The sequence below is a fragment of the Marmota monax genome, unplaced genomic scaffold (assembly GCF_021218885.2).
Source record: "Marmota monax isolate L192 unplaced genomic scaffold, Marmota_monax_Labrador192_F-V1.1 WCK01_AAM20220418_F8-fsc00041, whole genome shotgun sequence".
In the NCBI taxonomy this organism is placed as follows: Eukaryota; Metazoa; Chordata; class Mammalia; order Rodentia; family Sciuridae; genus Marmota; species Marmota monax.
In genome coordinates, this window is record NW_026695238.1 from 12,896,208 (window position 1) to 12,968,296 (window position 72,089).

Below are 72,089 nucleotides of genomic sequence, written 5' to 3' on the forward strand. Positions count from 1 at the left end.
TTTGTTTGTTATTTGTTTTTGGTATTGGTCCTGGGGATTATCTCAGGGGTGCTTTAACACTGAACTGCATCTCCAGTCCTTTTTAAAATTTTTTATTTTGAGACAAGTTCTCACTAGTTGCTCAGAGCCTCGCTAAATTGTTGAGGCTGGCTTTGAACTTGCTATTTCCTGCCTCAGCCTCTGAAATCACTGGGATTACAGGCATGTGTCACCAGGCCCAGTTCATTATCGTTATTTTAAAATAAAGCAATCCATATTTTAAAAATTAATTTTGATTTCTAGTATGCTAAATATTGCTGATATAACCCACAGAAACAAAGCCCTCATTATTTTTTGGTTATTATTTATTTATTTATTTTGCTGGATTGAACCCAGGGCTTCACATAATCTAAGCCAGCACTTGACCCCTGAGCTACACCTTCATCTCTACCTCTGTTGGTTGGTTTGTTTACTTATTTATTTATTTATTTATTTTTGTACCAGGGATTGAACCCAGGGTCACTTAACCACTGAGCCACATCTGCAGCCCATTTTATTTATAGACAGGATCTTGCTGGGTTGCTGAGTCTGGTTGCTTCCTGTCTCGCCTCCTGAGATGCTGGGATTACAGGTGTGGGCCACCACCCTGTTGGTTTTTAAGAGTGTTAGGGAGACTTCTGACCAAGTCTGTTCTTTGACAAGTGGTCATTCCTAGTGATAGTTCTTCAATTTTTTTTTTCTTTCTCTGCATCTTGTATATCACCCGTGACAATTTCACTGGAACAGGTTACAAAACCCATTTCCCTCAGCTCTGGGATCAGGGACACTCTTGGTGGGCGGTGGTAGCAGCTTACTTGGGCAGGCAGACTGTTGAGGGCGGGACTACGCATCAACCTGCTTTGTGCCTATAAGAGCCCAGCTTACGTTTTCTGTTGGAAAAGGACAGAGCTGAGAGCCTTTGTAGTAGAATAAAAGTGCTCCACGGATAGCAGTTGGCCAGATGCTGCATAAAAGGAAATGATAGTCAAGACAAATATTCAAAACCAAAATGTCCCCCAAAAGCTCATGTGTGAGACAATGCAGAAATGTTCTGAGGTGAATAATTAGATTACAAGAATTATAACCTAATCAGTGGATTGATCCACTGATATGGACTAAACTGTAGGCAGGCAGGCTGTGGCTGGAAGAAGCAGGTCACTGGGGCTGTGCTTGGGATCTACATTTTGTCCTTGGTGACCGAGTCTCTGCCTCCTGGTGGCTGCCTTCCTCTCTATGGCCATCCACCATGGCGTCCTGCCTCATTTGGGGCCAGAGCTACGGAGTCAGCTGCCCATGGACTCAACCTCTGAAGCTGTCAGCCAAAATAAACTTTTCCTTAAAACAAACGAACAACTATAACAAAAAGCTTTTTCTCCTCTAAGTAGTTCTTATCAGGTCTTTTGATCAGAGCCACCCAAAACTGACTAAAAGGGTGGGCTTCCAGTTTTAGTGTGTGTTAAGAATTGGCTGATAAACTTATCCAAACAGCAGATTTATTGGTCCCACTCAGTAAGTTTCCAATCCTCTTGGTTTTAAGTAGGACCCCAAATCTGCATTTAAAATTATTTTGGATACAAGTTTTAAGTTAAAAAGACATTATGTGCATAAGAAAAAAGACCCACCCAGCCTCCAAATTTTCTTTCCTAGAGCCAACCACTACTAGTTTTCTTGTCCCCTCCATCAAGAAATGTTCTGTTCTACACGTATATAAGCCTATGTGTGTATGAGTGATCTTTTTGTTGCTAATAAAACTATAATTGGAGCTGGATGGGGTGGCACAGGCCTATAAATCCATCAACTCGGGAAGCTGAGACAGGAGGATTACAAGTTTGAGGCCAGCCTCAATGACTTAGTGAGAACTTCTCAAAATAAAATATAAGAAGGCTGGGGATGTAGTTCAGTGGCAGAGCACCCCTGGGTTCAATCCCTAGTTGGATTTGGAATTGGAAACATACTAAACATATTGCTCAGGCTGTCTCTGTATCTAAAATCCTAGTCCCAATGAATGAGGAGAGAGAGTAGTTTTTATGAGGGCATTTGTACCTATTATTTAATAAGCTGTAAACACCATCTTCCTTAAACATACGTAGTCCTTATGATTATGAGTCCCTGGGTTCAACCCCTAGTACTGCAAAATAAACCAACAAATAAATAAAACCAAAAGGCATATTGCTCTATTTTGCTTTTTTTTAAATTTTATTTTAGCAAGGATATCTTGAAGACTGCTTCCCAATTCCATATATAGACTGGTCTTTTTTTTTTCAAATAATTGCAAAATTTTACTAAGCACTATATTTTGTTTCCTATTGGGAACATGTAAATTGTTTCCAATTTTTTATTTAAAAGAAATAAGACAAAATATCTTCATTCATGTCTGTTCATATGTAAGAGATAAAAACTTCAGAAATGCAATAGCTGTATTTTAAGTTTACCATTTGAACAAAGATACTTTTTAATAAAGTCTTTGCATGAACATATGTTTTTATTCTTTCAAATTTGCTAGAACCTGCTTAACATTATCTATTTTACTTATTTTTCTGTTTTTTTTAAAGTTAGATTTAATTTTTTAAACTTACATATAAACAGACTCAACACAGCAACATCCTAGGTGATTCTTTCCAGGAGGTTCTGTGACCAGGTCTGAAGAAGCACAGTTGCAGGTGAAAGAGCCAAACAGATAATTAGTCTCAGCTTCATTTTAGGAATATTCCCATTGAGAACAAAAGAACAGAGATTTTATATGAAAACTCACCAACCATCTTTAATGAGGACAAATTTTATTTAGTTATATGTAAATGAAAGTCACGTGGGCATGTAAGGGGAAAACTATAAAGCACATGAAATAAATATACAATTAACCCTTCATAGTGTCTTCAAAGAACTGTGTAGAGTAACATCAGTAGGAGAGATTTGCTGTAATTCTTGATTAATATTCTGATATCAACATGAATATTGCAAGCAGGTCTTTCTCCAGTTTTGTAACATGGGAACATCTGCTGCTTTGGTAGGAGTCACCACTTCCATGAATACAGTCAGTTAACCAATGAGTGTGCAAACCGAATGTGAGCAGGTCTAACTTGGAGTAATTACAGCTGGGTCACTGGATTAAAAAGGTCACAACTTCGAGTCCACCACTCGAAGTGTGAACATCTGGACGCGTGGGCTATAGCACCATTCAGAAGATTTAACACTGCCTCTTGTTAGTTTGGTGTTGTCAGAAAAATGTAAGTAATGTGGTTTTAAACACACAGCATGTTTTTCAATCTAGTTATCCTAATTTTAGGGTAAATACACATGTACATATATAGCATTGCCTCAGCTTTTATGATTACCAGATCAAAACAGAGAGGGTGAGCTTCTGTAACAGCAGCCAAAGCTGTAATAACAAATGGGTGGTGGTGCTAAGCCAAAGGAGGATGGCGTGCAAATTGTTATCTATGGTAATTCCCATGCCATTCTCAGATCACTAGAGGGGATATCAAGTGTGTCGGTCAGCCATGCTTTTGCTTCTCCTATTAGCTGCCTTTTGTTATCCCTGTTATTTTGGTGGTTCTTTCAGTACATAAGCCTCCTGCTAGACATTGTAGTAGGAAATAATGGAGATGAAACCAAAGGAAACTTGTCCATTTAATCACTTAACAGCTTGGAGGGTTGGTAGAGCACAACACAACTGCTGGCTAATTAGGCATGGGGTAGCATTCGGTGATTCCAAACTGTAGTAGCATTCCTGTTTCTAATCACCAAGGATAATTGAAAATCAGATGTATTCATTTTAGAAAAAATATGACCCAAGACACTGCCAATGATATTAAAGGACTGATTTTGTGTGATGAGAAAATTGCGAGTAGAAATTTATTTATTTATGTTCTGCAGTGCTGGGGATCAAACCCAAGGCCTTGTACTTACTAGGCAAGCGCTCTGCCCATGAGGTACACCCCAGCCACAGAAGTAGAAATTTCCATAGTTTTAAGGTATGTGTAAACAAGTAAGGTAGCCAGAAATTTCAAAATGATTCTCGGAAGAAACATTCTGCAGTCTGAAAAATGTTTGGCTTAGAAAAATAGACATCTCAGATAAAGGAGGGCATTATTCATACACAGTCATCTTGTGTATGAAATCAATGCAGAGAACTATTTTTAAAACTGTGCCCAGCTCAGGCAAGTGAATGATCTACAGATCAGTGAGAGGCACCGGGGACGGCCACTTGTCACCACCACTCCAGCGTCAGGTGCACAGTCATCCAAGGGCGTTCTATTCATCTCCCTCACAACTTGACAGGCTGGTGTTTTGGATTCAGCAGCATGCTTAACAAGTGATTAAATCACCGATTTTATATGTTAATCAGCAATTAGTTCTCTATTCTATTTGTTGGGCAGGAGAAACTCAGAAAAAAAGTGTTCAAGGCCACAGGTCATGCTCATAATCTGACAGCCCAGTGATATGAATAAAAGTGCCTGAATCATAGCCCTTGATTCAATGGTGGTGTGCACAAATGCAGCTTCTGCTAAGGAAATCATTCACCGTATCTGCTTGTTGAGGTTCGGCCTTATTCAGCTCATCACCGAACCGTCTTTTAATACTGAATAACTGAATTAGAATTGATGGCCAATGCTGCCTCTTATGGGAAGATTTATAAATCGTACTTCCTCGCTGTAGAATTCATTCTTTAATTGTACTAAACTGTATTGGAGCCTGTCTTTGTATTCTACTGGTAGATCAATAACTCCCTATAATTAATTTCTGAATCCAGTCGTATTCTTGGGCTCGAGACTCACCTATCCACACCCTTTCTGGAGACATACAGATGCTTCAGTTACACCTTGCAAAGAAATAGATGAGTTGAAAAGCTCTTATCCCCTGTCTTCGCATCTAAAATCCTAGTCCCAATGAATGAGAAGAGAGAGTAGTTTTTATGAGGGCATTTGTACCTATTATTCAATAAGCTGTAAACACCATCTTCTTTAAACATGTAGTCCTTAATACCCTCCAGCAATGCCTGGAAGCAGAGGCAGTGCTACTCGAAAAAAGTAATGACAATGGCATTTACAAAGCTCTTCCCCCGGTCACAGGCTCCTCACAGGCTCCTCACAGCAACCAAGCGAGGTAGGCATGAGTACCACAAATGAAATCCGACCTGAAATCACATGACACTAAGCATGTGCACCATCTATGTATTTTCTTCTGGATTGTTCTATAATTTGAATACATGGTTGGATGAGTAAGAAGAGTATTCCTACCATGTAAAGCAAACCACATATATAGAAGGAAAAATCATATTTTTGTGTGATGTCGAAGATCCACCCTACAAAACAAAAAAAGATCATATTCAGTATAACGGTTGATAGAATAAAAACTCAAGAACATAAAACAGGCATTTATTTATTGCCACTGCAATAAATATAGGGATTGATTAATTGCTATTATTATTAATTATCATCATCATCGTAATTATTTTTGGAGCTGGGGCTGGCACGTGCTAGGTAAGTGCTCCGCTGCTAGGCTACCCACCCTCAGCCCTCATTTAGCCATTTTTAAGAGCTCGCTATACAAGTCAGTCTTTCCAGTGCCTGCGGATGACTGTGCTTATTGGTTGAATCACTTGGGGACTTGTGGCTGCTGGCCCCTGAGGACACCCCCCTGGCTCGCTGCCCTCAGGTGAACCTGCAGCCTGGTCAAAGCCCACAGTTAAAAGTGAATCTAGAAACATTTTGATCCAAGATGGCGAGCTAGAGGGAGGCTGCATACGGTGTCACCCCATGACCTGGGATTCAAGTAGTGGGACTACTGTTTCTCTGCGAGTGATCAGAGGACCCCCGACAGCTGCTCCCACGCAGGGCATCTATCTACCAAAGTGAGGCTCCCCCAGTTGCCTCCGTCTTGGGACAACTCTGCAGCCACTGCCATATCACCTACACATGGTAGCCTGCCTGCACCTGGGACATCACACAGGGTCTGGAGACAGCCCTCAGCCGTAACACTGCACACCACAGAGCCGCATCTCTGAACACATCGCCCAGCGCTGCCTCCCAGCCCCGCCTGACCCAACACCCCATTGCTGCAAGCAGCCACCTCCACCCTGGGTCACCTTCGTTGCCATCTTTAGTTGGGGCAACTCCCAGTTTGGTACACCAGCTGGGCAGATACCGAGAGACCCCAACTGCCCTCTCTCCCCGGCAGCTGCTACCCGGCACAGTGACTGCCTAGTACAAAACAGCTCTCGGCAACAGGCGCACAGCCCCCAGAGCGCAGCCCCCAAGACCTCGGGAGAGAAGGTTCCTGACTGGGAAGTCGAAAGGGAGCGGGTGGGTGAGATACAGTTTAGAAACTAAATTAGAGACCAGGAATTGTAAGGTCTACAGGGATATAAGGAGATAAGACCAGGCACCCACATTTCACGAGTGGGCCCCAAAGGAGATGCTTGGGGTGCAGTCTCTCATTGGGGACAGGCAGGTGCTATACCCCACTTCCAGGAGCTCCACACCCAAGACCAACCCTCCACCCTGGTAACCTTCACCAGGCTGAGGGTGCAGATACCAGCAAACAGCAGACAACCCCCCCTATTGGATGAGAAGGGAAGCAGGAAAGATACTGGCCTCCAACAGGAACGATCCTTGTATCTTCCTTCGAGGTTTTTTCCTTCTCCCACTCTATTCTCCCACCCTCACATCCCCAACATTTGTGAAACTAAATACTTTGCATGAATTAGGGTACCGAGGACTGGGACGTCTGAATAGTATATTACAGTTGTGTTGTACATTCTTTCATCTCCTATTTTTACATTTTAAAATTTTTCTTAATATTTACGTGTGTTTGTTTTATATACTCCATTGCCTTCCCACTTTCTTGTCTCCCCAAAATCGCTTCCTCTCTCTTTTCCTGCTACTAACCAACTTCTTTAGATCCCTCTTTCACAGGTTCCTAAGATCTAATGACTCTATATCCTCACCTCCTACCCACGCAACATCTCATCCTACACTTCACCCTGGTTCTTTGTCCACCATCAGAAACTGTAGACCATTTTGCAAACCTACTATTTATGTTGTAGATAATAATTGAACCATTTCTGTATATTGTGCCCAAACTGTAAATGTCTTAATAGCAGCTATTTGGATTAAGGGTGTATGTTATTTGTACTGAGATCTGTTTACATTGTTCTCCCCCTCAAAGGAGAGATATTGGAACTCTGCAGGGGTACTGTAAGCCTATAGGGTAAAAAAACGGTGACACCTCAGCTGCACAGTGCTAGGAGGAAAGACACGAACCACATGAAAAAACAAGGGAAGAAAGTGCCCCAAACAAATCAAGATACTGCATTATGAGAATCCATGGCCAGCACAACAGAAGAAATGACAGAGAAGGAGGTCAGGATGTCCATAATTAAAATGTTCTGTGAATTAAAGGATGATATAAGAGAGCAAATACAGGCAGCAAAAGATTATTTCGATAAAGAGCTACATAAGCAAATGCAGGAAGCAAAACATTACTTTAATAAGGAGATAGAGGTTCTGAAAAAAAACAAATCCTTGAAATGAAAGAAACAATAAATCAAATTAAAAGCTCAATACAAATCATCACCAACAGATTAGATCACTTGGAAGACAGGACCAGACAATAAAGACAAAATATATAATCTTGAAAAGAATGTTGACCACACGGTGAAGATGGTAAAAAACCATGAGCAGAACATTCATTAATAATGGAAAGCCTAAAAAGACCAAATTTAAGAATTATTGGGATAGAGGAAGGCATAGATTTCCAAAGCAAAGAAATGAACAGTGAAATAATAGCAGAAAAAATTTCCAAATATGAAGAATGAATCAGGGAATCAAATACAAGAGGCTTATATAAGGACACCAAAAGTACAAAATCACAACAGATCCACACACCAAGGCCAATTATAGTGAAAATGCCTAGCATACGTTTCAATAAAATTGAAACAAAATAAATGATTGAAAAAATTGAGAAAACAAAAAGTTATTTTTTTGAAGAAATAAATGAGATTGATAAATGCTTAGTCATGTTAATGAAGAGAAGGAGAGAGAAAACTCAAATTACTAATATGCGTGATAAAAAAGGAAATATCACAATGTACACTATAGAAATACAGAAGATAATTAGAAATTATTTTGAAAATTTGTACTCCAATAAAATAAAAAAAATATTGAAGGCACTGACAAATTTCTAGAGTCATGTGATTTGCCCAAACTGAATTAGGATGATATACACAATTTAAACGGATCAATTTCAAGCAGTGAAATAGAAGACACCAACGGTAGCCTACCAACCAAGAAAAGCCCAGGACTGGATAGATACACAGCTGAGTTCCACAAGACCTTTAAAGAAGAACTAATACCAATGCTCCTCAAATTATTTTGTGAAATGGAAAAAGAGGGAACACTTCCAAACTCATTATATGAGGCCAATATCACCCTGATTCCAAAACCAGACAAAGGTACATCAAAGAAAGAAAACTTCAGACCAATATTTCTAATGAACATAGATGCAAAAATTCTCAATAAAATTCTGGCAAATTGAATCCAAAAACATGTTAAAAAAATAGTGCACCATGATCAAGTGGGGTTCATCCCAGGGATAAAAGGTTGGTTCAATGTACAGAAATCAATAAATGTAATTCATTACATCAATAGACTTAAACATAAGACTCATATGATCATCTTAATAGATGCAAAAAAAAAAAAAGCATTTGACAAAATACAGCACACCTTCACGTTCAAAACACTAGGAAAACTAGGGATATCAGGAACATATCTCAACATCATAAAGGCTATCTATGCTAAGCTCCAGGCCAACATCATTCTAAATGGAGATAAATTGAAAACATTCCCTCTAAAAACTAGACAGGGATGTCCTCTTTCACCACTTCTATTTAACATAGTTCTTGAAACTCTAGCTGGAGCAATCAGACAGATGAAAGAAATTAAAGGGATATGGATAGGAAAAGAAGAAATCAAATTAGCACTATTTGCTGACAATATGATCTTATACCTAGAAGACCCAAAAAATTCCACCAGGAAACTTCTAGAACTAATAAATGAATTCAGCAAGGTAGCAGGTTATAAAATCAACACCCCAAAATCAAAGTCATTTCTGTACATCAATAACAAATCCTCTGAAAGAGAAACTAGGAAAACTGCTCCATTTACAATAGGTTCCAAAAAAAAAACAAAAAAAAACTTGGAAATCAACAAAAGAGGTGAAAGACCTCTACAATGAAAACCACAGAATGCTAAAGAAAGAAAATAAAAAAGACCTTAGAAGGTAGGAAGATCTCCCTTGTTCTTGGACAAGCAGAATTAATATTGTCAAAATGACCATACTACCAAAAGCACTATACAGATTTAATGCATTTCCAATCAAAATCCCAATGATATTCCTCATAGAATAGGAAAAGCAGTCATGAAACTCATCTGGAAAAATAAGAGACCTAGAGTAGCTAAAGCAATCCTTGGCAAGAAGAGTGAAGCAGGAGGCATCACTATACCAGGCCTTAAACTATACTACAGAGCAATAGTAACAAAAACAGCATGGTATTGGCACCAAAATAGACTTGTAGACCAATGGTACAGAATAGAGGACACAGAGACTAACCCACATAATTACAGTTATATTATACAAAGGCACTAAAAACATATATTGGAGAAAAGATAGCCTCTTTAACAAATGGTGCTGGGAAAACTGGAAATCCATATGCAACAAAATGAAACTAAAACTCTATCTCTCACCATGCACAAAATTCAACTCCAAGTGGATCAAGGACCTAGGAATTAAACCAGACACCCTGTACCTAATAGAAGAAAAAGTAGGTCCAAATTTCCATCATATGTCAGAACAGGTTCCGACTTCCTTAATAAGACTCCTATAGTGCAAGAATTAAAATCAAGAATTAATAAATGGGATGGATTCAAATGAAATGCTTCTTCTCAGCAAAAGAAACAATCAGGTAAATCTACAGAATGGAAGCAAATTTTCACCACACGCACATCATTTAGAGCACTAATCTCTAGGATATATAAAACACTCAGAAATCTTAACACCAGAAAAAAAAATCAATAAATGGGCCAAGAAACTGAACAGACACTTCTCAGAAGATGTTATATAATCAATCAACAAATATATGAAAAAATGTTTAACATCTAGCAATTAAAGAAATGCAAATCCAAACTATTCTAAGATTTCATTTCACTCCAGTCAGAATGGCAGCTATTAAGAATACAAAGAACAATAAGTGGTAGTGAGGATATGGCTCAATGCTTTCTTAGGACTTTTAAAATACATTCTAATTTCAGAGATGCTAAAATGTGAAAAAGAAATGTATCTTGGAAACTGTGAAATATATTTTTTTTACTTGAGTGATTAATTCTGAGAGTCAGTCTCAAGCCACTGATCTAACAAAGTCAACTATGCAAACTAAGACTTAGCTACACCATAAATTTTACTTACGGTAAAGCACAAATTTTGATTACTCACTTTTTCCATTTTGGTAATTGTATTGGTTAGCAAAAACTTAAAAAAAAAAAAAAAAGATAAAGATTTTTTTTCAGTGCTGGGGTTGGAACCTAGGGCCTCATGCATGCCAGGCAAGGGCTGTACCACTGAGCCACACCCCCAGCCCCATAAATGATTTAATGACTGAACATACTCTTGGATGCTTTTCAAAAATACCTTTAAAAAGCATCTAATTGGCAAATGTATGCATAAGTGCAACGTAACCTTCACCCTCCAACAATCAACCACACAAAAGCAATATAGTATAAATCAGTCCCTTGGACGTTTGATAGTTACCTGTATCTGTTTATTGTATCAAGTAAATAATTAATAAGCCTTGATTATCTGCTTATAGGTGTCAGTCAAGGCATCATAAAGAAAAGCAAACAATACCATAAAAATACACAATCTTGGGCTGGGGATGTGGCTCAAGCGGTAGCGCGCTCGCCTGGCATGCGTGCGGCCCGGGTTCGATCCTCAGCACCACATACAAACAAAGATGTTGTGTCCGCCGAAAACTTAGAAATAAATATTAAAAAATTAAAAAAAAAAATACACAATCTTTCTTTTCTTGAGATAAATACTATGAATTCTGGATATATTTTAAAAGCTCATCAAGTTTTTAAATTTGTTATTTGATATAAAAATAGGACAGAAAAAAATATCACATTCTTCAGATGTGGCTTAGTAAAATACCTTGTCATCTTTCCTTAATCTGCAATCTGAGACAAGAAGAACAAAAAAAATTAAACATATAATCCAAAAATAATGATTCAGCTTCAGAGTTGAGTCTGAAAGACATATAGACATTAGCATAAAAACACACCCAACTTCTGCAGTTGGCAACAGGGGACAACTGAGAATATGGTGAAATGAATAGGTCACCTGCATGTGAGGCAGAGGGGTCTGTGTCTACAAGGAGAGGATATGATGGGACTACCTGCAATCTACAATCTAGGAAACTCAGGATGTGGATGTAGCTTGGAGGTAGAGCACATGCTTTGCATGCACAAAGCCCTGGGTTTGATCCCCAGCAATTCCCCGAAAAAGTCAAAATCTGAGGGTCTTATAGTCTACTCATCCCTGATGAAAGTTGGCCTTGTCGTCTAAGTAGTTAAGTCCTTGCTTTTCCTATGGTCAAGTGATGGAACATGGAAATGATGTTTCCAAGTGACAAATACTGACAGCTGAAACAATTTGAACTCTGACTGCTGCTACCACGAACTTCAGAAATAGGACAAAATCCCACCTGGTTGGAAAATGAATTTGTCCTTCTTTCAGGCTGTTCATCACCTTTGTTGTTTGAAATGGTTGATCATAAGCTCCAGGGTTCTGTGATGTGGCCCCGTCTCCCTCTCCACCCTGCTGCCCTGTGCTTACTCGTCAGCAACAACCATCTGAATTTTGTGGAGTTGCCAATGAATTTCTCTTGGCTCCTTATCTGTACATGTTTCCCTTCAGTGGTGGAGAGCAGAAGATTTGCATAAACACCACTACTCTGAAAATATACTAGGATCCCATTCCCTTTGCCCATCCCTCATCTTTTTTTCTACAGAATATAGAAAATGTCTGTTAATTATATTACATAATGTTATAGCCTCAAGTTGAATTATTATTTTTTTTAAATCTTGCATTTGTCCCCTCAAACTGTTAGTGTTTGTGAAAGCATCTTTGCATGCCCCAAGTTTCAAAACTGTCAGTTTTTTTTTAAGGTGCACCCAGTTTTACCAAACAATGTAACATGGTGCAAATTGTAGGAATAGTCCTCAATTTTATGTTCAATTAATCCCATGGGTTTTCTCCAATCTGCCCTTAGGATTTATTTCTAAATAACATTTTAATATTTCTGCTAATTTTGAACTCAAACTCAGCCAGATGCAAAACAGTACTTAATCATGAGCTTTCGCCCCCAGCACACGAGGACACTCATTCCTGGAGAAGATGTGGCAAGCTGTTGGCCTCATTCGTCCTCCACCACCTCTTCAGAGGTCATATCTCAGTTCCTTGATTTGAACTTGGGATTCTGGCAATCCTTATCTGACCATTAATTCAAATCAACAGCTTCAAGATAAAATCTGGTTCCCTGGTAAACTTCATTCACTTTTCAGATGAGAAGCTATAGCTGTTTTTCTTATCAAAAAATGTTCCCAGCTATGGTATAAAATATTGCAAATGATCGTTGAGTTATTAACGACTGCACGTGCAGGGAGAAGATATGTATAGACCGTTGTTCAGCCAAAGCTGGTGGCTGAGTTTTGCTTGACTGTATATGCTAGAAACATCTAGAAAGTATCTGCTAACATCACACCTCAGAGGAGATGAAGCGAATGTTCAGCAATATGATAACATGAATTAGATCAAGAAGCTGGCGTTACCTAATGACACGGTTGAAATGTCTGTGCAGTATCTTGGACTGTACATTCTTTTCTTAAGTGAAAATGTGTGATTGTCTAACATGGTACTAAATTATACCAGAATTTTTAATGCCAGTAGAAAATTCTCCGGGAAGTGGGAAACACTTATTTCTGAACCCATTTAAAAAAAAAAAAAAGAATAATGTGTGAACAAGTAATTTTCCTTGCAGCACACCCAGCTAAGCAGCAATTTCTGGCCCATTTTGAATTTCTAGCAAGAATCTAATGTGGTTATTTAGTCACTCATGTCGCCAGTCACCCCGACCCTATGGTGCATAAATGCTGGGTTGGTGTCTCATTGCAACATCGGCTTCTCGGCCTGAAAAGCCAATGAATTAAACACAGCGCAGTGGCCAGCGAATGCCACTCACCGTTAGGTAGTGCATGGATTCAGTGGGAGGAGAGGAAACCCACAAATCTGAGAAGGCGGTGTTGCTGGCCTAGAGAGCCCATGGGAACACTGGCTCTGGAGCCCCGGCCTGGCAATCTGCTGTGCTCTCCTGGGGGTTCTCAACCATGAATATCATGCGTGGTGGAATCACATGGCAGAATGGAACATATTCTGCTACAGAATCTGCTTCTGGGGAGGAACTGGAAGGAGGCTGAGATAAGGCCTGATGACTGGGGGTTGGGCAGAACTCCCTGTCCTCTGCTTGCAACTCCTTTTTGTCCACAGAAGGTGGCCCTTGGGGATGCACGTGGTTGAGAAGGATGCGAACATGGAACTGGATAAGGAAAGCATGCCGGCAAGCTTCCGTGCCTCAGCGTTGATCATGAATCACGGTGCACCTCATGCTTTGTTGTGATGCTGCTGTTGACATGTGAGGGCATAAAAATAAACCCAGACTGATCAGTAGAAACGGAAAGTACCCCTGCATCATGCAAAGAACCACCACCAGCAGTTTCCACTTCCATATAAGATATTTCTGAAGGATCGAGAGTAGAGCAGTTACCACGAACATCCTTCAGTGGATATTTAACATTCCTGTAGGTGCCCCTGGTTGAATGATCCAACCTCCAATTCCAATTATTTTCTTTTTGCTCTTGAACAGATTTCTGAAAAGTGAAATACTTCAATTTCCAGCTCCCTGCAGTTCTAGCCAACCAGATGTAAGTAAAATTCTGCTAGGACTGAGCCTGCTCTCCTCCTTCCCCCTCTCTGTTACAAATGATGATGCAGTGGCTGGAGTTACAGAAACTATTGTGTGATCATGAGGCAACTAGCATGAGGAAAAGGCCAAGAAGATTGCAGGGACATCATCTCAATATCATCCAGATCCTGGACTCTCTATTTCTGGTTATGTAATCCAATTAAATCTCTGTTTAAACTATAGGGGGTTGTAACAATACGTTCCTAACTGATTGATAGAGAATTCTGCATGGTAAAATCATGAGCAATTTTAGACCTTTTGGCTGCCAGAATAGTTTGTTGCACTGCTGCAGTTGTTCACTGTCACCTAAATATGCTACATCTGCACCCCTGTGCATAGGCAGGGAACAGGAGCCCTTGATCCTGGAGGAGCCCTGTAGTCTCTATGGTTTTCCTGAAGTGATTCTTGGGCCTTCTGTCCTTAGCCATCCAGCTGCCAGTACTGTCAGCTCTGTGAGTCCAAATCCTCCAACTCCAACTCCAAGGGCGACTTTATGGACCCAAGCTTTCTGCCATCCGGGGGTCAGGGGCAAAGAGAGGAGGTGACCGGAAAGGCTGGGACGGGGAAGGGAGGGCCTTGTCCTGCACCCAGGGGGTTTCTCCAGGACTGGGAGGAGGTATTTGTGCCAGAAGATATGAGAATAAAGGGCCTGGAGAGGCTGGACAGGAGGGTGGCTAGGAGAGGGGCACCAAGCGGGGGGTGCTTTCAGGTCAGCCTGGGACCCTGCACTGAGCCTCCGGCAGCTCTTACAACCCCAGCCGAGCTGGCCACCCACCACTTCACAGCAGCACCTTCGTGTCGATGTCTGGTCCCACCAGTCTGCACCTCTGCCTCCTGTTCTTGTCAGAGGATGGACCTTGTCACTTTTGCCCAGCACCTGGAGTCTGGGAGACTGACCACCTGCCCAAGCTTGACTGGCATCTCCACAAGCCTGAGCCCTGCTCGAACAACAGACTCAGGAGGTTCTGGTCCGGACACAGAGCTCCTCAGTGCCATGACTCTGGTGTGACCAGTGCAAGGAGCACCATCTCTGATGAGATGAAGTGAGTGCGTGGGAGAGATGCTACCCAGATGTGGTCCACCGTGGCGGGAAGAAAGCACCCACCCCCAAAGATGCCGTGGGCCTTGGAGCTCACGTTTACCACGGGAGATGGGAGTAAGCTGAGGGGGGCCGTTACCCTGATCGCCCAGGTAGGCGCCTGGAGTGGCAGCCTCGTAGGTGAAAGGAGGAGGCAGGTTCTCAGAATCAGAGGGAGAGATGGAAAGACGATACGCTGCTGGCTTAGAAGGTGAAACGGGCCACAAGCCAAGGAAGGCAGGTGGCCTCTAGATGCTGGGAAGGGCGAGAGCCCCCAAGGAACCCAGCTCTGCCTACACCCGGATTTTAGCCCAAGAGACCCACTTTGGACTCTGACCTCCCCAACAGTAAGACGACAAATCCAAATCATTTGAAACCACTGAGTTTATGGCAATTCATTAGAGTTGGGAACTAACAGTGGACAGATCCAAACCATGGACCTACTTGGTGTTTTGAAAATCTAGAAATGCCAGCTGAGTCCAGACTCCCAGCTCCTCCTGGGGCGGGGGGAGGGGAAGGGGGACCAGTAACAATGTAAGATCTGGCAATAATTTTCAGTATTTGTCTTTATTTATTTAATTAATCAATTTATTTTGGCAGAGCTGGGGACTGATCCGGGGCCTGGATCATGCTAGGCAAGCGCTCTGCCCCTGAGCTACACCCACAGCTCTCTCAGCACTGTTGGGCCCTAGCAGAGGCGGCCTTGTTCAGAGGACACAGGGACCCTGCTGTATTCCATGTCACCTTTATTTCCTTGCGCTCCTGGCCTGGCTGACCCATGACACAGCTAAGGATCAGAAGTTTGTCTCCATTCTGCATGGAAGAATGGCCTTTAACTTGCTCAAATTCAATCAGGAGGCAAGAATGGGAAGATATAAGGAGTGGGCTGTACACCCGGGAACTTCCTTCCAACTCCCTCTTGGTCTTTATCACCGGTGGAACCCACCTGCCTGCCTGCAAGCACACAGGCTCTTAGAACCGGGGAGCTTACCTGCAAACGGTGGTCCCAGCAAGGCGGAGATGCCGTTAGCACAGATGATGATGCCGTAGGCGTTGGCCAGGTGTTCGATGCCGACCAGGTCCTCGGTCACCACGGGCATTAGAGAGAAATAACCGCTGGAAAACCCGATCAGGGCGCAGATGACAGCCAGGCCGGCGTACGTGTGCATGGATGGCAGAATGAAAATGCTAAGGACGAGGGTGAAGTTGGCCAGTAGGAAGACGTTCCAGACGCTGATGCAGGGCAGGTCGGCCACGGCGCCCAGGACCACTTTCCCAAAGATGTGGACTATTGCTATGATCGAAGTCAGAGGGAAAACATCGTTTTGCTCCGATAAATTATACAAATTGACTATTTCTGGCAGGTGGATAAAAGGAATGACAAAGCTGCTGTAGGCAAACAAAGCCCAGAAAACAAAGGCGACAAACATTCGATTAGTAAAGAGTGACGATGCCCCAAAATAGCCTGAGTACCAGTCCCTGAAGCCCTTCCGGACTCTCATGGTGAGCTGGCTCATGGTCTTCAGAACCCGGAGAGCACACATGTTCTTCCTGTGCAGGGCCTGACCTTGGCACTCCTGGGCTTGAAGGTCATTGAGGGTCTCTTCGTTCCCGGGCCCACCATCCTTTTCTTCCATTCTGCCCATCGGCCCAGCTGACTTCACGGACTCCACGGAGCAAGCTGGCAGGACCCGGGGATCTTTCCCTTCTGGCAGGTTTGTGTCTTTCCCAGGAGACAGGGGCCTCATGAGCGCACCACAAACACACAGGTTTAAGGACACGGCACCCTGGATGAACATGGCGTTCCGCCATCCATACTCAGCACACAGGTACTTCAGCAACACGGTCATCAGGAATGTACCAAATCCTGTCCCTGTGGTGCTGAGGCCCTGAGCCAGGGCTCGTCTCTTCTGAAAATACCTTCCCACCATGACCACTGCTGGGAGGTAGGCCATCCCACTGCCAAGGCCTGTGGGGCGAGAGGGAGGAAAAGCACACCGTGTGGCCTCAGTGACCAGAGCCAGAAGGTCAGCATTTAAAGATCCCCGCTAGCTGGACATGGCAGTGCACACCTGCAATCCCCGCTATGCAGGCCGAGGCAGGGGGATCACATGTTTGAGGCCAGCCTCGCAACTCAGTGAGACTGTGTCAAAATAAAAATAAAAAGGGCTGTACCCTTGGGTTCAATCCCTACAGTTCAAAACAAAAAAAAAACGGCTACTTCCTTGCTCCATAAATAGGTGTTCAGCAGGTAAATGAATAATGAATGAATGAATGTACAACAATGTGACTTGAGATCAATAAGCAATTAACAATAATGAATAAAATCCCATTTTAAACACAGTCTGACCATTGAAATCTCTAAATGATGAATAAATCTCAAGTCCCAGCTTTGAAGATGAAGTCAGAGACCATCTAACCAAACACCACCACATCAAGTTCATGAGGGGTCCTGTGAGTCCTCCCAGAGTCCTCCCAGAGACCCCCAGTGTAGCTCTCTTTCCTCTCAGTAAAAGGAGCATTTAATCTTCTCATCTATAACCAAAAAATTCTCAGTGCTGGCTGGCTCTTTTCATTGGGCTATTATGGGAAAGAATTTCTAAACCACCCACGGAAAACACCTTAAGTTTTGCTGTTGTTTTTGTACCAGGGATTGATCCCAGGGGCCTTGACCATGGAGTCACATCCCCCCACCCTTTATTTTGAGACAGGGTCTTGCTAAGTTGCGTAGGGCCTCACTAAGTTGCTGAAGCTGGCCTTGAACTTGTCATCCTCCTGCCTCAGCCTCCCAAGCCACTGGGATTACAGGTGTGCACCACCAAGAATTGTTATCAGGTCTTTCACATCAGTGGTTTTCAAACTATGCTTCCAAGGATACAAAAGTGGCGTGTGTGTGTGTGTGTGTGTGTGTAGAAGTAAATTTTAGAGAAATAACTTGGCCATTCATAGAGACAACAGTTTTGTGTTCACCCCCTGCCTCACAAGGCATGTACTTAACTTATAATAGAATATTTATTTTACACTTAAATATACATACTTAGATATTAGCTAACATCTGCGGAGCCCTTTCTTATATGTCAAGCATTGTGCTAAGGGCTTCATACAAATTATCTCATCCACTCCTTTCCATAACCATGTGATCCAAGCGCTCTTCATCTCCCTACTCTGCAAATAAGGAAACTGAAGTATATAAGTAGGTTAAGTAACTGGATCAAAGTCACACAGGGAAGTGGTTAAAAAAAGGTCAGCACTCCAAACTGGAACTTTTCTCTCTCATGCAATGTGTCATTTATTAGGAGCATTTTTGCTCTGGACTCAAAATGTCAGGCTGGACCAGGTTCACAGCTGTGCAAGGAAGTGGCTACTCATCCTGAGAATCCCACTACCTGTGGATAAAGGAAATCACGGCTGGGAATACATTTTGCAGAGCGGATATGCAAACCGCACTGCCAAGCAGTCAATTTCGCCTTCTCCCTGGGTATCGACAGCCTCACAGTGCTCTAGCTTGTTTCTTCAAACCCTACATACATGTGGATTTTACGCTATTTCATTAATTTGAACAGGGTTGAGAGAGTAAAGGATTATTCTGATTCATGCTTGATTCTATAGTTATTAGATGAGAGAACGTTATTAATTTCCTTAACATTTGTCTATTTATCTCAGCCTGCATTGCTACCCTCCGTTTCCTGTTTTTCACGTTAGAAAGGGCTAACATTTAGAACCTCCTATTGGAAACTTGATCTGATTCTATTAGGGAGGCCCAGGACAGTTGTTAGGTTGGTTTCCCACACTTATGGTGCATTTATCATCCTACATTAAAAATGGTTTCCTGGAGTGTAGGGTGGGGTGCGGTGGAGAAGACAGAACAGAATGTTTTAATGGTTCTCTTTTCTCCACAATTAAATCCATTTCCAAAATGCCTAGTAAAACATTTAAATCAAATTAAAAACAAAAACAAAAAATGCTTACCAGCTGCCACTCCGAAGGTAAAAAAAAGACAATGCACGTTTGTAGCATAGGCACTCAGCACCCACCCCAGGGAGTTCAGCAGCCCACCGATGATGGCAGTCCGGCGGCACCCACAGGTGTTAATGAACAAGCCGATGAAAGGTCCTGTCACAGAGGGTTGGGAAGGGAATTGACTAGTGGCACTTCATATTCATGCTTTCTTAGTGCATCCTCATGTGAAGACAAAGAATGAAATACTACTAGAGTTGATAAATAAGACAGCATCAAAACATAGCTTTACATACAAAACCCTCCTAGCACGCAGAGACGGATAAAACTATATCTCATCCAAGTGCACAAAGCTCTAGGTTTTCCAGGTGGACAGCCCTGAAATAAAGAGACGAATAAACTGCAACAGACATCCTTAACTAGAGGAATAGGGGTGATATCCAGCCTGTAGATGCATTTTGATCCCAAATGAGGTTTGAAATACTTGAAATTGGTTGCAAACATCTAAAATTATGATAATTTGTAAAAAAAAAAAAAAAAAAACAACCCAGTGGCAACACATAGTACCTTCCCACACAGCTGAGATCAGCTGGAGCATGCGCCCTGTCCCCCGACCCCTGCTGGGTCACACACCCGTCCAGGTGGCAGAAGTCTCCACTCTTCCTTCTGGTCTCACACCTGCTGACCTCCCGCTCCCGCCTCATTTATGCCATTTGTTTGGCCTCTTTATACAACTGTGGTTTTGATTCCAGATCTAAAGGGAGCCCAGGAAAGGGGTTCTCAGAACTCCTGTGCTTCACACAGGGAACCTATGGCCTGAGACCCTGAGGACACCCCAATGCAGACCATGCTGAAAAGGACTCACTGTCACCCTTCAGCCCACTCAGTCCCTCCTGACCCTGCCAGCCCAGGTGGACCCACCCGGCCACGCATTTACACCACTGTGTGGAGATTCAGGAATCCACCTGAAGGCACAGCACGGCTTTATATGAATCACCTCCTGATGACCTCCTTTACTCTAATGCTCTAATTCTTAACTTTTTTTTTCCTCCATAATTTTGTGGTAATTTCTAATGTCTCTGAAGTCAAATGCTTGACTTGTGTTCTACGATTTCTTGCTCAAATAGTAATCCATACTCAATGTTCAGAGAGATGGTTCATTTATGATTGTTATTACTTATTCTATATGGTTATGAAACTCTATATTCAGATATTTAGAATATTAAAAACTTTTTAGGCTCTAAGGAGCTTCCTCTTCTAGCCCAAACTAAAGTTTAAAAAACTTTTTTTGTGTGTTTTTTTGGAACTTAGGATTGAACCCAGGATGCTCTACCACTGAGTGACATCCCCAGCTATTTTTATTTTGAGACAGGTTCTTGCTTTCTTGCTAAGTTGCTGAGGCTGGGCTTGAACTTGTGATCCTCCTGCCTCAGTCTCTAGAGATGCTGGAATTACAGGGTTCTGCCACTGCACACAGTGACACTAAAGTAAAAATTTCTTTTAAAGTTCTAACTATCTTCATGCACATATTTGGGTCCACAGTCTGCTAATGAGTTTATTTTGTCTAGTTTGTTTTTTTTTTTTTTGATTGGTAGCCCTGGGATCAAACCAGGGTCATGCATGCTAAGCAAACATTCTAAACTGAGCTACACCCCTAGTCCTGTCTAGTGTTTATGAAAGTGCCTAATCCTGAACATTATGAAGATAAAGATAAAGACTTGTTAATTTAATTGACCCTGTTGCATTACAGAAAATAGTACAGTAGATTATACCTCTCAGAATGATTTAATATATTTTATATAAATATAATGTATGCTATATATTATAAAATATGCAGATCATCTAAAAATGTAAAATAAGCTCATTTGTACAAACATCTGATGGAATTGTTGGGGTAAGTGAAATCAGACACCATAAGTTGAAGAGGTTACTTTGACTTCTTTTTCTTTATTTCTAAACCACTGGTTACTTGACCATGCCAAACTTGGATGTGTGGGTAAAAAAGAAAAAAATGCATGACTCATGGGTTAGCTGTCAACAGCCCTTTTAAGATACGAAAGGTCAATAGGTCACAGTGCAGCAGCACAGTATTTTCCACATTACAGAACGGGCCCCAGAAGCAAGTGTTTCCCAGATACTGTATGTTTATGAAACAGTGCGCTAAGGAGACATTTGTGGGGGCGATGAAAAAGGAGGAAATCCCCCAAGTCAGTGCAAATATTCACATCTGGAGGAATTTATAAGCCAGACAGAAAGTATTAACTCCTTTTCTGATACAAATATTAAGTTAATAACAGTTGATAACATTAAGTTGATAACAGTCTGGCTTTCTAGTTGAGTAGAGTCAGAGCAGAAATGCTGTCAATTCTCCATAGTTATGAAATGTAGACTTAAAAAAAACAAAAAAGGGTGTACATCCAGGTGGTGTACGTCTGTAATCCAGCTACTCGAGAGGCAGAGGCAGGAAGACTGTAAATTCAAGGCCAACCTGGGAAACTTAGCAAGACCCTGTCTCAAAATAAGAAATAGAAAGTCTGGGGATGTAGCACAATGGTAAAGAGCCCCTGTGTCCAATCCCCGGTACCCAAAACAACAAGAGCAATGACAACTTGAAAATAAAAATAAATGAATTTTAAAAATTAAAAAATGGAATTTGAACCTAAACCCAAGCTTTCTGACTCAGTTTCATTATTTAACTATTGCTCACGGTCCAGTCAGCATCACCAAGATACAATTGCCATTGCCTCAAAATAAAAAAGAAAAAAACTCCCTGCACACTCTGGGGAGAGAGGGAGCAATAACGTTGGGACACAGCCCTTGGAAGAGTAATTTGGTGTTTGGAATGGGATTATGCACATGATCAGACTTCTTCCTCTTCAGGAGTCCGAGTCCTGGACCACTTCCTGCATCACATAGTGCCATCACTGCAGGAAATCCCTCAGGAAGTCAGCCTGTTTTGCCTGCTGCAGCATCTGATGGCTGGAGAAAGTTCAAGGCCAGTGGAGTCTTGCCAGGGGGAAGGGAGCAGGGTAAAGAGTCAGGAGCCTCTAAACCAATGGCCATCTGCATTGGCTCAACACTGGACTCACTTGTCATGCCCAGAGCCCATCCCACGGGATTCTGGTTTAATGGTCCAGGTGCAGCCTGAGCATCGGGATTTTTAAAAGCTCCCCAGGTCGTTCTGTTATGCAGCCAAGATTGACAACTGCAGCTCTAAATCTGCTTAGCAAGTAAATTGTCTCTGAAGCCTGAGGATTCCCCACCGAGAATTATTCAAAAAGCTGTCATCACAAAGCTGTTCTAGTTAAGAAGGAAGTGATTACATTTCTTTAAAAGTTGGGACCTCCTGCAGGACACTGGCAAATCCATGCTTGTAAGAAGGAAATGACACATATTTGTTGGATTTGCCATATGCAAATTGTTGCAACAAAATTCATGATTATTATTTTCTTTTTTAATTTAAAAGAGGTGCCAGGCGCAGTAAGGCACATGTGTACGCCCAGCAACTCAGGAGGCTGAGGCAGGAGGGTGCAAGTTTGAGGCCAGCCTGCATAAATGAATGAGACCTATCTTAAAACAAAATTTCATAAAGGGCTGAGGATGTATCTCAATGGTTGAGGGCCCCTGGGTCACTTCCCAGTAGAAAGAAAGAAACCAAAATGTGTTCGCAATGATTTGAAAATGAAAACAATTTACACTTATTCATTTCCAATATCTTTTCAGTTCTCACTTGATGTAGCAGCACTGGAGCCCAACAGACTAGGTTTGAAGCTTGAGAGAGTTACTCAATGTTTAAGCATTACATGATCTTCCCTTCTCAGAGAAGAAGGTTGGCCTCCAGTGTTATAGAATGAATGAGATGGTCTATATAAAATGTACTTGGTATGCAGTAGGTACTAAATAAAGGGGAACTGTTATGTAGTTTCTGATTTGCAAAAGTTCCCTCACATTGTTCAACATATCAGCAGCCACGGTGTGTTAGGAAGCTTAGGATAATAGACAGCAATTTAACAGACAGGGTCTGACTTCAAACTTGTAGTCTTTCTGTCTCAGCCACCCAGGTTGCTGGAATTACAGAGGGGCACCACCATGCCAGTCTTGCCTCAATTTTTCATATGACAAACAGTCCTAGTTTTAACAAGAATGCAGAATTAAAGGTATCAGTCAATAATGTTACATATAAAAATGATTTATAAATATTAAATTAACTAATTTATTTTTTGCAGTCCCAAAAATTGAACCCAGTGGTACTCATCACTGAACTACATCCCCAGCCCTTTCTTTTTTTTTTTTTTTTTTTGAGACAGGGTCTTGCTAAGTTGTTGAGGCTGGCCTCCAATATGGAATCTTCCTGATTCAGCCTCCTGAGTTATTTGAATTACAGGCATTATTTCACTTTTAGGTGAAACAACTGAAAATGTTCAGGTACAATGATAATTACCTCAAAGGATTAATAAAATTAAATACAATTAAATACAATTAAATGAGCTAATGTAAGGAATAGCACTTGGTGTGTATGATGGATGCTCATTAAATATTAGTTGATGGTAAAAGTCATTCGATTTCCAAACTAAAACACAATAGCCATAATAGCATTGTATTTATAATAACTTCCTGGGTTAGTAGATCCAACTGTGTAAGATTTGTAGATTGCTGTGTGGTTGCATTTAATAGAAAATACAAGAATATTTTATTATTTCTTCCTGTTAGGTTTACAGGTAACCTTTCTCAAAACAGCTTAATAGATTATTTAAATAACAGATAATCAATGATATTTCAAATAAAAAAATATTAGGACTTTAAAATAAGACTGCTACTTTAATTTAAAATATTACTATTATTATTATGCTAAGAATTGAACGTAGGGCTTTGTACATGCTAGACAAGTGATCTACTACTAAGCTACAATGTTCATCCCCTTCTCTTTTAAAAAAGAATTCATAAATGTTAAACAAGATATTTGTAATGACAGATAAGGAATTAAAACAATTATGAAAATTGTTTGAGACAAAAGAAGTTTCTTTTTTTTTTTTTTATGATCTCTGTTTAAAGTGCTCTAAATTGTGCAACACTGAGCAGGCATGTCACACAAAAAGGCGTAAATACTGTACACTTCCACTTACCTAACTCGCCTGGAAGAGTCGAATTCCTAGAGAGAATGGTTGTGGCCAGGGGTGGGGAGGTGGGGATGGAGAGCTGGTGTTGACTGAGGACACCAGAGTTTCAATTTGGGAAAGTGCAAATGTCCTGCAGATGCAGGGAGGGTTGTTCAATATAAATGTACTCAGTGGCCCTCCACTGCATACCTAAAAATGGTTAAAATGGTAAATTTTAAGTTCTTTATATTTCACCGCAATGAAACCAGCAACATCACTAATCTTTAATATCTAAAAAGACAAGGGACTACTTAAAATGGGGAACTGAGGTTTCCTCCCTCAGTGTTAGGGCAGGCTGCTCTGGGAACCTACCGACAATCAAGGTGATGCCCATGCTCAGGGAGCTGACCCATGCAGTCAGGCCGCGGCTCTGGTGGAACTCCTCCAGCCACTCCACGTTGAGGACTCCCAGGGCCATCTGGGAGCCCATGATGAGGATGTGCACAAAAAAGGAAGAAAGGACCATCATCCAAGCCCATCCGCCATCAATGTTTGGGTGGGGCTTAACTGTCTTCTTATCCTTGGGGTCCTCTTCAAAGTCATAGCCAATATCTTCATGACTTGTGTACATTTTCCAAGATTTTCTGTAATACAGAGAACAAGTAACTTAATGGAACATCAAAACAAAACAAAAAAAATATCCTCATATTCTTTGGATAGTGGCTCCAGTGTCACATCAGATTGATCTTGTCACTGTGCAGATTTGGGAACACGTCTTACCTCTTCACAGGATTAAATGCTTTTATGAAACCTGTTTCACCTTTGCAGTCATCCCATGCGTAAGTATTAAAATCTTAGAAATAGAGAAGTGAAGTGACTTTCCCTGGGTGACAAAGGACGTGAGGGGAGAGTAGGAAGAAAGGAAGAAGAAAAAATGGAAGAGAGAGAGAAAGAGGATGATGATGATGACGATGACGACGAAGAAAACTAATCCCAGAGGCGGTGGGATGGGTTCGTCTTGATCAGCCAGAGCCTGGAGAAGGGTGAGGCGCGGAGCTAAGACGGTCAGTGGTGGGATGGAAAGTTGAACTGATGTTTAATTTCTTTGGTGAACTAGGGAGTTAGATACTTGGCTGAGAATGAGGGGGATGGAGGTTGTGTGGGGGCCTCTGTGTTCAAGTTAATACAACAGACTGTTGCCTACAACAAGTGGAAATGGTTGTTGGTCAATTCTAAAGACCAAAATGAGCCCTGTGGGGCGCTGCTCCAAGCTATGGGTCGTGGGACACCAAGGACAGAGCCAGGGAGCTTGCTACCCCAGGGTCCAGAACACTGTGGAGCATGATGTGTATAGAATTTCTCTCTCTCTCTCTCTCTCTGTACCAGGGATTGAACCTAGGGGTGCTTAACCACTGAGCCACATCCCCAGCCCTTTTCATTTTTTGTTTTGAGACAGGGTCTTGCTAAGTCACTCGGGGCCTCACAAAGTTGCCAAGGCTGGTTTCGAACCTGTAATCCTTCTGCTTCAGCCTCCTGAGCTGCTGAGATTACAGGTGTGCCTGGCTGAATTTAAAGCAATAATAAATGGCTACCGGTTGGTCTGCTTTTTTAAATTATTGCTACGTGATAGCAACTCCAGACAATGACACTGACAAACACTCTCCCCTGAACATTTGTTTGGCTAAGTTCCAAACAATTCTGTTGAGTTCAGTAGGTATGATTCAAACGAGGCTGTTTTTATTACTCATTCATTTGTAATGAAAGTTATTTCAAAACCCCTGGTTTTACACCTGAGCTAGATACACGTATTCCCAGCTACACATTCATCTAGAGAGTAAGCTCTTGAGAGTTCAGAATTGTTGGAGCCCCCTGGCCCAGTCCGTGTCTGCAGCCCCAGTGGCACTACCCCTTGCTGCCCCTCACAGAACACTGAAGACCAACAGTGCCCTCAGCAGAACATTCCAGATGAGCGCTGCGGGCACATTTGTTATAGAGACAAAGAACCAGGACTTGAGTGACTTTGCTTCTGTCACTCTATGTTCCCTCTCGAGATAACATTTTTGTTTAAAGCAGGGTGCAAGTTTTTGAGGTGGAAAAAACAAAACTTGGGTTTGACAAGTGACATTTTTAGTTGGTACTATACATGAAATCTCTTACTCAACTTGAATACCATGTTTAAAACTGAAATCTACTCTTACTTATTATACAGCAGAAGAACATATAAAAAATAGTGATGACTGTGACACAATTACTGAGAATCATTTTGTTGTCACCTGGGAGGGTGATACACAAAGAGATCCATTCTGCGGTCAAATACACGAGGAAGCCCGTTGTGGGGATTTTCTCAGCAGCACTCTGCTGGGGAAAGGTGGGAGAGTGTGAAAGAAATGCAGAAGTTGTCAAAAATCAAAATGGAGTCACTTATGTCATCTCTACCAAAACAAGTGACTCAAAGCCAGGAGGCTGGGAAGGAAGCATTCTTACATGCAGTTGCCTGTTAGTATCTATCAGTAAAGACTCTGCTACACAAACTCGCGGAGACCATTGCAACCGTATACAAAAAGTGCTTCCACAAGGATGCCTGCTCAGCAACGGTCTGCTCAACCTCGGACTGACGTCAATCATGTTATTAATCATTCCGACCAAGGCGTATTGTTTCAAAATATCTGATGTAATCCTCCTTATTTCTGTCTTTAAAAACTTCCTCTTGCATGACCTCCTTAAATAATCTATAGTTTACTATGGCATGCGTATTCTGGCGCAATACTTGGCTACTTCCAAATAAAATATCAGTTTTCTTTGGAGAATCACCCCTTTGATGGTTGCTTTTATTTATATTGACAAAAGAAAAGCAGATTGTGGCAAATGCACAGCGCTGATAGCCTGTGTCTGTAGAATTATTATTATTATTATTATTATTATTATTATTATTATTATTATCAACCTTTTCACTGAGTTACATCTCCAGCTTTTTTCATTTTTAAAATTGTGAGACCTGGTCTCTCTAAGTTGTCTAGGCTGGCCTCGACTACTCCTGCCTTAACCTCCCAAGTTGATGGGATTACAGGTTATCATCTCAACAACTTAACTTACGCCCTGATCCTTTAGAGGAAAATGGCTTCTGGGGAATCAAGGACACCAGGGAAGGGCAGAGTGGCTCTGTCCTGGGCTCATCCTCATTCCTTTCTCTCCCTCCTTGTTCTCATTAAGATTTTTATCTTTTAAATTAAGCTCCACTGCTGGCCAGTGGTTACTGACGGCCTGGGCAGCTCTCCCTCTCAAGCTCTTCTTACACTGCATCCCCCCCCCCATCAAGTTATCCTTGGGATCAAGCCCAAGCTCCCCCTTCCTTGGTGACCCCAGTTGCTCCCGTGCTCAGGCTGCTGCCAGACTCTTCTCAGGTCACCTGCTGCCCCTGCCTGACCTCTGCTCTTTGCCCCCCACCAACTCTCCTTCCCTCTCCTGGGAACAGGCTCCTCTCCTAGCCCTCATGGTCCTCTTCTGCTCTTCCTCCAAGACTCAATTGAATTAAACTTGAGGTTAAAAAAAAAATCTGAAAACACTTATAACACCCAACATCAGAGAGCTGTACTTGTTAAACAATGATGGTAGGTGGATACAGTGCCCGTCTGCCACCCACGTCTGTTTGAAGACATGGAGAGAAGATGACAGTCAAGTGTGAACTGTACACCAGGGGTACCAGGTGGGCACATGCAATCATCCCTTTGTGATTGCTGTTGTCCAAAACGTGTGTCTGTAAGAGAAAAGAGTGGAATGAACCAAAGAAAGGGGTTAATAGAAATTATTCTTTTAAGGAATTTCTCCTTTCTTTTTAATTTATCTTATTGGTTAAAAAATTCTAAATAAACATATATTATACGGAAATAAAGTTTCCTTCCTCTTTTAAATATCTAAATCAATCTCTTCCATCCAGGCAAATTAGTGGTTAAGTTATAAAAAGAGAAATAAAAATAGTTCAAGAGTCATTTGTTGTGGGAAACTGTGCAGTCTATCTTGGGGTCCAAGTTCACATGAGTGCAACAATGTGTAAGTGTGCGCACCTGCCTGTGTGTACTTACGTCTACCTTCCACCCCCCCTCCCAATGTCAGAGCCTGCATGGGGCTAGAAAGGAAGGGGCAGCCCTGGCTCCTCAAACCCACACAGGGAAGAGACGCACTGTCGAGGGCCCAGGGGATGAGCCTAGAAAGGATCAAAGGAGCCAGAAAGAGAACTACACAGCTTGACGGTGTGAATGGCCCACAGGAGTAATAACATCATTTCACAATCAGTTGGGCAATGCTCAGCTGTTTAATAAGGTAACAGCAGAACTTGGTATTTTCCTAAAGTCTATTTACAACTGAAGTCTTTGAAGTAACAACAGCAACAACACTGTAATTTTTCAACCCACAGGAAAGTGCTTGAAATATTGAACACTTTTCTAAAGTAATGTTAAGAACTTTATATACTTACTGAATTATTTATTCTATGGATTAAAAGATGCAGTTGCTGTCGTGAACTGCTCTCAGCATTTCCAGTTTATCTGTTCATAAATAAATGACATTGAACAGCACTTAATGGGACAAATTTTACTCAAGAGGCACCACAGTGCATGAAGAGTACAGTATTGAATATGGGGGTGGCAAAAAAGAGTTTGTTTAGATCTTGGGGGGCCTCCACAGTTCTGCCAGACAAGACCGTCATTTGTTGACATAATCATGGAATTTGCAGGGAAATGGATGGCATTAGAGCAGATTATGCTAAGTGAAGCTAGCCAATCCCTAAAAAACAAATGCCAAATGTCTTCTTTGATATAAGGAGAGCAACTAAAAACAGAGTAGGGAGGAAGAGCATGAGAAAAAGATTAACATTAAATAGGTGGGAGGGAAAGGGAGAGAGAAGGGAAATTGCATGGAAATGGAAGGAGACCCTCATTGTTATACAAAATTACATATAAGAGGAAGTGAGGGGAAAGGGAAAAAAATCAAGGGAGAGAAATGAATTACAGTAGATGGGGTAGAGAGAGAAGATGGGAGGGGAGGGGAGGGGGGATAGTAGAGGATAGGAAAGATAGCAGAATACAGAGCTTTGTAATGTTTTGAACAACCAATTAAGAAAAAAAGACCGTCATTTGTACTTTACACATAAATCTCCCTAAAAATAATTACTCTCTGACTAATCACAGTTAATTTATTGTCCAACTAGTTTAGCTAAAACAAAAGACAACAGAAAAATAAGTATTTCTCTTTTGGTATGGTTTGAACTTCCCTCCAAAACTCATGTTGAAACTTAGTTGCCATTGTGTGGCTAGCTACAGGTGGACCTTTAAGAGGTGATTAGGCCAGGAGGGCTGTGTCTACAGGGAGGAATGAAGGCCATTATTACTAGAGTGGGAAGTTATTTTGGGAATGGGTTCCTGATAATAAGGATGCATTTGCCTGATTTTTCTCTCTGTTTGGGGCATGCTTCCACCGAGTTAAGATCTTGAGAAAGTCCTCACCAGCTCTGGGACCCTCCATCTTGGACTTCCCAGTTTCCAGAATTGTGAGCAGAATAAACTTCCATTGTTTATAATTTACCTAATCTGTGGTATTCTGTTATAGAAACAGAAAACGAAGACATCCCCCTTCTTCTAAATCTGCTTTTAGAATTTTAGCATTTATATAATTATAAAATACAAATTCATTGTTTCAGTATTACATGTCTATACCTAGAGAAAGAAGGCAGAACTAGGAGAGGGTATCTGGACTGCCCTGCTCCATGTCTTTCCCACTGTATGACCTTCAAGCTCCCTGACTGTTTCTACGTCCTGACACACAATACACGTGTGTGGCACACTGGAGTGAATGGAGGCAGTAGGGGTGGGGCTTCTGCTAAGTATCCACAGTAGAAAGTACATACATTCTAGGCAAATCTGCTGCCAGAAGCTCAGCATGTAACAGTAGGGCTTCATCTGGAACAGGCGAAGGAAGGAAATGGGAAGATTATGGAACCTACAGTCAACTTTCCTTACTCTCCAAATGGGAGTTTGTAAACTATGAAGAAGAAATATAAGGGGGAGAGGATAAAGAAACACATATAGCCTTTGAGATGGGGTCCGCTAAGTATACATGTAGTCATGGACAAAAATGAAGAGAATAACTCCCCTCTCCCAAAGTGGGCTTGGAACCCAGGGTCATTCTACATCCCTAGTCCATTTTCACTTTTTTATTTTTAAGACAGCAGCTAGCAGATAGCCAAGTCTGCTGACCTGAAAATTGTGATCCTCCTGCCTCAGTCCTCCCAGTAGCTGGGATTACAGCCTGTGCAGCCATCACACTCACACATGGCTATACCAGTTCTTTCTGGAATGTACCAGAGTTCAAAACAAAATTAAAATTTCCACAGTCCTGTTAAGAGAGTAAGTTTTACAAGTAAGTTGTTCATTTTTAATTTGGCGATTGTTATTATGTGCATGTGGTGAGCTCATTATAAGAAAGAGCAAAGGAGTACACTTTAAGATAAAACTAAACTGTCAATCTTCCCAAAAGATGGGCCCAACAAGCAGAGCTCAGTCTTCACCAGATGCACCCATAAGGTGGGTTCACCTTTACTTTGACCCTCCTTTACTTTGACCTTCTGCCTTCTAAACAGGGAGTATAGAGGAATTTGGGGGCCTGTAGAGGGTGTACTTGAGGTCAAGAGGCTTAAGAGCTGGATCAGAGAAGGCTGGGCAGCCAGGCCGGGCTGGCAGTCAGTAGCCAGGAACCCCAGCTGACTTCATGTCAAACTGGGGAAACTAAACATATAAATGCCTCATGTGGGTCGGGACTGTGTTGGGTGGCTTCTCCACTACAATTGATCTTGCCCATTGGTTTCAACGTCCCCACTTCACAGATGAGGAAAATGAGTCAATTGTCGAATGGGAACATTGAAGTTTAGAGAGGTCGAACTACTGGACAGTGGAGCCCAAATCTGAAGCAAGCCTGCAGGATCCAAACCCTCACCTCCGGAGCCTCTCTCCCTCTCCCTATGTCTCTGTCTCTTTCACACACGAAGGCGAAAGGGAATCTTTCTAATTTCAAATAATGACCTTCAATCATCCTTGCTCATGATCCTGAACCAACTTTAACCAAGAAAGGAAACGGCTTCACGGGCAAGCAGAGTTGAGTTCCTAAAACACCAAAGGGAACTGGGCAAGCACTTAGCCCTGAAATGGCAGTCCCTGGGTCCTCGCCCCATTTTGGTCCCTTGATTCCTCCCAGGAGGCGCCCCCGTTGGAACAGCTTAGGGTGGACAGCATCTGTCCAGCAGATCTTCCCCGCAGGACCCGGCCTCGGTGCCCCTCCCTCTGTGTGCTCGCCCAGACAGGGAAAACCCTGAGGGTGCCGTCCCCACCCTGGGCACCCCGCGTCCCCGGGCGCGCTCAGGACCGGGCAGCTCCGTGAGGAAGCCGGGCTGTTCACAGTTCCTGCAGCTTGCGTGGAAGACGTTCCGCGCCCCCATATGTCCCTAGCCGCAGCCTCCGGTATCCTCTCGGCCCCCTCACGGTCCAATTCGAGTCCCAAACTCGGGCCTGGAGAGCGGCGGGGCCGCGAGGCTGAGCGCCGGGCAGAGCGCGCTCTCCAGCCGCGCCGGGGGTGCCCTGGTGGCGCGCGCGGGGCCGGGGCGCAGCGGGGAGCGAGGCGCGCGTCCCCACGCTCCGCCCGGCGCGCCGCCTGGGACCGCCGCTTGCCCCGACCGCCTCCTGCAGCTCGCGAGCCCCGGCGCGAGGCCTTGGCACGAGCTCCGCGCCCCGCGCAGGCCTGCCCTCACCGCCCGGCAGCCTTTCCCGACCCTACCCCGGGCTTGCACCACCCCTTCCCGAAGATCGCTGGGGTGCGGCGGCCACTCGAGTTCCCCGACTGCGAGATGCCCCCGCTCCGCTCCATCCCTGGGCCCGCGGCTCAGCGCAGCCCCGGGACACTCACCGCCCGCAGCCCGCCGGGCTGCACTTTTCACTCGGCTCCGGGCACCGACCCCCGAACTTGCTGCTCCACTCTGAGTCCCCTAAGCAGCTGGGTGTACAGATGTGTTGCAATGTCGCCTATCATCCTGGAGATGTGGGTGCCTGCGCCTCCGGCTCTCCGCCCGGCTCCGAGCTCGCTCGGTGCGGGGCTCCCGGGCTCCTCCGTTGCTAGCTGCCCAGCCAGGTGAACGTTTTGCGGAGCTTAAAGCTCAATGCCTCAATCCGGGTGGCTTTCTAAAGGGTGCATCTGGAGGTGTCGGAGCCTAATAATTTGAGCTTCCTTTCAATCGGTGCAATTTCATATCTCCACGCTGGTTCATCCCTGTACCGGCTAATTCTGGTTTGGCAGGAAAAAAAAAAAATCTGCAGTCACCTCACAGGCACACTCTTGTGGCCGGTTGAATTTTATTGCTTTGGCTGAGGTTCCCTGATGCTCTGCTCATTTGTAACCCAAGGAAAAGGCCATAAACCTGATCCAGAACGCAGAGGAAAAGAGAAGTATCTTCTGTTTCTCTAGGCTAGGACAGAAGTGATCAATCGGATCCTTACTTAAGTCTAGGGCACAAAATGTAGCAGTTTATACAGCAAAGAGGAGAAGGACAGGACCTGCAATATTCTTAGCCCCAAAGGACTGAAAAATCCCTTATCCTCTGCCTCACTCTGGGTGCCACCTCTTTCCATTTTTCTGCAGTGTCTATTACCTGCATTCATAGGGCACCAGACACACACACACACACACACACACACACACACAATTCATCACACTATTCCCAACAGGGCAGCCCACACAGTGGCTGGCCCTTGGAAAGCGCTCACCTGTAATCTCAGCAGCTCCAGAGGCTGAAGCAGGAAGGTGGAAAGATCAAAGCCAGCCTCAGCAATTTAGGGAGATGGTGTCTCAAAATAAAAAAATTAATCAGTCTCAGAAATAGCAAGGCACTAAGCATCTCAGGGAGATCCTGTCTCTTAAGTAAAAAACACAAAATATGGCTGGGGATGTGGGTCAGCAGTGGTCATGTGCCCCTAAGTTCAATCCTCAGTACCGAAAAATACATAAATAAATAAATAAAAATTAATAGAAGTTTGGGGACGTGGCTCAGTGGTCAAGTGCCCCTGGGTTCAAGCCCTGGTACAAAAAAAGAAAATAAAAGTTTTCAACATTTGTTAAGTGAATATGTGAATAAATGAAGCCAGTGCTCTTCTGTCTCACTTGAACAATGTTGCAGCTTTCTGTGGTCATTGCTATAAAATTACTACAAACTCAGTGGCTGAAAACAACAGCTTCATTATTTCATAGTTCTGGAGGCCAGAACTGGACCGGGCTCACTGGGCTAAAAATGACAGTATTGACAACTGAAGGGCTGTGTCCTTTCTGGAAGCTCCAGCAGAGAGCCACCTTCTGGAGGCAGCCCACGTTCCCTGGCTCCTCCCCAGTTCCTCAAGCTCAAACTCAGCAGTATAGCAGCATTCCTGGTCTGCCTCCATCCTCAGACCATCCTCTGCTCCTCTATCCTGCCTCCCTCTTCTACTTTAAAGGACCCTTGGGATATGTGGGGCCCATCTGGATATCACAGACACCCTCCCTCCTTTAAGATCAGCTGACTAGCAAGCTCAATTCTGTGTGCCGCTCTTTGCCATGTAAGGTAACATATTGTCAGGTTCTAGGGATTGGGATGTAGACATCTTTGGGAGACCATTATTCTGCCTAGCACAGATTTCCTTCTGTCTTACATCCTTTCCTTACTTTCTTGAGGAAAAAAAAAAAGCCACATGGATTTTTTACATTGTTTCTTACACCCATTCTTAGTTCCAAAATCATTGAGATAATTGTGAGAAATTGTGCCTAAATGAGGACATTTTGGTGAGGCACTGGAATGAGGTGGTCTAAATCTTTTACTTTTGCTTTTGAGAACAGGAGCAAATGGATGGAGAATACTCGTGGGCTGTCCTCACGTAGCACTTGTTTCAACAAGGCTTTTGACAGAGAGTTAGGATTGGGGTTCCTGGTAAGTACCTCAAGTACAGATGACCTATCTTGTTAGCAAAGAGGTCTGTAGGATTTTTAAGTCTGTTTTTATCTGTCTCTGAAAACTTGCAGATTTATTGAGGTATGATTGGTATAGAATGAACTGCACGTATATAAGGGAATAATTTTATACTCCCGGGTTTTAGCATAAGCCTATGGAACCATAACCTAAATCAAAGAACTCCAGAACTTTCCTAATGCCCCTTTGTAATGTGATTCTCAGTATCCCCAGGCAGCCTCTCATCAGCTCTCTGAGAAGCTTCTACCCTGGACTGTGGATGCTGTCCATCTCGAAACCCCATGGAAGGCCTTTCCGAGAAATTTTGTCTTCACAGATTAGTGTGCTCCTACCCGCCTGGGGGTCTCTCCTTGGCACAGGTAGGTTAAGAGCAGCTTTGTGACCTCCCTGTCACCCCTGAAAGGGACCTACCTGGGATTCCTGGGTTAAAATGTCTGTGCTGAATGGATAGAAAACCTCATGTATCAGAAGATAAGAGACAGGCACAGAATCTCCATGTGTCTGAAGGGCAGGGCGCTGGAGTCATCTCCTGATTTTAGGCATAGAACCTACTGTCCCACAATCAATCTCACCTCTAACTGAACCCTGCCCATTAGGAAGGTGAAATGATTGGGGTGCTGCCTCTCATAGCCATCCTCTAAGTTCCAGTCGTGCACTCAACTGATTTGACCATTTCCTGTTTGGAGTTGGTGTGGAACTAAGAATTTGGTAATCTGTGCTTAATTTTGCTGGTTGAGTGGCATGGTTTGGACCTGGAGTGTCTGATTTGAGGACATCACTAACACATAGCATGGAAGATTTTAGAAAAATGCCCTGAAGTGTCACTTTTACTAGCCAGTCCAGATGTGCAGATTGCCTGAAACCTGCATGGTTCTCCAGGGACAGAACTGTTGGTCTCTCAGGCAGAAAGCAGCTTCTTCCCGGCTCTCTGCCCACTCCTCAGGGTTTAATGGAGGAAGACCAAGGATTGTACTGGGAATGCCTGTACTGACCTGTATCTGTGCTCAGAATCCCAGACAAGCCACATGGCAAAGCCTGCAAAGCTTCAGGAAGGAGGAAGGAAATGCTTTGTCCCACACAGGACCACAAATGCAACCCTGCACTTCTTGGCTGTAAGGTCAGTCTGTGCCCACCCATCATCTACCACGGAATGGATTCTTTCCCCCTTAAGTGAGGGTGCTTTTACCAGGTGGGACCCTGGTTTCATCGTCTCAGAAGTTATCTTGCAGCTTTTCCTGCTATTGTCAGACATCAGCAAGGCTCAGTGGGGACACAAGCAGGCTGGCATCTTGTGACAACTGCCACACAGGATGACATTGGTCATGGCTTCCAAGAGTTCCACAAATGTGTTTTCAATTTTTAACAAGGGGCTCATTTTTCAAGCTTGATCCCTGGACTGCATGTGCTCATTATTACTTATCAGCTGTTCATTTATTCTTTCATTAAAAAAAAAAATACTAACTCAGTGTCTATTAGGGGCTTTTTTGAGGCACTGGGGACATGGAAATGATCAAAGTCAACAAAAATGCTTTCCCTCATTAAGCCTATTGTTCCGGTGAGTAAAAGAGAAATAATAGGAAAGTTATATACGCGGCGTGCGCATGCGTGTGTTTTGCAGGTTAGATGGTAATGGGTGCCAGGGAGGAAAAAATCAGCCAGGATGGGGAATTTGAAGGACTGAGGTGGTGAGAAGTTTTAGGTGGGAGGGAAAGGTTCAGCAAGAATGTGAAGTCTGTAGGAATGGGTCATGTGAATATCAGGAAGGAGGAAGGAAATGCAGAGGAAGCCCCACATGCCAGCCTGGAGGCACAGGAAGTACCTAGGGGGTCCCCCCAAAGCCTTGGAAATCACAGAAGGAAAATTGACATTGATTCAGTGATGGGAAGCCGTTGGAGAATGTTGAGCAGAATGGTGCTATGAGCAGATTGATGTCTGCCAAGATCCCACGAGCAAAGAAATAGATTGAGAAGAGACTGTGGGGGAGCAGGGGCAGCGGCAGAAAACCAGTAAGGAGACGATGACACCATCTGAGTGTGAAACAATGGTTACTTGGAACATAATGGTGGACAGGGATTGAATTCTGAATATCTTTTGATGGCAGAGCCCAAGGACCTTTCTCACAAAATGAGTGTGAGGTAAGAGAGAAAGAGGAATCAAGGATGACTCCAAGGTCCCACCCCAAGTGACTGGAAGAGTTGAGCCACCATTAGCCAAGAAGGGAAGACTTCAGGAGGAGTCTTCAGGTTTGGGGAGATATTAGGAGCTCAGATTTGGACTGGTTCATATTTTGCTTTAATGAGGCTTACATAATCAGCCAATGGTGAAATATTATATAGCAATCGAAAGGACCAGCCACTTCAACTCATGATAATATTTTTTGATCTTCGCAGTCAATTATTATGTTGAAAAAAACACTTTTTATATAAAGTTTAAGAGATTTACACCAATTACTTTTAGATGCAATGAAACTATATAAAGTTCCCAACTATATAAAGCTGGGGATGATGAACTTGAGATATAAGTGATGGCTAATCAGGTTGATGGGCACAGGGAAATGGGATGGGATTGCTAGATGTGCTTTACGGTCATGCTCCTAGCTTTTATCTGGGTGTTGGGTTCATGGACACATACATCGTTATTAAAAACAGCTATGATCAGTGGTACTGATTCCAGGAATGCATGGTTAGATTGACATCTGAAAACCAGTTAATGTAATATATTGTGTCAAAAGAACAAAAACCATATGATCATCTTAATAGACACAGAAAAGCATTTGACAAAATCCAACACAATTTCATAATAGAAACACTCAACAGAGTAACAATATAAAGCATTTCCTCAATCTGATAAAGGGCTCACATCACACTCAAATGGTGAAAGAGAATCCTTCACCCAGAAGGCAGGAATATGAGGATGTTCATTCTTAACCACTTCCATTTGATGTTGTACCACAAGTTCTTCTGAACATTGCAAATAGGCAACAATCGATTAATTAAAAAGAAAGAAAGAGTAAAATTATCTCTATATATTCAAATAATGCAGTTATATAGAGAAAATTTTTTTAAAAATCCACCAAAAATGTTAGAACTCCTCATTGAGTTCAATGAAGTTTCATCTACAAGATCAATGTTTGAAACCAATGCATTTCTGCATATTACAATAGCATTAAAATACTTTTAAAAATTGACAACAAAGTTAAAGGAAGTTGTACTCTGAAAAAAATCACAAAATGTTATTGAAAGAAACTAAAGAAGACCTAAATGAATGCAAAAGCACCCCTTAGGTACTGGTGGACCTTCCGGCCCCAAGCTTTCTATGTAAGCCTGGCTCACTGGGCTGGGTCTCCAGCTGGGCCAACTCTTGCTCCTCTGCAAGACAGGATCCGACAGTTTCTATATCTTGAGAAGAATAAGTGCTAACGTTAGCAAACACTTTGAATTGTGCAATCAGTGGTTATGAAAACCAGCAAGCTGTCTTCTTCCTCTGTGGAGCGGCAGAGCATGCATGGTGAAAGCCCAGAGTGCGGTGCCTGGTGTTTAGGTCCTGAGGTCAGTCACACCTGAGCGGGAAGGCCAGTTGCTCCACTGTGTGTGTATCTGTGTGGCCATTAGCTGGAGTAGGTATAGTGACAGCAGGTACATCACAGAGTCCTTGCAAAGATTAAATGAGAATGTGAGTGGAGTACTGTGCTTGGCATACTACTGTGGCATGGAGAAGGGATAACAGTATAAACCAAACTCCTTCCGCTGCAGAGATAGTTACCCAACACCAGCACCCTTCTGAGAGGCTGCATAAATTAGTGGTTAAGAGCATCAGACCTGGAGGCTCTTTGGCTGGACTGAAGTCCCAGTGTTCACCACTTCACATCCCTGCGTGATTGCTTAGCATCTCCACACTTCAGTGTTATCTGCTGTAAAACAGCAATATCTCAGGCTGTTTGACCTGCTATAACACAGCCGTGTGGGTGGCTCATGTACAACAGAAATTTATTTCTCACAGTTCTGGAGGCTGCAAGCCCAAGATCAAGGTACCAACAGATCCAGTGTCTAGAGAGGGCCCATGTCCTGGCTCATAGATGATGTCTTCTTGCTGTGTCCTCACATGGTAGAAGGGGCAAGGGTCCTTTTATAAGGGCACTAATGCCATTCAACAGGACATGCCTTATGATCTACCAATTCCCACCTCCTGGTACTGTCACCTTGGGGGTTCAACATATGAAAAAATTCACCCAGGACACATTCAGACACAAAAGAGAATAATAATAAAGATGATGATCTCTACCTCTTGGAAGGTTGTGAGGTTTAAAGCCTGTGAGGTCAATGTACGGGGAGGGTCAATGCCAGCGCCTCACCAGGGGGTCCTTCTTCCTACCCAGGAGGGTGTAAGCCACCAGAGAGGACAAGTCAGAAATAATTAGTGAAGAACAAAAGACACAGAGTCAGAAAAGATAGTTTTAAAGATCCCGCCCACACAGGGGCTGGGGCTGGACAATTAGAAAATGGCCCTCTTGGTTTACTTAAGGGGGTACATCAGAGGCAGAGATAGGATTTCACAGGTGGAGTCTTGCTTCCTGATGTCCCGAAGTCAGCATTTTGATTGGCATCTTGGCAGGTCACACCCATCTCTGAGAGGCTGTGTGGTTGCAGCCGGTCACCCCATCTCCAGTGCTGTGTGGGACCTCTTAGCAGAGCTGAGGGGAAGTTCACTTGCATTTGGGGGATCTATCCCAGTGGGACTGCCACAGGAAATTCCCAGTGCCACATGTACCCCTCACTGGTTATGATGCTGACAAAGGTCCTCACACATTTCACAGATGACTTCCCCCATCAATGGACACGTGTCCCCTGATGTGTCGCGCTGACAGACGCAATATCCCTTCTATGGGCTTCTTGACAAAAATTACATAATGTAGGTATAATCTTAGGAAACATCAGACAAACTGTATTTAGGGACATTCTATGAAATCAATGGCAGTACTTTTAAGGTCAGTGTCACAGAAGAACAGCACAGATTATAGGAGATGAGAGAGACTTGGCATCTAAACACTATGTGATATCTGAGTTGCTTTTGTGGGTTGTGGTGGGACCACTGGCTAAATCTGGTGAAGGTCTGGAGATTGGGTAACAGGATTTGAGCCTTGAAAGCCTACAACTATAGTTCTGTGGTATGTAAAAGAATGCCCTTTTTATATTTTTAGGAAGTGCCTGTGAACATATTTAGGAATAAAGGACAATTTTAAAGTTTTTAGAACCACACCTGGCCCAGTGTGTGAGTGTCTGCTGCTTTCTAACTGAGCTTTTGCAGTCGCTGAATTCCAAGTGGTATCAAACAGTGCTGTCCTGACCTTCATTGACAATGTTGCAGGAAACTGGGGCTAATCTAAATGCCTTTTCTTTTCCTATCTCCCAGTGTTTGGCTTCGGATGTTATGCAGTCCTGGAAAATACAGGAAAGCTACAAGGACTTCTCTGCCCTTTGGTTCCTCCTCCCCTCCTTACCTAGCCATTCCTCTTCTAAGGGCCTCAAGTTAGTGCGTTGAGACTGGAGAGGGTGTCTCTGGCACCTGCAGGCAGACTGGGCAGATGGGACTCCCCCACCATGGCAGGGCAGTCTTGTGGTGAGCAGGGAGAGGGTTGCTTACAGAGAAGCATAGCACCCAGAAATGTCCTTTAAATTCCTTACTATGGTCTTTTTCCCTCGGTGGGCTGGGATAATCAGGTGGGATAGGGAGGGATGGTAAATAAAAATGCTACTTAAACCATGTGAGGAACATTGTGTGAATAGCTCTCTAGGGACCCAGATGGCCAACAAGGGCAAGAGAGCTGTCTTTCAAACTCCTTGCATGCACGGATGGCTAAATTCTGCACTCAGTGACTTTTACCTTGGGATGAGTGGACTGAATGGTGTGGTTATTTTGGTTATTTGACTGCTGCTATGTAAGACATAGTAACCCAGCTTTACTGTAAGAGAAGCCAGCACTTTAAATCTGTGGGTGTATAACCAGCCTGGGTCCCACCCACTTAAACCACAGTAGGATCTTCAGAATACTTGCGGTAAAAAGCAAAATCACAGTGAAATGTGCTTCACATGGTTTTAAACCTCCATGGAGGGAGGTCTGCCAATGGGAAGGATGAGAAAATGGCTTGGTCCTCTCTGATTGGTCCGTACTTGAGAGAGAGAAGGACATTATTCATAGAGGTTGTAAGGGCTATAAAAATAGGAGGCTGTACTTCTTGGTATTGAGACTGGGTGTCAGAAGGATGTAAGGCAATATCTCTCAGAGGATGAGATGGGACCATTGGCGATTTTAGATGGACACCAACTTGTAGTGACCAACATTTGAGTCTCCTTCATATATTCAAAATAATGACACTGTTTCTAAGTGCTGACAAACCAGTAATAAACATGTGCATGCTAATTTTTTTTGCAATCTGTTGATTAGTCAAGGAGAAAGTCTCTGGAGTTGAAAGATCTTTAACACCTCACTAATTTATTAGAGGAGAGAACAGCAAGTAGGGCTATCTAGTTGGACTTTCGTAATAGTGGTTTTTTTTTTTTTTCATGGACTTATTTGTGGTTTCCTTTACTTGTTCACTTATTTAGCACCAGTTACTGAGAGCCTCCTGTGGGCCAGGTAAGTTTCAGGAAATGATATTGCTCTGGACAAGCCAAAGTGGGCATATTGTGATTGATTGGTGGTTCTGAGTCCCAAGGGCTATTCCCTGTGCACCCCTGAGCTGGTCACGTGTATGACTTGATCCCCGCTGTTGGTTATACCCAAGGGTCCCACACTGTTCTAGGGACCTTGAAGAGCATGCTTTGGTTTGCTATTCCTGTCCTCTCTCTTTCCTTCCCTGGAAATCAGACTTTTCTTAATTGATGACAGCAAAACCTGTCACCCTGGGAAACCATTTTTTTCACACATTCAGTCCAAAACCACAGCTCCTCTGCTCCCTGTTTCTTAGGAAGGGTCCACCTTGGGGGTTGGAAGGAAGTGCTTGTCCCTTAAAGTTTGTCTCAGGGCATTGAGCACACCATCATGACTTACCAGTAGGTAATATCTGTGTTTTGTTTAAATGTAGCAGGAGACCCAAAGGTGTGAGAAGCACGAAAGGGGCAGGCACAGGAGGGGCCGGTCTCCTGAACAGCATGAAGGCCTGAGGTCCAGAGCAAAGCCAGGAAGTCTGCTGGGATTGTGGAGCCCAGTCCGGTCCCAGTTCAGTGGCCATCTCCGAACTCCTGCTGTTCCTCTCTGGGGGGCTTCTCACCCATCGAAGAACTGAGGTCAGTTGGTCCTCTAATAATGTCCAGCACCCTTTTCCTCAGACTGTTGAAAATTACAATCCTCATCTGCCCAAACCGCCTGTCTCCTGAGTCCCCAAAGGACCATTCTGCCTGGCCAAGCAGCTGGAACACAGAGCATCTCAGAGGGAAGTGCCAGGTCCTACAGCCCTGTGGCTCAGACCTTGCTGATGAAACCTTGCCCTCAGAGCACTCCTCGCCCCACCTCTGCCGCCTCTCCAGCCTCAACTCCTGCCATTAGCCCTCGGGCCTCGGCACGTCCTGGGCTCCAGCCAGGGAGCCTTCCTGCCTCACTCCCCTATTCTCTGAATATGGCCTTACATTTTCTATGTGCCTTTTGTCACCCCGTTTCCTGGGATGCCTGTCTCCCCCATTTTTCCCATTAGTCCTTCCCACATCTAAGACACCCTGACTCTGCTCTGTCGCTTGGCAGGGCTGTTCTCGTTGTCCCTGGCTGGGCTGTGCATTCTGACAGCATCTGTCCCAGGCTAGCTTGTGGTCCAGTTCCTTGTCCTAATGTTTCATGTGTAAGGGTAAAAGAAATTGAAGTTAAAGCGTAAAAGTTAAAGGGTAAAAGACCGGGTATTGTAAAGTTTCTAAGCTGCAAGGTCTGAGTTAAAATGTAAAGGATTAGGTATTGTTAGGTTTCTATGTTACCTGCAAAACCTGAAATCCCTGTAGCTGTTAGGACAATACTGGAATTGCCCAGTAAATATTCCCACTGATTCCCTGGTTGTCCAATAACTAGGGACTCTGTGTAACTGGTCACGTAGTCCTCTAGGCCCTAAAACCAATCAGTTTGAATGTGTACCCCGTTTAGAAATGACCTATCACTCCAGCCTGACCTGTTCCCGCCAATGAATGAACTAATCATGTTTGGGAGTTGTTGTTCAATTTTCCCGCGCCTCATGATGATTTGTTCTGATGTATACAAAGCCCTCCACCCTCCCCAAAAAGTGTACTTAAGCAGTGCTCAGCCCCTGCTCGGGGCTCTGGGCTGCTTTCCCTTCTTGAGTGGGCACAGAGCCCCAGCATGCTGGTTCAATAAATCCCCTTCTGCCAATTGCATGAGTGGTCACTTGGTGGTCTCTTTCTCCGACGCTTCGCGGGACCCTTACACATGTTCCCCGAGGACCTCTCTTAAAGGGACCAGGACTTTCACCATGTGAAAGCCTCACAGAGTTGTGCACTGAAATGACTGTGATCCTGGGCTCGGAGCCATTCTGCCTGGATTTGCTGTCTGGCCCTGCCACTCACTAGTTGTGTTACCCTGGGCATTTTATTTAACATTTCTGGTTGCAGGTTTTTGGAGTAAATGACAACAATAACAGTGTTACCGGAGTTCTAGGCCAGAGAGCCCACTGGGGGAATCCCAGCAAATCAGGCCCAACCACTCACCCCAAAAGCCAAATGGAAAAAGTAATGGTGAAAAGCAGGAAAGGAACTTTAATCCATGTGGCCATATTGGGAAGTCAAAGTGAAATCCAGCATCTCAGTCCTACCTTCAGGGTACTGACATGCATTTTAGGTTTAATACAGGAAGAATCGGGCAAAGGGCCGAGAGGTGTGCATAATTAAACAGTCTTGAACAAACTGCATTCTGGTTTTTAGTTTTCTTGGTTCTGTTTCCATGAGATGCTCTGGAGAAGTCTATCCCTTGAGGGGACCATCCCCATCTGCTCTTCAGGATGTTTATCTATTAGACTGTGAGCCAGGAAGGGGGCAATTAGGTTCTCCTGAGATTGCTCTGCTGGTGGGTGGGCAGCCTCATCCTGGGGCAATGTGCCTGAAGGCTCTGCTTTTCCTAGAAGGTGAAGGGCAATGGCTGGAGATGTCTAGGTGCCGCTTCATGAGTCTGGAGCAGGACATTATAAAAGCTGGAAGCTAAATGTTCCTGCAAGTCTTGAAAAATATCTGGATTACTCTTACCTTGGTGTCTTCAGCCTTGGAGGGAGACAAGATAGATTGGGTACGTTAAGGGCTAATAAACTTTTTATAACCCTCCGTAAGTGGTTAAAATGCCTATGTGCAGAGTCCAAGTTGAAGGTAGTAAGGGAGACAGCTACTAAATAAGGCAGAGATGCCAAGCTTTATTCTGCTTTCAGTTATCCAAGTGGAGAGTTCCCTCATGTGCTGCTGTGAAGGAGGTTAGGTCATGGTAAGAGACCAGCATGATGCCTGGCTCAGGGTAGTGGCTCATCGGGTCACCTCTTGTCACTGCTGTCGTCATCATCAGGGCCACCATCATTTTTCTGTCACTCCACAGTATTCCCGGAATGCCATCATGGGGCAGGCACTGCTTGTGGTAGTAGGATTAGGGTGATGAGCCAGATCAGGTCTCTGCCCTCATGAGGTCATGCTGGAGAGAGGAGAGGAGACACAAAGCAAACAGATGGCCAACTTCAGATAGTGATAGACACAGAGAAGGGATGGGTGCAGACCACAGCAGGATGATGAGATAGGAGCTCTCAGGGGGCTTTCTGATCGCTCACATGGTACAACTTGTAGATAGATAGGTAACTTGTGTAGTTATCCTGAAGACATTTGGGAATGGTAACTAGATCAATGAGCCATGGGCTAAGATGACATTTCCCCAAGGGTTGTGTTTGTTCTCATTGATTCTGGAAATGGGAAGAACTCTATTGATTCAATGGGTTTCAGGTTTCTGATGGAAGGTGGGATAGGAGGGCGATCCCTTCCTCCTCATTTCATTCATGTGCTGGCGGGCTCCCTTGATCTCAAGGTCAAGTCCTCAGGTTTCAGGTTGGGACACTTGGTCTGGCTGAGTGACACAATCCCAGCCTCCCGATGAGGCTCTCACCATTGGAGTGTCCGAGGGAGGAGAGAGACCTGCACTGTGGGCAGTGCAGGGAGCACGGCTAGAGGGGCGCTGCTCATATTGATACAATTTAAACCCACTTGGCTCAGTAAGAATATACCCATGGGGAAGGACAGACTTTACACATGGGGGGTAGAGCTAATCCCCTTCCTTTTCCCCCTAAAGATCACCTCCAGGGGCCCTTGAGAACTTATCTTCTGGGCAAATTTACAGCAGTTCTCCCTAACCCGATGCCCTTGGGAGAAACTCTCTTTCAACTGAATCAACTAAATGTAGATTCATTTCTCAGTTCTTCAGCAGAAAGCAGGAAACTGAGGGAGTTTTCAGACCTAGGGCAAGGATATTTTCATATAAGATGAATGTGTCAGAACATGAAATGCTTCTCAGTGCAATGGAGCCATCTCTAATAGGAAATGGCATGCCTGAACAGAGCGTCCGGGGCTGAAGGAGGCCAAGGCCAGGAAAGAGTGATGTGTAGGGAGAGGAGTGAGATAAAAGAACAGCCTGGACTGGCTCAGTTGTGTTAGTCAGCTTTTCATTGCTGTGAAAATATCAAATACCAAATCTCAATACCAAAATATCTGACAAGAACAACGTAGAGGAAGAATTTTGCTCATGGTTTCAGAGGTTGTGTCCATGGTGTGTCAACTCCATTGTTCTGGGCCCAAGGTGAAGCAGAACATCATGGTGGAAGGGAATGGTGGAGGAGGGCTGATCCATTCATGGCAGCCAGAAACTGGGGTTTGGGGTGGGAAATGGATCACAGGGTGGATGACCACCTCCAGGTCCCAATGACCAATCTTCTCTAGCCACTCCCCACCTGCCTACAGGTACCGCCTAGTCCATCTAAACTAGGATGTTCTGAATGGGTTCCAGCTCTATAATCCAATCATTTCACTTCTGAACATCCCTGCATGAACACAGAAGCTTTGGGGGGGACATCTCATATCCAAACCATAATATCAGTCATGCTCCATCTTGCCCGAACTTGGTCATACTATGAATCTAAGTAGATGTAGTGTAGATTTGTGAATATCAGTAGATTTAAAACAACTTTGTACTGTTCACCCTTCTGAAGTAGTTCTTCATGCACTGGGAAAATAGTACTTAACCAGAATGCATCTCAATGTCACATAATTGTCCCAAACTATCTTCTAGACTATTTTGGGCATAGCAAGACTAAAGCTGCATATTATTGCCAGTGTGGTCAGTCGCAGGGTATTGAAATGTCAACATATTTCTATCATGATTGATGAGTAGGTAAATAAATGGCTGCTTTCTGTTCCCCATTACACCCTCCAAGTTCCCTGCCAAAGCTGGGTCTATACTGACCAGTGGGTAATCTTGCCTTACCAGATATGAAATATTTTGGATATTACTCCTAAGATACCTGAGATTGCTACATAAAATAGCTATAATTCTATATTATACATTTAGACATTTAAAAATACGGAGTTAAACTATTTGCTACAAGCCCATACACTTTTTAGAGACTGCTATGTGTAAGACTTCTGATAGATTGACATTATGCAGGTGAGGGCCAGGCACCCGCACCTGGACATACTTTACCCCACAGAAGCTGAGATGGTTGTATGCCTCAGTCTCCCTTCCTGCAGTGAGGAGAAACAGGAAGAGGAAAGACAATGTGAATATAACCATGGTAGCCAAGCCCAAATGAACTCTCTTCCTTGCTCTCTCAGGGCACCAAGATTGCCCTGGGTCATAAGCAGGCAGCATGGAGAGTGTAGCGTGTGGCAGGTGCTTCTCCAATATGGCGGTCCAGAGCTTCTGAATAGCCTTTTGAGGCCACTGCAGCAGATGACTAAGCCATTCATGGAGTGAACCCACGGAAGAGGTCACTGGCCCTGATTTCTCTGGATCTGGTGGATGACCAGAAGCTTTGGAGGTCAGTGGATGTGGGTCAGAGGCTGAGTGGTGCATGGCAGAGTGTATAGGAGGTGCCATTTGATTGGCTGGCAGGACTTAGGGAGAGGCTCCTCGTGCCTGTGCCTGGGTATTTAGGGACAAGACTCTGACATCTTTGCAGTTAAAGCTCTCTCCTGTCCTGAATTATTTATTGACCCTGAAATGCACAGGTTATCCTTGGATGAAATTTACTCAGTTTGAAATGTTATAAAATGAAGGCAGAAGATGGAAAGAATAAAAGAAGGCAAAGAATAACCATGCTTATGCTTTTGAGTTTTCCTTGTTATTAACCCTTGGGGAGCTGCTTTGCTCCTCTGTGGGCCATCTCAGTGGCTCTTAGAGGGCACACTCTCCCTGTGGAGTGCATGACCCTGCAAATCCACACAGTGAGAGGCTTGTACTCCAGGGATGAAGGGGTCTCGACTTTCAGGTTGCCTCACCACTGGGATGACGAACTTGACCTCCCCTCTGCTCTTGCTGTGAACATGAGTTTATGTCATACATGTCAACATCCAGGTGCTTGAAGGAAGGAGCACTCTCCATGTTCCTGATGTGCACATGGAGAGGTTTGGAGTGGGTGGCATGGAGATGGGTTTGAACAAAGCTGGACATATAGAGACATTTTAAGTCATCTTCACCCCGAAGGCCATACAGGGACTTTGGTGGCCCTTTCTCCTCCTTTGCACTCTAACTTCTCCCCAGACATTCCTGTTAACCACTTGTGTCCATTCTCATAGACCTGAATTGAAATTTAATTTCAGGCTAAAATAATGTTCAACTGTTAAGGGACCAGCATTGGAATTTCAGAAGGTAATTTGTTAGAAGTTCAATGAATAAACAAGTCACATATGTAAGAAAAACAAAAAAGAAGAAAAAAGAAAAAGAAGTTAACTTATCAGAAAGTTAATCTATCAGAGATTCCTTATCATGTGCTGGCATTTTGAAAGTTAACTTATCAAAGAATCTAAGGTTGAAAAAGATATTGGAGATTATCCAAGACATGAGTCAGCAAATTGGGCCAAATGCAGTTTAACACCATTTTGGGGAAATAAAATATTGGAATACAATGTCCATTCACTCACATTTTATTTACGGCTGCCTTTGCCCTACAGAGACCATATGGCTAGCAAAACTGAGATTATTATTTACTCCTTTTCAAAGTTCGTTAACACTTGATCCAGACTAACGCCAGGTGCCTCTCCTACAAGTGACTGTGCAGCTCTTGAACACCTTCTGTGACAGAGAGCTCCTTTCCAATACTCACTAACCCTTTAATTCTAGAAGGTTCTTTCTTATGTTAAGCTGCATTTGCTTTCTTATGTTTATTTTTTCTATTATTTTATTGGAAAACTAAAAAGTCAGATCCCAGAGAGTTAATTTCTAATGGCCGGATTACAAATACCTTTACCGATTGGAGAAAGAGATGTGGTGAGAAGAAAGACAAGTAATGCCCTCTCGAGCTACATGACATAGGGAATGGCCTCTTTTCTCCCCATTTCAAGGTCCCTCAGAGTTCTGAAAATTGGGGGATTCATCTTTGTTCTAGGTTTAGCTTCTGGGGTAGAATGTTCCCTTTCCAGCCTTTTGAAAGTGGTCAGCTCTTAATATCACTGTCTGTGATCCACACATGGAGAGTAAGTTTCTTATTTCTCTCCCAGAAAAAGATAAATAATTATGCAAGAGAAGAGTCCAAGATTTTGTAAACTCAGAGCTTCACTTGGATACAACTCCCTTTAGTGTTGCTGTGTGACAATCACCCCAGAACTTAGCAGCTTGAAAATAACCATTTAGTTTGGCTCACAATTCAGTAGGTCACTAGTTTGGGGCTTCTCGTGTGGGCATAATCAGTTGTCCCCTGGGCTGGAACGACAAAATGACACACTTCCATAGTGGTCAGCCCATGCTGTCAGCTGGGAGCTCATCTGGATTGCTGACAGGGGACACCCACACTTGGCCTCTCCAGCACCAGAGCCTCAGGGACTTTGGACTCCTTCCGTGTTGACTCAGAGTTCTAAGAGCAAGTGTTCCAGAACATGGCAAGAGCATTCCCTATCAGTTGGAGCAGTCTCAAGCCCACTCAGTTCAAGATGGCAGGGACTGGATCCCACCTTCTGATGGAGGAATGGCAAGTCACATTGTAGAAGAGGAGGTGAGATGGGCCATGATTGTTGCAAACCCTTTTTGGAAAATACAGTCTGCCTCAGGTATTGCATTTCCTGCTTCTTCAGGAGCTGGACCACTCCCAAATGTAACCCAGGTGGGAAGAGCTGGAACATAAACTTTCTCCACTTTCTATTCCTCAGTATCTCTCTTCTCAGTTGATTCTCATCCTCCCTCCCCCATTCCTATAATTCTATTTACATAAAACCCAGAAAAATCATAATGTTAGCTGAGATACCTATTTAGGTGATAAAACTTTTAATAACACAAGATGGGCTGGTTGTGTATCTCAATAGTATGTGCATAAGGCCCTGGTTTCTACCCCACCACCTTAAAAAACAACAACAACAACAAAAGTCGGACTGGAAGTTCTCTTATGATGGTCATTGAGGTGAGACAGAAGTGGTCCACTTCTATGTTCTGCTTCTTGACTTAGATGGTGGTTACGTGACGTTTGCTTTTGGTTCATTAAATTGTCCTTTCTTGTTGGTGCCCCTCTGCACAGTTGTTACATTTCAAGATAAGATAAGGTTTTAAAAATGTAATCCACTCTTGGGATGTATTCATGGAGGTACAAGATCCAGGGCAACGTGAGAACCCTACAGTTGTGCTGATCAGTCTATGGCCAAAGATTGTTCAGTTCTGGGTTGTTCCTCAATTCTGGGAATTTGAGAGGGAAAAATTGACAAATTAATGAGTGAAGAACGAACCAGCTAATGAAGAAAAGACATCTAGCTTAGAAAGAACTAGAGACACTGTGACCACATCTTCAGAAACATGGAGGGTTGTCATGGGAAGACAGACTGGATTGGTTCTGTATTAACATCTGTGCACAGAGTGGGACCAACATCGTGATTCTCATCCTTCTTGCATAACAATGATCTGGCATATGCTGGATTACCTCTGACGTCGATGTGGTCTTGGACATCAAGGGCAGTGCCATTTGGTTTCACTGTACTTGATAATTAATTTATGACTTTGTACAATTAGTCTCTCTGTTGCATGTTGCTCAACAGCTTTGTTTTCCTGATATTTATATCATGGTTGGATGACAACAGACAGTAATTAATCATTTTCTGGAGGGTTTTTTGGAAAATTTCCAGAAGGGTGTGAGAATCCAGTTTCACCTCTATAGGAAATCATCTACTCTAAGAAGGCCATCTGGCCCAAGACCTCTGGAGAGAATGGCCTTGGCAGTCTTGCACAGACCCTGATACAGTGCCACCCACCACCCACTTGGTCTTCTTCCCATCTCTTTTTCAAGACCAAGCTGATTCCTAGAGTTTTTGAGTAGTTACTTCGAGGGAAAAAACCTTTTAATGCAAAATACATAAACCCGTGAATCATACTTAAATTTTCTAACCTGTACCAGCAGTTCCAGTATTTGGCAAGCTGTTTAAACGGATCAGATAAGAGCCTGTAGGGGAAAAGTTGGTTTCTTATTCTTCATTTGTTTGTTGACTAAGCTGTTTTGTAACTGGATACAATCAGATCTATATAAAGGGAGAACTTAGCAAAGAGAAATGAAATTTGCAATACTATATGAAGGTATCCAGCAACTGTATATGTATGTACTATCAAATTTACATAACCCACCCCACGAACGGTCGCAGGACTTATGATCACCTCCATCTTCCATCCCCTGGCCCTGGGACCGCACCATGGCTGGGGGCGCGGCATGCTCTGTTGGCCCTCCCACTTCTGCCTCATTTCCATCCGGCAGCACAGCTCACCTCACAATCCCAGGCTAGTCCTGGTGTTCAGACAATCTAGGCGGCATGTGGAAGATGTAGTTTGGAAGCCTCCCATGCCTTATATTTAATTTTTCCTATCCTAGAGTTTAAGAGCCATTTTCTTATGCTATAAATGCACCCAAACATTATTTGCATCAAAATCACTGCAGGTGTTTGTTAAAACACAGCTTCCTGAGCCCAGTCCCTGAAGACTCTGATTTAGGAGTGTGGGGTGGGGCCCAGGAAGGTCACCATCAGCTGCTCATCACACTTAGCTAAGCATCCTGCTGATCCCAGCCCTCCACCTATTCCACCCTGGCTCTCCCTTCCCTGTGGCCCCTCTTCCCGAGGTGCTACTTTCTTCTGGGCTATGCCCTGATTGTTTTAGACAAAGAGAGGGAAGGGGAGAGAGAGAGAGAGAGAGAGAGAGAGAGAGAGAGAGAGAGAGAGAGAGAGAGAGAGAGAGAGAACCCTGAGGGGCAAAACCATACAGTTCCTCCTCTTTTGCTTTCATTGGGTTGAGCATGAACCTGGCTTCTTGGCCTGAAGGGCGTCTAGCCAGGGGCAGAACTAGGCCAGAATGATCAGTTTATCAATGAGCCCCTCTCTTTCTCTTCTCTCCGAGTCTCTTGCTAGTGGCCTCCGTGGCCCCTGGATAATGACCTGGAAATTAAGACGGTCATTTCAGGTGTGATACCAGGGCAATAAGAGGAGGCAGAGTTCTCATGACCCGCACAATAGAATTACGACTTTCTTCCACTTTTCTGTGTTGAAGGGAGAATTAGGATCATCCTAACAGAAAGCTCAGAGGTCTTCAGAGCTGAGCTTCTCAGACATTTATGTGCTTATGAATGCGGGGAGGATCTCATTAAAATGCAGAGTCTGATTCCGAGGTCTGTCTGCATGGGGCTGAGGTTCAGTTTCTAATAAGCACCCCCCGCCCCCGGGGGGGGGGGGTTCCATGCTGCTGTTGTGGAGTGATAAGGAGAGTGACTAGATACCAGAATCTCATTGGAAGAGAGCGTCATGTTCATAGGGAAGCCATGTTCTAAATGAACTTTCAAATAAGTGTGAGTGGTCAATTTTGTGAGTTTTGGAACTGATGTTTGCCCATAAATGAGGCAAATAAGGGAAGTCAGAGGACCCAGAAACACGAGATAAAGAGAAGCAGGATGAAGTGGGGGTAAGGAGGGCTTTTTACCAGCTCCCTTTGAAGGGCATAGGATGGGCTAAGGGCACCGCTCTCCTGGATAGCTCCCCAACTCCACTCAAGTGCAGAGATAAAAGACTTAGCAAATGAAAAATAAAGTACCCTATTAAGTTCAGATAAGCAATAAATATTTTTTAGGACAAATATGCATCTATCTATTCTAGCCTCTATTACACTTTATTAAACAAAAATCACTCTTCCTTGTGCTTCCCCATCCGCTTCCTAGAGACTCTGGCCTAGTTCACCTTTGAACCCCCAGAGACTGGGCATGAGTGCACTGGATTATTTTGTTGAATTATTAATGCCTAATTCCTGTCCCTCTACTCCCCCATCTCCTGCTGTGTCACCCTTAGAAGAAAAAAGGATGATAAAACACCATGTCCTTGAAATGTCCCCTTCCATTCCCAAGAACCTAGTCAAGTTAAGGGAACAATGAAAGCAGGGCTTGGATGGAATGCTCAGAGAAATATTATCTCAGAGGACACCGGCTTTCTCTCATGCGTCCTGGGAATCAGAGCAAGTTAGTGAAACCATGGAGATGTGCTTTCTTATATACAAAATTCCTTGGGATGCTGGTCCTATATTGGAACAAAGCAAGCTAAGCTAGTGCTATCACTCCTTCCGTAGCCTAACTTATAAAACCCCTTTCCCTGGGGTAATTAGGGCAAAATTGAAGGCATCGTGGGGAGCATAAGTGCCACTCATCCAGCCAGCTACTGCTGGACAGGATGTCATGAGAGACAGAAATGCTATTATCTGGCAAAGCCCTCTGAGGGACAGAGGGGCTGTCTGGTCAGCCTGGACCTTCCCCGTGAGCATTTGTGAATTAACCTCATGTCTTACCTGCTGGCTCTGAGCACTTCAGTCTCCCAGCAATCTCTCCCACCGCCCTAGCACAACAGGGCCATGGACAGTACACTTGTTGCAGGTTGGAGGTCATCCTGAGGTCCCATAGAAAGCCCAAATGCTCTGACCTGAACTCCCAAAGGAGAGCAAGTGTTTCAGGGGAAGTCCTGAAGACAAGCTGAAAAGATGTTCCAAAATGGATCTTTAGGGCCAGAAGGAGCCAGGCGTGAGAATCTTCTCAGTGGCTGAGAAGAAGAGCCAGGAATGGTGAGATTTGCACGGCAGGTTTAGGCAGATGGAGTGAGAGGGGTGAGGTGTGAAACCTGATGGGGGCCACAGCCATGGTATTGATTTTTTTCTCCCTCCATGTGCTCCTGAATGACTGGGTGAAGCTATTTGAGGAAAGTGGCACTAAACAGGTATGTTGAGACGTTGTTTGGGGGCTTGGCGAAGCAGGATCATCTCTATGTTCTTCTGTAGTCTCTAAGCTTTGTGGGGCCACCAAAGATTTGTGCAGAAGAAAGGGTTGGGAAGAAGACTGGATTTCTCAGCTAGAGAGAACTAGGGAGAAAGAGATTTGCTTTGAAACAGAAAATCTCTTCAGTATTTTTCTTAGTCCATTCAGGGTGCTACTTAAAAATACCATAAACTGGGTAGCCATCAACAATGGAAATTTATTTCTCACAGATCTAGAGGGTGGAAGGTCCAAGATCAAGGTACCAGCAGACTAGGTATTTGCTGAAGACCCTCTTCCTCACAGACAGTTGTCTTTTTGCTCCAACCTTACATGGTAAAAAGGACTACCAATAAGGTCACGAATCTCATCCATGTGGGATCTGCCCTCATGATCTAATCATCTCCAGTGGACCCCACCTCCTCACACCATCACCTCAATGTTAGGATTTCAGCAAATGAACTTCAGAGGGACACAAACCTTCACACCAGAGAAGTATCCATATATGTAAAGAGTAAATAAGTGGAAATAGATATTTCTTTCTTTGGAGTTATTTTAATAAGAGCCAAGGAAAACATCACTGATTGACCCAAGATAAAGTTCTAATGATCTTTTGAAAGTTCATTCACCCTCATGAAGATGAAGTGAGTAAATGCATTTGACATTTTGATGACACAGAGTTGGGCTGCGGTTGAGCCTTGTTTTTCCTTGACCTGTTTGTGTATTGCAGTATTGGGACTGAACCCAGGGCCTCAGGTCTGTTATCATTTGCCTTGGACTTCTTTGTTTAAGGCATAAAAATGGATGAGGGCCTTTGGCCACATTTACAGTAAGGATAGGTTATCAGGAAATGATATGCTTATCAGTGCTCTTTTTGGCCTATCATTGTTGGTTTTAAAGCAATCAGTAAGACAATGAATTTAAACATGATAACAGTAATAAAGACAGTATTTTAAAAACCCTTGGATTGCTTTTGCTTACTCTCATTTCCCCTCATGGGGGAATTGCTTTCTGGAGAAACTGAGCCAGAGAGAGTGTTTTGTGATCGATGCATGGTTCTGCATTCCAGAGGCCAGAGCCACGAGTGTGGGTCCCTGTGTAGCGCCAAGCATAAAGGCCGCACTTGGTAAATGCATGTGAACTGCCTGGTGACAATCCTGATGTTGTGTGTGCCTGAGGGCTCCACGTCATCCAGGAGTCTTGGAGAACATGTTGTGAGTTGTCCTCTCACAGATTTATCTGGGATTTCTTACTGCCCCTACCCCCATTGGAGGGACGGAGGCAGAAATTGGAGCCCAAATTTGAGAGCAAGTTTCTGTTGAAAGTTTTGGACCGAGTCATTGACATTCAAAGAAGAACCCAAACAGAGCTTTTCTGACACTTCTGTGCATTGCACTCTGGAAAAGATGCTGATTAATGCTCTGAACTCTGTGTCTTTTTTCAACTCAGTTCAACAATTCTATAGACCTAATATGAGAGAAACTCAGGGCTGGGCACTGTAGGTGTTTAGATAACAAAAGACCTCTAGATTTCAAGGAGGTGACAACCCAGGGGATAGGCCTCAGGGGCTTCTTTTATTTCTCCCATTCTTCCCATCTATCATATCTTCTGCATCAAATCTGTGAGCAATTGGAGTTCAAACATTTACCCTGAATCTGTCTACTGCTCTCTTTCTACAGTACCACCATCCTGGCCCCAAACACAGACTTCTCTTGCCTGGCTTTTAGCAATGATGGCTGATGGTCTCCTTAGTTCCAGTCTTTGCTCCTATAGGAAGCTGAACAATAGCCCCCCAAGATCTCAGGTGCTATTCTCTGGAACCTGTAATTGTTAGGTTATTTGGAAAAAGGGTCTTTGAGACCAGGAGATTATCCTGGATTATCTAGGTGGGTCCTAAAATCCATCATAAGTGCTCTTATAAAAGAGAAGCAGAGGAGAGGACACAGAGGAGAGGAGAGGGCAATGTGATGGCTGAGGCGGAGACTGGAGTGGGGTAGCCACAAGCCAAAAAATGTCAGCAGCCACCAGAGCTGGAAGAGACAAGGACCAGTGTCTCCCCCATAGCCTCGGAAGGGAATTCAACCCGGCCAGCACCTAAATTTTGGCTCAGAGATAAAGATTTCCTTCTTCTGGTCTCCAGAACCATGAAAGAATAAATTCCTCTGTTTTAAGCCACCAAGTTTATGATAATTGGTTACAGCAACCTATGTCAGTCTTGGGAGGAAGAAAAGGCCAGTAAAACACCATATCCTTCAGGCACAGTGGTGCATCCCTATAACCCCAGCGGCTTGGGAGGCTGAGGCAGGAGGCTCATGAGTTCAAAGCCAGCCTCAGCAATTTAGTGAGACCCTAAGCAACTCAGTGAGACCCTGTCTCTAAATAAGATATTTTAAAAAGCACAGGGGATGTGGCTCAGTGGTTAAGTGCCCCTGGGTTCAATCCCCAGTACCAAAACAAGCAAAAAGCCGAAAAACACTATGTACCTGAAATATCCCTTTCCCTCCCAAGAACCTAGCCAAGACAGGGAACAATGAAAACAGGAACAGACTAGAATGTTCAGATAAGTATTATCTTGAAAGATACTGAGTCTCTCCCTCCCTCTTGAAATTAGGGCAAACTAATATTAATGTGGAAACTGCTTTCTTACAAATACACCAAGACAGGTGTTTCTTGGGATGCTGTGCAGACAATAGAACAAAGAGGTCACTGCTCAGGTAGCCTAACCTATAAGTCTCCTCTCCCTGTGGCAACTGGTGTGGAACAGAGCTCTGTGGGGAAGATAAGTGCTACTCATCCATCTGGCCACCACAGGACTTTCTGGTGTGGCACTGGGAGAGATGGAGGTGCTACCTGTCTAATCTGCCACCCCTGGATCTTCCCCATAAACAGGTTTCCCACAAACCTTATATCTCACATGCTGTCTCCAGCAGCCTATCCCACTGCCCTAGCACAGCTGGGCCATAGACCTGACGCACAGCTCCTCAATCCACTCTCTACACAGAACCAGAGTGGACTTTCAAGGGTGAAAACCAGACCATACCATTCTCTTGCATAAGACTTACTCATGATTATCACCACAATTTAAATAAGTCCAAGGTTTCAGAGAGGTATTTGTTGAATGACTGGGAAATTTGAATATGGGTTGAATATTAGAGGATGTTGTGGAATTATTATTGATTTTCTCAAATGGTGATCCGATTCTATTTACCTAGAAGCAGTTCCTGATTGTTAGGAGATGCATGTTGCAGTATTTTGAGGTAAAGTGTCCTAATGTTTGACACTTACTTTCAAGCAATTCATGATTAAAGTTCATGTATGTATTTTTTGGAGTGGCCTTATCTGATGGCCCCCACTCAGAGGCTCAGGTCTTGGCTGAGGCTGCTGTCATCAGACTTTCCCAGGGCTGGAAGGTCACTTCCAAGTTGTCCTACTCCTGTCGCTGGCCAGTTGCTGCTGGAAGTTTGTTCCTGGCTGTGGGTTTGCTTGACCTCACCATGCGGTGCCCGCCTACCCTCAAAGCAAGCTGCAGTACCCTTGTGACCCACTGTTAGAAGCCATGCTCCACCCCTTCTGTTTGATTCTCTTGTTCATACAAGGTGTCTGGAAGAGACCTACACATGGGTATGAACACCAGAAGGTTAGGATCACTGGACCCATATTGGATGCTGGTTACCATATTGGAAAAAAACCATCAAACCAAAGCAAATCATAGCCAACACGTAACTCTAGCTTATAAAGTCTTGCACAATCTGGGTCTTCTGCCACGCCTTTTTAGATAAATCTTCTTGTTCACTCTATTTAGTCACACTGATCTTCTTTTGGCTCCTTGAACTTGCCAATTATATTTGTGCATTAGGGCCTTGAACCACCTGTCACGTGTGCTGTTCCACCTCCTTATTATATGGTAGAAGTGAGACTAATATCAGGGCACCTGTCATCCCCCAGACAGGCCCTCCCTTGCTACTGATTCTAAAGTAGCCATTAGTTCTTGGCTGTGACTCTGCGCCTTTAACTTTCTATGCATAGCAGTTCTTACCATGTGATAGGTTTCTTATTATTTTGTCAGTTTGCTTACTTTATCTTTCCCACTTAAATTCTATAAAAATGCTTCTGTATTGATCATCTTTGAATCCTTGGTGCTGAAAACAGTTCCTGGCACAAATTGGCACTTCATGACTATCTGGTGAATGACCACAGAGAGGAGAAATAAGGTTCCAGCAGTGGTTACAAAGGCTAAACCAAGAGTAGCATTAAGGTGCCATCGGAGCACAGAAGAGGACTTTTCTAGCTTCATAACTGGGATGCTCGATCAGGTATTTGCTTCCTAGAGAGGTCCTATGAAATGATCAAAGGACTGTCCTAATGTGCCCTGTGACTTGGTCTGACAGAGCCTAAGGATGCTAGTCTTCCTGCCAGCACATCTGGAACCTGGGGGCAAGCGTCCTTCTCCAGCCTGTCTGTGCAACCACATCTTGTGTAGGGTGTCCCTGGGCTCTTCATGGACTCTTTCTCTAGTTCACAGAGATCTCTGAAGAGAAAAGGGATCTCTGAAGAGAAAAGAGGTTCTTGCTTGCCTAAAGGGGATCGATCTGCAGTGGACAGAACTGGCATCACCTGGGAACTTTTGAGAACTGAAGAACTGTAGAACTCATGCATCCAAATCTGCATTTGAACTTGATCCCCAGCCAATTCATGTGAGCATTACGGTGTGAAAAGTGCTGACTTAAAACATATTGTGGAGCTGCCCCCATCAGATGCAGGGGAGCTGAGGTATCTATACTCCTCCATTTGCTAGGACTGGTTAGGCTGCCCCAGGGGGAGTGAATTCTTTTCAGGAACATCTGGTTGGCCAAGTGCAGTGGGGAGGTGGATTCTGGCAGCCTGGGGGTAGTCCTCCAACAGAGAGGCAGATGCTGACTGTTAGGAGGAAGGCACAGGACTTGGGGGAAGGAAAAGGAACAGAAAGTGTGTGGGCAGAGCCTGGACCCACAGCCACACTCCTTAGCACTGGATCCAATTTCATCCTGATTTACCCACCACTGCTCGCAGCAACCTACTCTGAGAGGAAGTGGAAACACTTAAAATAAAATATCCTTCCAGGCTGCCAGACTTCAAACAAGTGTGAGCAGGTTGGAGGAACAGGGAGAGACAATCTTAGCCAAGCTAATTTAGTTCTCAGAAAAAAAAAATGTTGTTGTTAAAAGCCGCTTTTTTAAAAACAAAGATGGAAATAAAATTACATACCATAAAATTCGCCTCCTTTAAATCGTACAACTGAGTGATTTTGGTGTATATGCAAAGTTGTGTGATTATCTCTACTATCGAACTGGAATATTTTCATTACTCCCAAAGGAACCCCAAGTCTTTTAGAAGTTATTGCCCATTCATCCCTTTTCCCTAAACCCTGGCAATATGTAATTTTTGTGTCTCTGCAGATTTGCCTATTCTGGATATTTCATGTGAAATAAATTATATAATATATGGCCCTTGTTTCTGGCTTCTTTTACTTAGTATAATGTTTTCAAGGTTTATCAATATTGTAGAATGTGTCAGACGTGTCAGAAATTCATCTTCAGGTTTTTTTTTTTTTTTTTTGGCGGGGGTGGGGGGGGAAGCAGTGGTACTGGGGATTGAATACCCAGGGTACTCTCTCTACCATGAAGCTACATTACATCCCTACCCCTTAAAAAAAAAATTCCCCCAGGCTGACCTTGAACTTGTGTTCTTCCTGCCTCAGCCCCTTGAGTAGCTGGGATCACAGGTGTGCAGCACTGCTCCCAACACTCCATTTACATTTGATTTTATCTTGGCACCTTTATTAATACCCAACTGACCATATTTGCATGAGTCTTTTTCTGGACTCTATTGTGTTTCGTTGATCTACAGGTCGAGCATTCTGCCAACACCATGCTGTGTTAATTACTGTTGTTTTTAGAGTCAATGTTTAAATCCAGTAGTGTTACTCTCCAATCCTGTTTTCCTTTTCCAAAGTTATTTTGAGTATTCTGGGTGCTTTGTTTTCTCATATGAATTTTGGAATCAGCTTGTCAGTTTCTATTTTTAAAAAAAAGAGGAGGGTTGCTGGGGTTTTGATTGCAGTTGCATTGAATTTAGAGCTCCATTTAGGGAGAATTGAGATTTTGACAATATCGAGTTGTCTCATCTATGAACATGTCCATGAATGGATAGTTTTGGGAAGGCTCATGGCGTTGCCCTCTTCCTACATGTTTCTTTCTCAGGTTTGGTTGGTCTAGGCCAAACGTGGCAGTTCCCCTTTTTGTGCCATGCTTAGCTGGAAAGGGTGTGTGACAATTCTGGTCAGTGAGGCTGGAGGGTACATTGGTCCTAGCAGTTCTGGAAAGACACCTCAGCCTTAGGAAGTCACAGGAAGAGGGGCCCCTTTCTTTCTTTGGGTATGGTATTGTCTAGATATGATTCCAGGAACTGTCTCCATCATCTTATGAAAAGAACCAGATGAGAGCAGATAGCCAGCAAGCAGGGGATGATGTAGCAGCAGGATGGCAGGAAGACCTTGTGCCTGGGTGACATCCCTCAGTGTCCAGAGTAACCAGCTCTGGAGCCCCGAGGACGCTTTCTCATTATGTGAGAAACAGATTGTCTGTGACTAATGAGTTCAGCCTACACTGAGGCTTTCTGTCTTATGCAGTGGAAATCATCTTTCATACCTCCATTCCCATCTCAGTTTAACACATCCCTGAAAAATCACAAGATACAGATTTTTTACCCCAAGATTAATTTCTTTTTCCTACTCTTCTAAATTTTAAAACTTGACTTGAAATTTATAAATTCAATATATTAATTCAGTCATAAAAGTACAAACAGACCTGATTAATATCAAAGGCCACTTTTCCTCCAGTATCTCCACAAGCTAACCCAATCTGTGTAGCCTTCCAGATCTTTATCTATATATGAAAGAGACAATGTAAGTATGTTTTAAAAATGTAGCTTATTTACACATTTATAGGCACAGGTGAATAAATGTTTAAAATTTACAAAATCTTTTTAATATAAGAATTTTGTCATATTTGAAAGTGTTTCCTTTTATGGGAAAATATTATATTGAGATACAGATTATATATCTCAGAATCCAGTAGATAGTCCTGCGATAGCTTTCCAGTAACTTTTTTAAAAAGATAAAAATGTATATCTAAAAGGAAATATTCTGATGTCATTGAATTCCGGTCCACAGTAGCTGTAAAACACACATTTACTATTGATTATGTTAGTCTGATTTTTGCCTCTGGAACTAAAACGCCTGACAAGCACAACTTGGAAGAGGAGGTGATTATTTTGATTCCTGGTTTTGGGGGTTCTGTCCTGTCCTGGTGGGTTGACTCCCTTGCTCTGGGCCTCAGATAAGGCAGAAAGAACACATGATGGAAGGGCAGGGCAGAGGCAGGCTGCTTAGCTCATGGCAGTGAGGAAGGGGGCGTGGGGAGACTGCGTGTTAGGAGCTGGGGAAAAATACTTTCCCAAGAATATGTCCCCAGTGACCTCCTTCCTTCAGCCAAGCCTTACCTGTCCATAGTTACTTCCCAGTAATCCATTCAAATTTCCAATCCATCAAATGGATTAATCCACTGACTAGGTCACAGCTCTCATAACCTAATTATTTTACCTCTGAACATCCCTGTGTTGTCTCACACATAAGATTTCAGGGGACACCTCATATCTAAACCATAACAATGATATAGTTTCAGTTTAGTCAGCCCTATTAGAATTGGTGACTATTTGTAATTTTTGTACACTTTCCTCAGTTACGTGTTTCTTCCACTCATAAGGTCCAGGGCAGCCACTTTAAATAAAAGAAAAAAATATATATGTACACATATATATATATATACATATATATGTTTATATTTATATTTAAGTGTTTAACCCTCTGAGCCAATGTGAATGAAGGCTACCCAGAAGGTTTTTTTTTTATATATTTTTTATTGGTTGTACATGGACACAGTACCTTTATTTTATTTATTTATTTGTATGTAGTGCTGAGGATCAAACTCAGTGCCTCACATGTGCTAGGCAAGCACTGTACCACTGAGCTACAGCCCCAGCCCCTCCAGAGTTATTTTTAAAAACCAACTTGTTAAATTTTTTCAAATAAATCAACATTGAAAAGTTCATACTTTCCCCCCAAACATCTACAATCCCAATCCCTGAAATATTTAATGTTAAATTAAAATTGCTATGCAATTTTCTTTGTCTTATGCAGTGTGTGTGTGTGTGTGTGTGTATGTATGTAAAAATGGGGCTATGCATTTTTATAAAAATATCTACCAGAAGCATTTAGTATGCATTCAGTTACAAGGATTGAAAACTCACTTAAACCTGGCTTCAAAAAACAAGAAAATTAGTTGGTTCGCATAACTAGAAAGTCCAGAAGTAAGACAGATTTCAGCGTTAGCTTAATTTGGTAGCTCAGAAAGTTTTTTAAGGATCTGATTTCTCTTTATATCTCTTTTTGGCCTTCTAGATCTTCTTCTCCATTCTAAATCTGCTTAATTTTGTGGTGACAAGATGGCGGGTGATAACATCCAGGACCATGTCCTCCAGACCCAGAGGAGGAGTCCTGGATTTCCCTCGGATTGGCCCATCTTGACTTGTGCCTCTTAATGCCGAGTATGGATTGGCTTAGGTCTAGGTTAGATGCTTGTCCCTAAAACAAACACTTTAAGAGCAGGATCTGAAGTTGGGGGTGGAGATGGAATGGGTTCCAACACAATTACTGGATGTTCCCCAGTGGAAAGATGTTGAGGACCTCAATCACCTCAGACCACCCATCCCCAAGGAAAAGACAGAAGGTGTACATCACAGTGGTCATATTATACACTTTTTACAAAAAAAAAATTATTGGAACAACTTCAAAGAGAAATGAAGGCTCCAAATATGACCCAAGGCTAGCATATAAGACTTGCAATGTAATTAGCAGTTTGAGGAATTTAAAGCAGACATGTTGGCAAACAGGAAATAAGAATTTTCAGAATCGAATTGCCTTTCCCTTGCCTCTGTTGTGAAATTTCAGTGGCTTCTACAGTAATTGGAGATTTTGTGTGTGTGTGTGTGTGTGGTGCTGGGGATGGAACCCAGGGCCTTGTTCATGCTAGGCAAGTGCTCTACCACTGAGCTACAGCCCTAGCCCTTGATCAGAGATCTTTGAAGGCTAGTTCCTGCTGGTCAGAGATGGTGGTGTGTTCCTGTAATCCCAGGTACTCAGGAGCTGAGGCTGGAGGATTGGAATTTGGAGGCTGGCCTGGGCAATTTAGGGAGACTCTGTCTCAAACTAAAAAAAAATAAAAAGGGCTGGGGGTATAGGGCACCCCTGGTTTCAATCCCTGGTACCATAAGAAAACAAAAACAAAAAAACCCTAAATGGGCCCAAAGCCCAGAGGAATTCAGGGCACGGGTGCCCCTTTACCGAGGGATTCCGCATGCAGAAGTGATTCCGCCACTTCCTTTTTAGACAGAAGGCCTGAACTTTCTTTCAGGAAGTGGCCACCAGAGTCCCTGGCTTTCTTAGCCAACCAGCAGCTCTACACACAGCTGTATGTAGTGTGGCCCAGGCAGTAGGCACTGAGGAGGGGACGCTTGGGTCTGAAGGCTCAGGGTCCTGGGTGAAAGGGGTTCACTGCTGCTAGAGTTTGGATTTTGGAAGTTTTGCCTGGGATTTCAAAAAGAATCCTGTCATTTTCCCATATATTTTTTCCTGGAAAAGAGAACTTGCACTGGCAGGAAAGACCTCCACTGGTGAATTAAGGTAAGAACATCTTGTGTCAGGCTGGGCACTGCGCGCCCACTTTGACTTCTGTTTAACATTGACTTTCAGCTCTGCATTTCCATAAACTTGACCTTGTCCCTTGGGAGTTAGACCACTATGGTGATAAGCAATGGCCTGGCACTATTGTCCTTAGGAGAGGTTTGCTTACAAAAAGAACAGAATTGCCCTGGGTTGGACTAAGGCACTCTGGTCTCAGTAGAAAATACAAGACGGGGAGGAAATGAGGGCGGAAGGTAGATGTTGGATGGTCTTGAAGGAACCGTTCCGTGTCTCTCCTGGTAATTGCCCCACAAGAATATAAACTTTGGGAGTGAGGCCTTCTCTTGTTCAGTGTTGCATCCACAGCGTCTAAAACAGTCGGAGATGCTCAACACACGTGATGACTGAATGAGCCAGGGACCAGCTCCTGCATGGACGAGTCTTTCATGTTTTTTAAGTCAGTGTCCTAAGGGAAGTCTTCTCTGACCATTCTAGGAAGATTAGAGTCCCTTTTCTGAGTTTTCATAGCACTTTAAATACTATTTTGCCTATGTATCTGTATTCCCTGAGAGTCGGTGAACTCTGCAAATGTGGTGATTCTGCCTCACTTTTTCCATTTACCCACCGGCACTTTTTGTGCTGTGCCCGATGCATAGTAGGTGCCCATTGAATAAAATCGTATTGCTGTGGCAGGGCTGTAACTATTTCTCGTCTTGAGGAATAGACTTATCAAGTGGATCAGACTATGATAAGGGCCCCTTTGCTTCTTCGGTGTTGGTGATGCATTAGCAAGTTCTTGCTCTTGGCCTTTTGTGGATTTTAAGGGAACAACCACCTTTCAATTTTCAGTTGTTATTCTAATACTCTCTAAACTGTTTGAACCCACAAAATGTGCTGAGTGATCTCATGACCTACGCTCTGGATCATCAGCTGCCTCCTGATTTTAAGTAAAGAGGCACCTGAGTCCTCACAGCAAACCATCTGTAAGTCTTGGGCAGGGTGTGTTATTTCCAGGAGCCTCCCTGAGACTCGACACTGCTCTTGGGCTATATGTATTTTGACAGCTTTGATCACACAAGCTGAAGCCCCCATTCTTGACCCGCCTACTTATCTTTTACAAAAAAAAAGGGTCCTCAGTCCACATACTCTTTGTTGGAGTCCAGGTGGGGATTAGCATTGTCACCCTAATGACTACTCTGAAAGAGCAAATGATCTATGTGACTTCCAGTCCTGGATCATTCAGAAGTCATAGTCAATGTTTCGAGACCAGCAGTCCCCAAATCAAGACACAGACTAAATGGAAAACATATAAAGTCAGGGCAGAATAAAAGTCTGTATCAAATGTAGATACTCAAGTTAGTTCAAATTGGTAATAATAACAACCAGAGGATGACAGTGTGAGCCTGATTCTTAGGTAGAATTTGCAACTGCCGAATTTCTCTCTCTCTCTTTTGTTAATTTATGTGAAACTGAGCCCATGGATGAGGGTGGCCAAAGAGTTGGTGAAAAGGAAGGTGGGAAATTTACAGCTATACTGGAAGGTTCCCCGAGTACTGGAGCAACTCTCACTATGTGGGAGGGACACAGCCTTGCCTTTGTTGGATCCACATCGTGGGATTTGTGCGTGCCAACCATTATCCCTTATCTGAGGTCCACCTTCCCCTCCCAGGGGGCCTTGCATCATGCACCTGTGTTGTCACCTGAATCTGCTCAGTTGTAGTGCATGTGAGAATCCCTACGATGATGGACTGGTCATCTGTGATGGGGTAGCCTCTCCATACCCTGCATCCTGACGAATTTAAGCCTGTTCGTCATTTGGATCCAGACTCCACGTTAGTCAGGATCAAGATCTAGCTGACTGTACTCTTCAAACACTTGCGGGTCCTTCAGTTAGGTTCAATTAGTTCTTTCTGCGTCATTTTCCTCCTGCAAAAGTGCAAATTGCAAAAATGCAAATTGTAAAAATGGCATTATAAACAATAAATATATTTTTATTTGGTAAGTCCGTTAAATAAAAATATATACATAATGGTCATATGTCAGTCTGACTTTATCACATTTGATCTCATTTCCTAGGCAGGCTTTGGCACAGTTATAGGCTCCAGAGGGTTTCTACCTGCTCTGTCTTCCTCCAATAGCCTCACTAGACATCCCGGGCCCTGGGTTTTTTCAGCAGGGTTCTTTTGCTATGACTGAGCTGACTGGGATCCATCCAACATCTCCTGGTCTGGGCTTTCATGCAAGAGAAGGAAGAGTTCCTCCTCCAGATCCTCTTCTTGGGAAAAAGAAATGAAGTCAACTTTCTCCTACCAAAGCATTGCCGTTTTCATACATTTTCTCCAACTTAAAAAATAGGAAATCGGTCTGTTTCTGCCTTTTCTCTTATAAACTGCCCCAGAGTTTATTTCTGTTCCCCATTCTTAAATCAATGAAGTAAAGTTTTTTGAGGGCAGTGGGCTCATCTTATTCATCTCTGCTGGCTCAGTATTTAGCACAGTGCCTGACCCAAGGTAGGTGCTCACTGAATGAATAAATGAGCAAATGAGTGGATGAGTAGGCAAGGACTGTATACAGAGAAAATGGGGTATGGGCAGGAATTGAAGAATTCCAACTGACTCAATGATTTGTACATTCAAAAATGATTTAATGATAGATAACTGGTGTTTACAAAGTTAGTAATATTCTGTGTCATCCATACTGAGAATATAAGTTCCATTAGAAAAATACAAACTGTATTTACAAATTGCAAAAATGACATTAAAAACAATAAATAAATTTTTATTTGGGAAGTCCATTAAATAAAAAAAAAATTAATATAATGGTTGAATTTTAAGAAAATCATGGGAAAAGTATGAAACAGCTATTTGCTCTCCACACATGATTTAGAATTCTATGCTAATTCTAAAAGGCAAATATAAATACTAATGAAAATAACAAAAACTTTAATAACTTGGAACGAATAGATTTTGCTATGGAAAAACGCAAGTCCATCAGCATGGTAATAGAATTTGCTATGACGGATGGGCTTGTGTCTCTGCCAAAGTAATTATAAATATATAGGCCTCTTACAATTGGGAGAAATTGATTATACAATAATTAGGTAAAAGTTCACATTCATAATCTATTATGTGCTAAAAGTGCTCAGAGAAGGCCAAAGGTCAAGTTATTCCCTGGATTTTCAGTTTCAATTTTAATATTTATTTAAAATTATATAGTATTTAGATCTAAAGAGCCAACTTTACACAGCACATACTATCAAGTATATTATATACTAAGTAAAGAAACCTAATAAAGATAAAAGTATTCAACCAAGCCATTCATATTACATGTACATTTCAAAACTAAGGGATTTCTTTCTCATCTGCAAAACTAATCACAGGATATAAAAATCGCTAGTAAGAATAGCTATAATTAAGTTATATTTTAATTTAGAGAAACAGAATTACGTCTGACGGTTAACAATAATCCCAACTGCTAGATCAGAGAGAGCTAAATAGCTTCATGGAATCTGCTGATTTCTGCTTTGCTAAGACTTGCACCAATAAAACACCTGGTTTATGGCTAAAGCTGGGTGTGTTCAGACAGGGTTTGTCTTATTGCTTTAGGTGGGGCTGCTGTCTTAACTGTGCAATGAATGAAAATGACTGACTTGAAGAGGGGATTGACAACCAGCAAAGCAAAGCTCACCATGTTGGCTACTATGTGCTGTGTTATAGGCTTTAATAATGCCAAGGTCCTACACAAACAAATTAACTTTTAACTAGCTCAAAACTTGCCAGAATGCAGCATTAAAATAACATCAGCATATTTCAAAGTAAATACTACAAGATGAACTCCAGAGACAAACCAATAGCCCAAAGGCAACATCTTGTCTGCTTCTGGAACATAGTATTAGCAATGAATCACATGCTCAGTAATGTACAGATTGTTGTTTATTCTTTGTAGCTTATTGACATCACACTGACTTTTGACATCTGGGAGAGAGGGAAGAAGGGAGAAAGATTAGATAACTCATAGGATTCAGGATTGGCCAAACTGTGATGTCACAGTTACTGTGGTGGCTCTAGCATTTCAATCTAAGCTGGGGGCACTTGGTAGTTGAAATCCACTAACTGATTGAATAGTTATCTGTTGAGACGTCTACTGGTTCCTTGTCCTGTCTCATGCCAATCATAAGAGAACACTTATGATTTTATTTCAGGGTAATATATATATATATATATATATATATATATATATATTTATATATTTATATATATTGTAGTTGGACAGAATGCCTTTTTTAAAAAATTTATTTTTATGTGGTGTTCCAGATCGAACCCAGTGCCTCACACATGCTAGGCGAGTACTCTACCACTGAGTCCCAGCCACAGCCCTCAGGGTGCTGTAATTTCTGATAAATTCATTACTTAGGTTTTAATTGAGATTCATGAAATATGTGAATTTTCATATATGCTGCTATTATAGTAAGTGTTGCACAATCTTTTTCTGAAATCCTGGAAGGACTCCTACATCTTATTTTTATTTACATATCGGTACATATAGAAAAGACTTAGATTGTATCCTTTGTTCTTAAAGATATCATTGTTAGTAATAAGTTATAATCACTTATCATTATTTAAATTATAAGATGAAGAAATGCCATCACCATTGCTATCTGCTTTTAAAGATATTTCTTTATGCTCTAGGTTTGGTAAAGATGCATGTTCATGTTGTTCTTAGAGATGTGTGTTTAAATGTAAGTATTTTAGAGAAAGAAAACATTCTATTAAAGCCAGGGGCTGACTCTTTAGAATAACCAATCTCAGGAGCCCTTTGAAGAATGTCTGTAGATCAAAATTTTGGTTGGAAAAAAGTGGAGAAGGAAGCTGGAGAATTTCCCTCCATGTGAAGAAGGCAGGTTGAGACTTAGGGTTAATTCCCTGGGAGACTCTCATCAGGGGAACGTGTAATTTTCCTGTCCTCAGGAGTGAAAATACCTAAGGAGGCTTTGTGATTTCACCCGTCCTCATGTCACCCTGTGAGCTGCCTCTGGATGACTGACACTCACAGCTGATATTTAGTAAATGTTTCTTCTCGATGTTGAGGACCTGGTGCTCAGCGATCACCCATTCCTTCCCTTCCTTCTTGCTCTTTTTGAGAAAAATAACAGAGGAGATTGTCTAAGCTTTGTGGACTGAAGTGATTTTCAAAATACCAAAGAAGGGAGGTCCTAGAACAGAGCAAAATATAAGGAGAGGTCCTTAAAGAGACGGGGGCGTGTTTACTGTGGAGAGGAGGCCGTCTGTCTGATCCTCAGGGGAGGTGGTGAACGTTCTGGAAGCGTCTGCTTCTCTTCCTTGACTTTCTGCCAGCAGCCAATGAGCACGTGGCATGGTTTCTGTACTTCCCGGTCAGCTCATGGGTTCTGCCCGTCAGCAGTAACTCAGACATGGGCTCTGACCTTGGTGGCAGACACGGCTTAATGGACCCTAAACACCAAGAAGTAAAGGACGTCCTCCATCTCAGAGATCAGAGTCTTTGTTTCTTCAGAATTCCACACGTGGGTCCTGAGAGGAGTCTAGCTGGACCCAGGGGAAACCATTGTCAGCCACCCAGACACAGATGGCAGCTGGCAGCCTCCTCTTCCTGCTGTAGCCCTATGCTTGAGCTGCGTAACAAAAGTCAGCACACTGGGTGGCTTGGACTCCTCAGGGTTTGGGGGTTAGAAATGCAACATAAGGTGTCCTCTAAGGTATCTCTCCTTGGCTTGCAGGTGGCCTCCACTTTCCTGTCCCTTTACATGGTCTTTTCTCTCTGTGTATGACATCCTGATGTCTGTCTCTACCTCCTCTTAGGACATAAGGAAACCAGTCAGATTGGATCAGGGACCTTTAATAGAATCATTTTACCTTATTGACCTCTTTAAAGGTCCTATCACTAAATACAGTCACATTCTGAGGTACTGAGGTTTAGGACTTCAACATAGGAGTTTTAGGGGGACGTTACTCTGTCTATGACACCTGCTCAATAACCCAGGATTTTTTTTTTTCTTTTAAAGAATGGAATCTACATACCCAACCTTGGTGCTGTTGGGGGAAAAAAATACTAAACAAACAACAAGAACAAAACATGGCCTCAGACACCAGAAGGGCTGGGGTTGAAGTGAGGGTTCACCATCAACCCGCAGCTCCCTCCCCGAATGTTCTGAGGTCACCTTCTCCCATGAGGCAGGGATGAAAACATGACCTGCTCCCCACCTCTGCAGCCTGTTGGGAGGACGGCATGGAGCATGCGTGGGGCCCTTAGATGTTGGCCTGGTGCACCTGGCCCGCAGGCTTAGAGAGGGGCACCCAGGGTTGGACTCCCTGGTCCAGATTCTGGAATCCAGATCTCGAGCTCATTGTCCTTGGCCAAGTTACTTCTTGCTCCATTCCCCAATTTTCTGAATAGTGGGAATATGGTAGTATTGACTTCATAGGCTTTTTGCATGGATTAAAGAGATTGGCACCTCCTAAGCCATCTTGTAGGACAGTCAACCACACTGTCCTCGGTCATATTGTGCATCTGTCATTGCCCTTCTCTTTTGCTCCCTTCCAGTCTAGTCCCGTTATCCCCTGGATTTTGTTTGAAGTGGGGTGTCTGTTCTGCAGGGTCACCTTGTGGACCCTCCAAGGTGAGAGAAGTGGAAAATCCTCTCAGCTCAGTGACCCAGAGCCCAAGATCTAGAGCCCAAGGTGGTGATTGCCCTCAATCTGTCTTGCTCACCCAAAGTCCCTAGCATGCTCCTGTGGACCCCCACAGTTCATAGTCTCCTGGAAACTGGTTTCAGAGCACATGTCCTCCTGGGGGGCCATTAGCACCATCTTTACATACTGATTTAGAACCAAAGACCAATCAAATGATAGTAGGCAAAGACTATTTCCTCTGAGCTCATGTTCTGGCAGAGACTCGGGGGTCAGCAGAGGAGTGAGAAAGCTTTATAGTGGGAAAAGGGGAGGCTTCAGGTGTGCCCTGAGCTGAGGCTGCTGGCACGGGAAGCTGCAGATAAGCTAAATAGGAGAGGGACAGCTGACGTGATTGGTTAGGGGGCATATTTGACTTTCCCTGTTTGGTCCCAGGTGTGTTATGTTTATAGAACCTAAAGATAAAAAAAAATGCAGGACAGAAATTAGGAAAAGTGCCAGCTAGTGATCAAGTCTTGGCTGTTTGGGGCCAATTTTTACAGGCTTTATTCTTTGGCTTCCTGGTTGTCATTACAGCAGTCTGACTTCCTGGGAGCCTGACCACTCAGGCTGGATTCCTGGGCTGGTGACCAGACATAAGGGGTTGGTTTCCTGGGTTGGTTGTTGCTGCAGATTGTAGGTCAGAGTTTTATTTTTATATATGTCCTGGTCATTTCTCCTTATATTCTCTCTGTCCCCAAGGGAAGCATGTTGTGTTCAGGGTTTGCCCTGAGCAAGGCTCTTAAGGAGGCCATCTGGTATGCTTTGTCACCTGCCACAGGATTTTTGCAGAGAGTGGGGGTGGCTGGCTCTGATTTGGTCAGGGTGCTTGGAGATAATAACGTAATTCTCTGCTGAGGTCTCTTGGCTCCTGTGTCTATCTCAAAGTGGAAACCAAAGTAATATTTTGGGTTAGAAGGAAGTTGTTGTTCCCCATTTTAGAATTTCAGAAGGCAGCTCTAAGAACTGTCTCTAAATGGAGTTAATATGTAGAAAGGGGAACTAATTACATGGCCTTGGCTGTCCCAAGTTCCCGGTACACAAATATACTTCTGAGAAGAATGGATTTGGAGACGGGGAGATTCTGGGTGTATGATCCTAAAGAAATTCCTGATCTTCCTGAGGCCTCATAAATAAATTAAGGGAAATAAAACCTGCTTTCATTTATTATGCAGATTTCCAACCCTCTTGAAATTCATATATATGAAAAGTATTTAAGCCACTTCCTGTGATTCAAGGGTCCGCTGTGCAATTTTCCACTTTGCTGGGCCACATGCTGTGCAGTCAGGGTTCATGCCCAATACCACCCTGTGCAGATGGCACTTTGTCTAGCTCTTCACCTCTGGCGTGCATCACAATAGTTACCATTTTATCTCCACTCGAATCCAAGTACTTCAAAATCTAATAGTAAGAAGTGTGAATCTACAAGCTTCTACAATCTAGAATCTACAATCTTTTCTTCTTCTGTTATTAGGGCATTATAGTTATACATAATTGTTGGGTTCGTATTCACAAGATCATGTATGCATGGAATTTGGTTTATTCCATTTCAGTCCCCAACCCCTCACCCCCATTTTCTCTTCATTCCTCCTTCCCACTATTCTCCTTCTTCTACTCTAGTAGTCCTTCTTTCTGAAAGAAATTTGTTTATTTTTGATGGGTGCTTTATAAATCCACATAAAGGCAGAATCCACTGTGGTGTATTTGTACATGCACTTTGTGTAATTTTGCTAATTTCATTCCACATTTCCTTCCCTTTCCTGTCCTTCTCTCTCAGTCTCATTCTTCTATACCACTGACCTTCCCTATGCCTTTGTGATGTCCAACCCCGCTCCCGTTTCCCCTTGTTTTACTCAGCTTCCCCTTATGAGAGAAAACATTTGACTCTGGATTTTCCGAGATTGGCTTATTTCATTTAGCATGGTATTCTCCAATTCCATCCACTTACTGGCAAATTCCATGATTTACTTTTTTTTTTTAATTTGTTTTTATTGGTTATACATGACAATAGAATGTATTTTGACTGTTATACATATATAGAGTATAATTTGCCAATCTTCTGGTTGTACATGATATGGAATTACATTGGTCCTGTATTCATATATGTATAAAGGAATGTAATCTCCTATTCATGCTACTATCTTTCCTATTCCTATTCTCTCTCCATTCCCTTCATTCCCTTATGTTTAATACAAAGTAATTTTTTAAATTCTTCCTTACCACCACCCCCACTTTATTGTGAGTTAGCATCCACATATCAAAGAGAACATTCGGCCCTTGGTGTTGGGGGATTGGCTTATTTCACTTAGCATGATATTCTCCAGTTGCATCCATTTACCAACAAATGCCATCCATAATTTTATTTTTTTAATTTTTAATTTTAATTTTATTTTTGGAGTAAAACTCCATTGTGTATACATTCTGTATTTTTTTAGTCCATTTATTTATTGATGGGCATTTGGGCTAGTTCCATAAATTGGCTATTGTGAATTGCACTGCCTATAAGTATTGACGTGGCTGCATCACTATAGTATACTAATTTTAGTTCTTTTGGATAAATACTGAGGAGTGGCATATCTGGGTCATGTGGTGGTTCCATTCCTAGGTTTTTGAGGAATCTCCATACTGCTTTCCAAAGTGATTGTACTAATTTGCAGTCCCACCAGCAATGTAAGAGTGTATCCTTTCCCAACATGCCCCTCAGCATTTGTTATTATTTGTATTCTTGATAACTGGCAAGGCTACTTCTTACTCACAAAATAAGTTTAAACCCTTGGAGTGGTATGAAGGTCCTCCAAGTCTGGTCCCGAGTGCCCTGAACAAACCTGCTCTTTAATAAAGCCCAGCTACTTATCGTGCCTGCAGCATCAGGTAGGTTTCCACCAGCA

General features: G+C 43.2%; 2 protein-coding genes across 3 annotated transcripts in view; one reads left to right on the top strand and one right to left on the bottom strand.

The window, feature by feature from the left end:
- Window positions 1–2,270: 2,270 nt before the first annotated feature.
- Slc16a14 (solute carrier family 16 member 14) lies at window positions 2,271–32,630 on the bottom strand. The gene is made up of 5 exons (XM_046439794.2): window positions 32,168–32,630; window positions 24,593–24,864; window positions 19,137–19,280; window positions 16,159–17,136; window positions 2,271–5,320 (listed from the first exon to the last, which is right to left on the bottom strand). Exons 2-5 carry the CDS (start codon window positions 24,849–24,851, stop codon window positions 5,169–5,171), a joined length of 1,533 nt encoding a protein of 510 aa, XP_046295750.1. The 5' UTR covers window positions 24,852–24,864; window positions 32,168–32,630; the 3' UTR covers window positions 2,271–5,168.
- Window positions 32,631–62,253: 29,623 nt separating this feature from the next.
- The window catches only part of LOC124089627 (olfactory receptor 10A7-like), a 14,802-nt gene continuing 4,966 nt past the window's right edge, over window positions 62,254–72,089 (top strand). For both annotated transcript variants that reach the window (XM_046439795.2, XM_046439796.2), the window contains exon 1: window positions 62,254–62,497. The gene's annotated coding sequence lies outside the window, so the exon portion shown is untranslated. The remainder of the gene's footprint in view (window positions 62,498–72,089) is intronic.

What these genes read in the sequence shown, in the direction of transcription:
- Slc16a14 (XM_046439794.2), bottom strand. Translation starts at nt 24,851, where the DNA reads ATGTACACAAGTCATGAAGATATTGGCTATGACTTTGAAGAGGACCCC. An exon ending in GGGCATCACCTTGATTGTCG is followed by an intron (nt 19,281 to 24,592) that starts GTAGGTTCCCAG and finishes CCTCTGTGACAG; the next exon opens with GACCTTTCATCGGCTTGTTC. An exon ending in TACCTTCGGAGTGGCAGCTG is followed by an intron (nt 17,137 to 19,136) that starts GTAAGCATTTTT and finishes CTCGCCCCACAG; the next exon opens with GCCTTGGCAGTGGGATGGCC.